This window comes from Ptychodera flava, unplaced genomic scaffold (genome assembly GCF_041260155.1).
Source record: "Ptychodera flava strain L36383 unplaced genomic scaffold, AS_Pfla_20210202 Scaffold_28__1_contigs__length_4768798_pilon, whole genome shotgun sequence".
In the NCBI taxonomy this organism is placed as follows: Eukaryota; Metazoa; Hemichordata; class Enteropneusta; family Ptychoderidae; genus Ptychodera; species Ptychodera flava.
In genome coordinates, this window is record NW_027248350.1 from 2662990 (window position 1) to 2721388 (window position 58399).

Here is a 58399-nt window from a genome sequence, read left to right on the forward strand (position 1 = left end):
CGGGGACAGAAATTCGGGCCTTCAAATTTTATCAATTTTCTTCTGACCTACCACTTGTGGGGGCTCATTTTGAAGCTCTTGGCGAAAGAAAAGTTTTCACCGTCTTAGTTTTTCAAAAATCGAAAATTTTATTTTTTCCCATAGAGTTAACACAGGGATGGCGGCCATTTTGAATTTCAAATATCGAGAAATCTGAAGTTATTTGTCTCTCTAGTACCAAAGTTTGCACGGTGACCCCTGATTTTTATTCTTGCTTTGGCAAGAGAATGGTTCAAAGTTTCACTGAGGAAAGTATGAGCAAAAGTTTAAGTCTTTCACTTTCGAGGTGCATATTACCTTAAGTCCGCAGAGCTGCAGAATTTTGAACCATGGTTTGAAAGTCCTCGTACTATAGCTGTCTTTCAACATTATTTTCGTACACGTCGCAGAAGCTTTAGGTGTCTCAAGGGGAACAACAAAGTCTGAGAAATATTAATCTTGTTTATTCAACAAAAATGGAATTTTGAAACTAGCATTTATGTTTATATTTATCGGCACTGGTATCGCTTGATTACTTGGATGTTGACTTTTCGGAAGTGAAAGTAAAATTAGATAGTTTCCAGACAGGAATTTCCATTCATTATCTTTTGTATGGCAGACTTCTCACAATGTCTCAGATTACTTTTCTAACATCAGTCACCAGTACTATACCAGATATGTAGCCAGGTCCCACTTATTCTATTTAAAAGAGCACTGCGTCTAGGCTAGTTTTCATTTAGTTGTTACGGGGCCAAATTTTTGAACAGTTTTCAGCTACAGTTGAAAACATAGAAAACAGACATCAGTTTTACGCTGGCTCTTGAATCTTGAATTTTAAATTACCAGTGATAGTTTTTCTGCCATATTATGGTATAATTCAGATAGTTTGTTTATTTAATTCCCAATTACAACCCATCTGAAGCTGCACACTCATTAACTCTGCATTAGCTATTTTCTAGCTCCTATTCACATTCATTCCTCTTTTAAAAAGAGAATAACTTCCTCAACAAAGTTGCGCTTTGTAACATCATTTATTCATCTTTTGATTTATTGATAAATCTATCTATTTACTCACTGAGGATTTTCGAATTCCCTAGTATTAACTTTTGTAAGTCAACTACACAGTAGGTGTTTATAACGTTAGGTCTTTATACTTCAAAAGAACAGCAGCCTTTATAACTTGAAACCATAAACCGCGATACAATTGCACTTCTTGTGATTATGGAAATGAATGAATGAATGAATGAATGAATGAATGAATGAATGAATGAATGAATGAATGAATGAATGAATGAATGAATGAATGAATGAATGAATGAATGAATGAATGAATGAATGAAGCGAACTGAACCATTAGGCATTTTGTTCGTGGAAAATACACTATAGACATGATTGATTATCTATTAATATCAAGCGTTAGAATAACTGGTTGTTGATTGTCTATGACCATTGTGCATCACGCCCACCACATCATTTCCATGCTGAGCAAATATGTGCCATTATTTATATTTGCCATGGCGTTGGACACGCATTCCGTATATGAGTATATGCCTTGATACCAAAGACATTAAAACTAATCAGAATTGTAATCATCATTTTGTCTTGCTCTCTCTATCTTTGATGTAATTAATTATTCTATCGTTTTTAGAACGACTTTTTTCATATTATTTCAATACTTTGAGAGTCTGTTTTAGTTTGTTTTTATTCAGTTCCTCATTTGTTTTTAAGCTTTCCTTCCCGAGGAAGTTGTGTGTAATTTGTGTTTAAAATACTGAAGTGAAGTTAATTTTATATTTTTTTTTTTCTCGGAACTTCGTTTATTTTGATGATCCCCAAAGATGAATTAAATGGTTTCATTTCTCTCCAACATTCCATGGGTCATTACTTTTCTGATAAAAATTACAAACTACCTCAAAAGAAGGATAAAACTGCAGCAAGTGAAAATGAATACAGTAAAAGATTGGCTGAATAGCGGCCAATTTTTTACTGTATTACTTTTCTGAACAGTTCAAATATTGACGATGATGTGTAACTTATCTACGATATTTTACAATCAGCTATAGATGACACTGTTCCTAAAGTCCGCATAAAGGAAGAAAGTTCCCCCAGTGGTTTGATGCTGACCTGACCAGCCGTCGCCGATGATCGGCACAAGTGACAAGACATCGCCCACCTCTGAACAAAAGATCGGTACTTCACAAGGAGGACGCCTCAAGAAGAAGGGGCCTCCACCAGCGCTGCCGCAACGAAAAGGCGCGACGAAACAAATTCCATAAAGGCATTTTAAAACAGCTACAAAAGTACTAAGCTTGGGGATTATATGAAATATTTTTAAAAAGAAAACCTTTAAGGACAATATAATCTGGCAAAGTCGACCAAATGAGGCACTCCTTTGGAGCACTGTGGTAGTACAAATGTGTTTCGGAGTGTGCGCCTTTTGGTGAAATTTAAACTTTCTACGCTGTTGTTTATAACTCTAGCTCTTTTTGACTTATCACTCGAAAAAAATGTAAAATTTTGAGCTCTGTATTTGGACAAAATTGTAAACTTTTTTTATTTAGAGACAAAATGTGGAGTATTGATAAGTTAGTTGCTCAACGTGCACCTGCATAGGTGAACTAGAATTAAGTCTAAGAAATGTGTCATTGAAATCATAAATATAAATTATTACGAAAATATTACCAATAAAACCGCTGTGTTATTGCATCAGGGTTGAGCTTTCTTTCTGTTCAGCAATACTTGATAAAATCACTGAACGTGTCTGAATTATACCTGACAGTACAGTCTACGGCGCTTCCAATATGGCATAACTTTCAGTGACTGTATCAAGTATTGCAGAGCAGAAAGGTAGCTCAAACTTCCTGAACCGAAACTGTTTTATTGATAATAATAACATTTCCTAATATGGTATCAACATACATTTGCTGACCTGTATTCTGATTTGGCCTCTGCTCCTGTACCAAATTTACAGCCGGGTGCCCTTATCCGGAGGTGTGAAGATGTATAAGAATAGTAAGTTCAATGTAACGTTGTTTAATTTACAATGTCATGGCCCATCTACAAGGGTTTTTACATAGCCCTCCTTTCATATGGATAGGACACAGACTGCCAATTAGGCCACAGGCGAACTGGAAATATATAGTCTAAATATGATATTATTTTCATAATTATTAAAATAATAAATTGCAATTATGAGACATTGATATCACTAAAACCGCGCTAGTATGTCATCCGGGTTGAGCTACTATGACGCCCTGCCCGGCCGCCGGACGGCCGTCTATGTCATACACAACTCATACACATACAGCGTTTTTATCGAGTGCTGCTCGTCAGTAAGGAACTCAACCCGGATGAAATAATAACGCGATTTTAGTGATATCAATGTTTCATAATTGCGATTTATTATTTTTAATAACTATGAAAATAATATCATATTTAGACTATTTATTTCCAGTTCCCCTGTAATTAGACTACATATTGTACTGTCTTACCCAATTGGCTCTACCATATGTAAGCAGGACTCGGATGATTTCGTTGCTGACAGTACTTTAATTAATTTCAAGAGTGCGGCATGTTTTCAGTGCATAACAATAATAATACTTTGTTTGGCACAGCGTCATTGTACAGACGCTTACAAGAATTATTTAGTTTTCTGAACTTTGATTGTATGAAATAGTAGCAGTCGGAAACAGATGACAACAGTCTCATTGTTTTCCGTGAGGAGTCGTCTCAGGTTGTCGCACATGTGTATAAACTGCGCATGCGCACTATTTCCAATATGATCAGATTCAGAGAGGACGACGTACTCATACCTCTGCTTGCTGTTCGTTGCTGTTTGTGTTCGCTGATATTCGCCTCATTACATCTGATCAACTGACATAGTTAATATCCCATTTTGCACTTTTTATGAGCCAATTTTGTTGTTTCAAACGAGATATGCGTGTTAGTAGATGTGATATAGCAGTTTCTGTTGTTTTATTTTTACTTTTCACACCAGCTAATGTATTTTGGGTTTTGCCGTTTTAGTTCTCGGTCATTTAACGTCGAAATTTGATTAAAAAGAAAATTAATGTAAAATAAAGTTTTCCAGGTATATTTTCCTGATTTATTGGTAGGAGTACCCGTACTGTAATATATTTTATTGCAATATATTTTATTGTTTTCCTCTAATAATCACTAATTTTGACTGTGATAACTCGGCAAAAATTAATTGAGCAAAACCCAAAATACATGAGGGGTGGTTTTAACACAGGCGGCGTGAAACCCAGTCTTGTGTAATCTGACGTTGTTCACATTTGTGACTTTGCCAGACACCTTGCAGTTAAAATTTATGAACTATTCACGCGTAATTGCCTATGCACCAGTCTCCCGGAATTCCAGAATCTGCTTAATGGACTGTTGTGAAAAAAACTTGTAATTAGTGTCAGGATTTATTTGCCATTCTAAACTGTATCTATGCGGTTTAACGTTGAAAATCCCATTCTGCACTTTGCATGAGCCAACTAGGTTGTTTGAAACAAGATTCGCGTGTTAGATGTGCTATTACAGTTTCCGTTGGTTTCTTTTACTTTTAACACTAGCTAATGCATTTTGGGTTTCGTGCGGCTGCAAAAAAGATGTTGAATCTCTGTCCAATTGGCTGTTAGGGTTAGGGTTAGGGTGATTTTCACGAGTGAATTTCGTTTACTGAGCCAATGTGACATTCTGAGACGGGGCTTGGTATTATGGGCCAGGGAAGCTAGACTACGCATAACGGAACTCATTTCGTTTATTTTATAAGGAAGGGTCTACTTCTATTTAGACATCGTGTGTAAATAATTCGCGCGAACACGGTGTCAGCCAGTGAAATCGTGTGCAGGGAAATTGTGTAGCATTCGATCGCTTTCCAGAAGTTATTTTCAAATTTTGTTCTTTAAAATATATAACAGTTTAAACGGCTTACGAACTATTTCTGCAATATACTCTGTTGAAATCATAGACTATAGTTTCGCCATAAGATTTTCAACATTTCTAACCTTTCTTGTTTATGAATGGGAAGGGGGAGGGTTTACGTCAAAATCATGGAATTTCGTTTACATTTTGCTTATCGTGATTACCCTCGGTGCCTAACGCCTATCATAGGCGAATGAGGAGTGTGCTGGATTTTCAAACAATATGAAATAATAAAATAATAGCTCATATAATAATGACAACTATTGCCGTTACTGTTATCATTTGCTATGCCTTTGAGTGGCCGTAATATATCTCCATGGCCAGCGTGTTTCCAGACACCTACTTGACATGTCTGTTATGCTATCCAACACATACATGAATTATAGTATTAACACCGTTAATGTAAAAATATGTTGCATATTTTACAGACAAAACGTCGAAATGTCGAAATCAAGTGTTATAAAGATGGGTCATTTTGTCAAGCCCCATGCAGTGTAGAGACGATCAGATGTAGTTCTGTGATTATTCTCATCACTTTACACTATATACATACACATGCACACTTATCATGCATATGACATACCTACATATATTTATATAATGTACAATTGCATAAATGAGACACACTTTTATAAACATCGAGCTATTTCTGTATTTGATATTTTAAGTTAGCAATGTATTCAATAAAACCATAAAATATGACCCGTTAAAACAGGAAGAATTCAAATAGTATTTACTTTTCACTTTGCCTTATCCTATCACGCCATTATCGTATGTTGCACGATCTCATGAATCATAAAAGCTTTTCCCGTTTATTTGATTGACACTTGTGCGCAAACAATTCCAACAACGGGAAAACCAAAAAATGGTTGGATTAACTGATTCGATCAGCAGGACAAACTACTGTGACGGCGAAGTAAGTGGAACGTGTAGTTGTTGTAGGTTGTGAAAGCAATGACTTGTTCTCAGGATTAACAACGTTCGTAACGTGTACATGGATGATGGCAAATCTGATCGATCTTATTACGGAAGTAGACACGCAGATACTTGATTGGTCGCTTCTGGTCTATTTGGTTGGATATGGGTTTATAAATGCTGAAAATATTGATTGAATGTGGAGTGTGCAAATTGCAGTGTCATTTTGTACAACGTCACTTGTAGATCAGAGGTGTAGTATGAGACCCTGTCTAAGCCCTAGACTTGGTTCAAGTCTGTGATTTTTAAATGTGTAAGTAGGGTTAAGGAGATGATTTGAGTTCTGTTTTGATATGAAACATATGAGAGGCCTGAACGCAACACATGGGAATTTCATAGTGGGTTAACGCGATACAGAATCCGGCAGAACCAAACTCACTACTGCGCAGACTCAAAGGTAACGCGTTCGGTCGCTAGGAAAATCTGACAGGGGCTGCCAAATTTCAATGTTTGCATAAGATAAAAGAGACACAAGAGAAACTGCTGCTAATAATTTTTAAAAATTCACTGACTTGATCCAAGTCTATAAAGTTCCCGCTCGTTATACAAAGTCAGAATCACACATGAATTTTCAGGCCATTCCTTTGTTTCGTCGTTAGGCTTCTGCGTAGTTTTCCCTTTTCTTTAATGAACTCGTCCACATTACTATGTATTCGGCCTACTCCTAAAGACCAAAAAATGGCCAAAACGGTAAAGGTGTAAATGCTGGCCCACACATTATGTCACTCTTTGAAGGTCTTTGAAATCCCGATGACAACGCCGGTAACGGAAAGTGTTCAAAATTTGCATGTCCATTCCCGCGTCTCCTTTTCCTAGCCTACATCTACGATCTACAAAGGTAGTGACGAGTCCAAAATTTCAGGTAAATCCACAGAAATGCAGAATTTCGAACAATCATTTGAAAGTCCTCATACTATAAATGTCTTTCAACATTATTTTCTTACACTGTCTCAGAAGCTTTAGGTGTCTCAAGGGGAACAATCAAGTCTGAAAAATATTAATCTTGTTTATTCAACAAAAATTCAATTTTGAAACTTAATTAGCAGTTATGTTTATATTAATTGGCACTCATCGCTTTATTGCTTTGATGGGGAAATTGCGGAAGTGAAAGTAAAATTAGATAGTTCCCAAACAGGAATTTCCGTTCGTGATCTTTTCTATGGCAGACTTATCACAATTTCTCAGATTGCTTTTCTAACATCAGTCACCAGTACTATACCAGATATGTAACCAGTTCCCGGTTAGTCTGTCAAAAAGAGCACTGCGTCTAGGTCAGTTTTCATTTTGTTATTACGGAGCCAAATTTTGGAACATTATTCCAGTTACTATTGAAAGACATAGAAAATAGAAATCAGTTTACGCAAGTTCTTAAATCTTAAATCTTAAATCTTGAATTTTAAATCACCAATGATTGTTTTTTTCTGTCATATTATCCTCCGCCCTCGTATAATTTAGATATTCTGTTTATTTAATTCTCAATTACCAGGCACCAGGAGCTAGGCATTTATTAACTATGCATTGGCTATTTTCTAGCTCCTATACACATTCATTCCTCTTTTGAAAAGAGAATAAATATCTCATGAGCATTGTGTAATCTGACGTTGTTCACATTTGTAACTTTGCCAGACACCTTGCAGTTGAAATTTATAAACTATTCACTCGTAATTGCCTATGCCAGTCTCCCGGGACTTTCAGAATCTGCTTAATGGACTGTTGTGAAAAAAACCCGTGTAATTAGTGTAAGCGTTTATTTGCCATTCTAAACGGTATTTATGTGGTTTAACGTTGAAAAAAAATAAGTGGGACTGTAAAAGGGGTTTAATCTGTTTCCGATTTGCTGTTCTGGCCGATGCATGACATTTGAAAAAGGATTGTGTTAACTTACTTTTTAACATTTTACGATGGGTAGTTTGTTTCTCATTAAATGTCAATCATACCTCATTAGATTGACAGCGTTCATATTACTCCAATGCTATACATCCAAATTGTCACGTTCTTTGTACTTAATGCGGCATAAATACTTTGGAGTTAGCTTGATTTTCATGAGCCAATTTCGTTTACTGAGCCAATGTGACATTCTGAGGCGGGGCTTGGTATTATGGGCCAGGGAAATTATACTACGCATAATGGAACTCATTTCGTTTACTTATAATTAAGGGTCTACCCCCTCCTCTTTGAGGAAGGGAGCCTAGAGAGCGTCCTCTAGGGACGAATCTTTCAGTCCAGGGACTTGCTGGCCAGGGAAAATTATACTACGAATGACGGAACTCATTTCGTTTATTTTATAAGGGAGGGTCTTCCTCTATTTAGACATCTTGTGTAAATAATTCGCGCGAACACGGTGTCAGCCAGTCGTGTGCATGTAAATTGTGTTGCATTCGATCGCTTTCCAGAAGTTATTTTCAAATTTTTGTTCTTTAAAATATGTACCGGTTTAAACATCTTACGAATTATTTCATCAATATATCCGTGTTCGGTTGAAGTTAAAATCATAGTTTCGCCATAAGATTTTCAACATTTCAACATTTCTAACATTTCCGTTTTTGATGAATGGGAAGGGTGAGGGTTTACGTCAAAATCATGGAATTTCGTTAACATTTTGCATGTCTTGATTACCCTGAGTCCCTAACTTCTATCATAGGCGGGTAAGGAGCTCGTTGTGCTATATTTTCAAACAATATGAATAATTCATGTAGTGTTGACAGTTATTGCCGTTACTGTTATCATTTGCTATGCCTTTGAGTGGCCGTAATATATCTCCATGGCCAGCGTGTTTCCAGGCACCTACTTGACATGTCTGTAATGCTATCCAACACATACATGAATTATAGTATTTACACAGTTAATGTAAAAGTATGTTGCATATTTTACTGAAAGCAAGTGCTTTAAAATGGGTCATTTTGTCAAGCCTCTTTCAGTGTAGAGACGATGTGATGTAGTTTTGTGGTTTTCTCATCACTTTATACTGTTTATATATATATATATATATATATATATATATATATATATATATATATATATATATATATATATATATATATATATATATTATCTGTTACTTCAGTTTCATGCATCCTCCAATCTTCAGACAGAAGTAAAAGATTTGATGAATAATATTTGTTTGGTTGCGACATTTTGAAACAAACTCAGAGTTTTTGTTTAACAGTATAATTTATTAGTTAGCATTGATAATGTGCAGCTTTTCTGATAAACAAACATATAAATGAGAGTGTAGAGATAAAAAAGTTTGTATATCAGAAAAGCTACGCATTATCAATGCTGACAAATCTAGGCTGTTAAATAAACGCTCTGAGTTGGTTTTAAAATGTCGCCACCAAAACGAATATTATTAATCAAATTTTAACACCACCTTCAAATACAATGATATGTCTCAATCATATAAATGAGAGTGTAGAGCTGAGAATCCGTTCACTTCTGTCTTAAGATTTCAGGATGCATAGAACTTAAGTAACAGATTTTTTACTTTGGATTTGTTATATAATTTGTGTTCTTATTTATATCGCTCTCCTTTCCGCATCGAGCACTGTAATTTCTCACGAGGATATTTGTATACTACGATATATTTTATTATATATATATATATATATATATATATATATATATATATATATATATATATATATATATATATATATATATATATATATATAATAAAATATATCGTAGTATACAAATATCCTCGTCCCCACATACCAGATTTGAGTTTTTAAAGGGACCCCCCCCCTGGACTTCAGCGCGCCAATTTCCAGCTCTCGGCGTAGGTCCAGACAGTTTTGACCGTAGTCACAACCTCGAGGTTAGTCTCTCTCCTTTCATTTATGTACACTTACAGATTTTCAGATACTTGTAACTCCACATTGCTCGTTTTTCTATAAAATTCAACCATTGTAATTTTTAGTCTCTCCTGTCATTCATGTACATTTCCAGATTTTTACAGACTTATAACTCTACATTGCTCGTTTTCCTACACAATTCAACCATTGTAATTTTCATGTTCGTACTTTTTATTGTAGAAAACACCTGAAGAAGCTCTAAATTTAGAGCGAAACGTTGTGTTTGAGGTATAATAAATACGTTTGGAACCTAACAACCAGGTGTGGTAGTGTGTTTCAACCCAAGTTTCTTCTATCTTCACCCCACTCCACGCTCCACTGGGGATCACCTGAATTCCTACAGTTTCTTATATATATATATATATATATATATATATATATATATATATATATATATATATATATATATATATAATATATATATATATATATATATATATATATGCATATGATGTACATATGTACATGCACACTTATACATAATTATGACTGACATACATACATACATACATACATACATACATACATTTAATGTACATGTGCATAAATGAGACACACTTTTATAAACATCGAGCTATTTCTGTATTTGATATTTTAAGTTAGCAATTTATTCAATAAAACCATAAAATATGACACCGTTAAAACAGGAAGAATTCAAATAGTATTTACTTTTCACTTTGCCTTATCCTATCACGCCATTATCGTATGTTGCACGATCTCATGAATCATAAAAGCTTTTCCCGTTTATTTGATTGACACTTCTGCACAAACAATTCTAACAACGGGAAAACCAAAAACTAGTAGGATTAGCTGATTCGATTAACAGGACAAACAATTGTGACGACGAAGTTAGTGGAACGTGTAATTGTTGTAGGCTGCGAAAGCAATGACTTGTTCTCAGGATTAACAACGTCCTTAACATGTACAGGGATGATTGCAAATCTGGTCGATCTTATTACGGAAGTAGACACGCATATACTTGATTGGTCGCTTCTGGTCTATTTGGTTGGATATGGGTTTATAAATGCTGAAAATATTGATTGAATGTGGAATGTGCAAATTGCAGTGTCATTTTGTACAACGTCGCTTGTAGGTCAGAGGTGTCGTATGAGACCACTCTCTAAGCCCTAGATTTGGTTCAAGTCTGTGATTTATAAATGTGCAAGTAGGGTGAACACCATGATTTGTGTTCTGTTTTGATATGAGACAAATGAGTGGGATGAACGCAATACAAGAGAATTTCACCTGGGGTTAATGCGATGCAGAATCCGGCAGAAACTAACTCACTACTGCGCAGACTCCAAGGTAACGCGTTCGGTAGCTAGGAAAATCTGACCCGGGCTGCCGAATTTCAAGGTTTGCATAAGATAAAAGAGATATAAGAGAAACTGCTGCAATTTTTTTTTAATTCCCTGACTTGAACCAAGTGTTTAAAGTTCCCTAGTTTTATACAAAGTCAGAATCATACACGAATTTTCAGGCCATTCCATTGTTTAGTCTTTAGGCTTCTGCTTCGTCCACATTACCATGTACTCGGCCTACGAAAAAAGTTCAATAAATAGCCAGAACGGTAAAGTTGTAAATGCTAGACCATACATGACGTCACACTTTGAAGGTCTTTGAAATCCTGATGACACCACGTTTACGGAAAGTGTACAAAATTTGCATGCCGAGTTTTTGTCTCCTTTTCCATGCTCACATCAGATCTACAAAGGTAGCGACGAGTTCAAAATATTAGTTAAGTCCGCAGAGCTGCAGAATTTTGAACCATGGTTTGAAAGTCCTCGCTACTATAGCTGTCTTTCAACATTATTTTCGTATACGTCGCAGAAGCTTTAGGTGTCTCAAGGGGAACAACAAAGTCTGAGAAATATTAATCTTGTTTATTCAACAAAAATGGAATTTTGAAACTAGCATTTATGTTTATATTTATCGGCACTGGTATCGCTTGATTGCTTGGATGTTGACTTTTCGGAAGTGAAAGTAAAATTAGATAGTTTCCAGACAGGAATTTCCATTCATTATCTTTTGTATGGCAGACTTCTCACAATTTATCAGATTACTTTTCTAACATCGGTAACCAGTACTATACAAGATATATAGCCAGTTCCCACTTATTCTATTTAAAAGAACTCTGCGTCTAGGCTGGTTTTCATTTAGTTGTTACGGGGCCAAATTTTCGAACAGTTTTCCAGCTACAGTTGAAAACATAGAAAACAGACATCAGTTTTACGCTGGCTCTTGAATCTTGAATTTTAAATTACCAGTGATAGTTTTTCTGCCATATTATGGTATAATTCAGATAGTTTGTTTATTTAATTCCCAGTTACAACCCATCTGAAGCTGCACACTCATTAACTCTGCATTAGCTATTTTCTAGCTCCTATTCACATTCATTCCTCTTTTGAAAAGAGAATAACTTCCTCAACAAAGTTGCGCTTTGTAACATCATTTATTCATCTTTTGATTTATTGATAAATCTATCTATTTACTCACTGAGGATTTTCGAATTCCCTAGTATTAACTTTTGTAAGTCAACTACACAGTAGGTGTTTATAACGTTAGGTCTTTATACTTCAAAAGAACAGTAGCCTTTATAACTTCTTGCACTTCTTGCACTTCTTGTGATTATGGAAATGAATGAATGAATGAATGAATGAATGAATGAATGAATGAATGAATGAATGAATGAATGAATGAATGAATGAATGAATGAATGAATGAAGCGAACTGAACCATTAGGCATTTTGTTCGTGGAAAATACACTATAGACATGATTGATTATCTATTAATATCAAGCGTTAGAATAACTGGTTGTTGATTGTCTATGACCATTGTGGATCACACCCACCACATCATTTCCATGCTGAGCAAAAATGTGCCATTATTTATATTTGCCATGGCGTTGGACACGCATTCCGTATATGAGTATATGCCTTGATACCAAAGACATAAAAAACTAATCAGAATTGTAATCATCATTTTGTCTTGCTCTCTCTATCTTTGATGTAATTAATTATTCTATCGTTTTTAGAACGACTTTTTTCATATTATTTCAACACTTTGACAGTCTGATTTAGTTTGTTTTTATTCAGTTCCTCATTTGTTTTTTTAAGCTTTCCTTCCATTCCGAGGGAAGTTGTGTGTAATTTGTGTTTAAAATACTGAAGTGAAGTTAATTTTAGATTTTTTTTTCTCGGAACTTCGTTTATTTTGATGATCCCCAAAGATGAATTAAATGGTTTCATTTCTCTCCAACATTCCATGGGTCATTACTTTTCTGATAAAAATTACAAACTACCTCAAAAGAAGGATAAAACTGCAGCAAGTGAAAATGAATACAGTAAAAGATTGGCTGAATAGCGGCCAATTTTTTACTGTATTACTTTTCTGAACAGTTCAAACATTGACGATGATGTAGAACTTATCTACGATATTTTACAATCAGCTATAGATGACACTGTTCCTAAAGTCCGCATAAAGGAAGGAAGTTCCCCCAGTGGTTTGATGCTGACCTGATCTCCCTTGTTAGGGAGAAGGGAATCGCGAGACGCCAGTATAAACGTTCTAAGTCCCGTACTGACTATTCTGTTTTCTCGCGTTTGCGTGCCCAACTTAACCTTTTGCCAAGGACGTACGTTATCGGGAATATCTCTCAGATGTCCAGGCCTCAATCCACGATAATAGAAAACGCTTCTTGGGTTATATGAAGTCAAAACGTAAATTGACTCTAAGCATTATAACTCGAGCTCTGAGGCTGCTCAACTGTTTGCCGAATTTTTTGCCTCTGTGTTCACTGAAAACAATGATTCTTATCTACCTAAGATTAATTACCCATGCTTTGGGCAATTATCGCACGTTAATATCAGTCTTTACTGTATTAAGAAAGTCATCGTGTCTTTGGACTTGAACAAAGCGAGTGGCCCGGACTGTATCTCCGCCTGTGTCATTAAACACTGTACTGACATTCTTGTTGGCCCCTCCAAATTTTAATCCAAAAGTCTATTTGTTTTGGTCAGTTTCCTAATCAGTTTAAACAGGCCAATGTTGTCCCCGTGTTCAAATCTGGTCGTCAATCAGTTGTTGAGAATTACCACCCAATCTCCTTGTTGCTTCTTTTTGCTAATATATTCGAAATAGTTATTGTTCCTCATATCTATCAACATATCAAACCAAATATATCCATCGATCAGTTCGGATTTGTAAAATACAGATCCACTACAAACAACTTAGTAGATTACACATATTTCATCTCAGGTTCATCGAATAATAAACAACAGGTAGATTCAATTTACACTGACGTTAGCAAGGCATTTGACAGTGTCTGTCACACTGTCGCTATTGCTGTACAAAGCCGCCAAATTTGGTATATGTGGCAATCTGCATACTGGTTGGCTGGGCTTCTTATCTCCATCTTAGACGACAGGGGGCGGTGTTTGGCAGTTACTCGTCAAACCGGTTCACTGTCAGGTAAGGTGTGCCCCATCGTTCACTCTAAGGGCCACTACGTTTACTTTTTGTTATTGTTATTAACGATATTTTACTGTTAGATATTTCTGCAAAGCTCAGCTTGTATGCCGACGTGCTAAGATCTATCGCACCATCACATCCCTCGCTGACTGTGTCATGTTACGGCAAGATCTTGACAAATATGCTCAATGGTGTAACAAATGGAAGCTGTCACCTAATATCAGTAAAGGTAAATTTATCAGTTTTACGCTTAAGAAAAGAGTAATTTCCTCTTTTGATTACTCCATCAATGGTACTCGTCTTCAACGGGTCTCTGTTATCAAGGATCTGGGCATTTACCTTACTTCCAATCTTAATTATTCTTTTCACATCAATAACATTGTTTCTAGAGCCTTCAAATCTCTTGGTTTTATTAAGCGTTTATGCCAGCCATTCAATGACATATCATCAATTATTTCTCTGTATTTTGTTTGTTTAAGATCTATTCTACAGTACGGCTCTGTCGCGTGGTCACGGGCCTGTCAAACAAAATTGAGCGAGTGCAAATTAAGTTTGTTAAGTACATTTGTCGCAAACTGTTGCAACAAATCCAGCTACCCAATGTATTATAGAATTTTGAACATCCCAAAGTTGTACAATAGAAGACTTATCTCTCACATATGTTTTTTATACAAAATAATCCTTTAATATTATGATATACCCAATAGTTTAAATAAAATCTGTTTTTATACCCCAAGTAGAAATTTAAGCAAGAAACCCATTTTAAACGAGACTTGAGTTCTTTTCATTGAAAAAAAATTCTCGACAGTGCCCAGATGCATGTCTCTTTTAAACGACATCTCTTTCACATGTAATAAAGGTATTTTTACTACGCTGTATAGCTTTAAACTTTTTACCCTGCCTTTTGAATTTTTTAATAAATTTCATGTAACGTGGTTTTTTTTGTTGTTGTCTGGTATGTTATCTTCTGATGCTGTTATTTTTTGTTTCGCAGATCTGTTAGTGGATTTGCCCGTTGATCTGTGTATTAAAAAATAAAGATAAAAATGAAATAAAGAAATAATAAAATAAAAAGTTACAGCCACAAAGTACACCCCCTGGTGCGGAGGCAATTCTTTGGGGAAGAACAGGGTCTATCTTGTTTCAATTGAAGCCAAATTACATGAAATACAAACCTTTCTGTGATACAAAATATCCAATGTGCTGTATTTTACCTGTCAAGTTAGCACTTCGCTTACTTTGATGATCCTAAAAGATAAATTAAACTGCTTTCATTTCCCTCTAAAATTCATTGGTCACTGCAAAGCGTAGCAATATCACAAGTTACAGTCACAAAGTACACGCCATGGTGTGGAGGCAGATTCTCTATCTTGTTTGTTTGAAGCCCAATCACATGAAGTACAAACCGCTGTCAATATCGACTGTGCAGTATTTTTACCTGACAGGTTTCTGAGTACCAGTATGTATAAATGACGGAGGTGACATTTCGATCAACCTGCCATGTCAATTCCGAATGCATTAATTAATGCAGAATTAATAACAAAACTTGTTATCTAAATTGGAAATATGAAAGAGAGTCAATGGTGATCAGTTCGCGTCCCCTGTCTTCATACCAACTATCGGTTTGATATTTTTATCTGCCCTCGCCGAGAGATCCTGCCTTACTCTTCTGTCTTCAGGTAAAGTACGGGAGCGTTCCGGGAAAGGGGCATGCTGGCTAAGCAATCATCCTAGCTAATCATGCTAGCTAATCAAACTCCTAGGTGGATTTACCAACATGTGAGTACATATCTAAAACCTACAAGTACAATGACTCTCCTCAACAATCAACAGGAAAGTTTGTGGCTAATTTATGTGTGTGATTGGATTTGGTGCATGAAATGATATTCACTTTTTGTGATGATGATGATGATGATGATGATGATGATGATGATGATGGTGGTGATGATGATGATGATGATGATGATAATGATGTGGTGGTGGTGGTGGTGGGGATGATGATGATGATGATGATGATGGCGGTGGTTGCATTGGTAGTGGTGACGATAATTTGGCCATCGATAATAAAATAGAGGAATCAGTTACACCCGTGGCCACTTTAGTGTTGATCAAAGGCTACTTGATACAGACAAAAATTCTGCTTGCACAAAGGCAAAACTAGCTCTGTCTACTAGGCCAATGATGGTAATACAGAGGAAGCATTATTGTACATCTTGCAGTGAGAACCGAAACCGTTTGTTGAAGGTAAATATCGACAGAATAAACGATGCACATTTAATTGTTTGCTTAGTTCAAGGAAAACTCTGATCGCAATCACCAATCTTCGTCTGTGTCTTTGAATTCCCACTTATGAAATTCATGAAGTCTTACTGTATATGGTCATAGTGTTGTCATACTCTCGCCATACACAAAGGTCAAAGTCTTATTGTTTAAACAAATGCTGCATTTTCCCAACAACATTATTATCATATAATTAAATGTTCGATCGATTATTCATATCATATTATTTACCCGAAAATATAACTAAAGGTTATTTACAGTTCAATGTGTTCCAATACTGTGCGAGCTTACTTTAAGCAAGGCCTGCGTAGTGAGAGTTGTTGATTTATGGCAGAGTCAACTCGCACATGCCTTGATATTTTCCTGTTTACGGTATGACGTTTTGTTTCGTGTAGCCATTGTGTCTGTACAATGACGAACGGTTCGATCACGTGAAATAACGATAAGTTCAGAGGTTGATCTGTCTGGATGTGGTGTGACACTAAAAATGAGGAACAAGTGGTCTAGAGTTCAATAATGTGTTTATTGCATCAGGTATATGGACCGAATTTGCACATTCTGGCCCCCGGGGTTTACTACCAATATTTTCATACGGGGGTGTGCCGACTTAGTTTAAAATATCTTCCATGAATGTTCAAGAATATGAGCCATTGTTAGAGATATTCTTGGCAAATTTGAGTGACTTTTTTCTGCTACTCTGTTACTGTAAGCATGTGAACATTTCGCTGAAGTATGGCGATATTTCCCTTGTTACTGAGCCATACTTAGAAGTTTGTCATGGAAAATGCCCCAAGTTTAGGGATTTTTTCCTGAAAAAAGTAACCTCCTTCGGGAGACACGTGCCTTACTCTTTATGGGAGTAAGACTCCCACTCCGAGTGCTGGCCTGACGGCCATTGTGTACAACTTGGTACAAGGAATAGAAAATCAAATGTCCAACAGTGAAGATGTCGCACTTGTAAACATTTTAAATAATGCCTAGGGTGTATTAAGGAAGCTGCAAAGTTTACAAGAGTATAGCAATGAGGATACTTCAACGTTACGCTCTTGTAAACTTTGCAGCTTCCTCAATACACCCTAGGCATTATTTAAAAAGTTTACAATAGCGTAACGTTGAAGTATCCTCATCGCTATACACTTGTAGCTTTGAGATACACTACAATTCCTTTATTTAAGACCCAAGCCAAGCCCAGCGCATTACGACACTCGGTTCTGGTATGCAATCAAAATAGTTTACCCAGTGGACTTTTAACTATGTGAAAAAGCAACGGGATGTTACGTTGGTGATACTGAGCTGATATTTCGCTGCGTCATTTTCTAATTGCTATGAAGTTGAAAATTAATGGACTTGATATTGCTTCCAAGGACGCTAGTTTATTCAGAAATATTGAAATTTGGTTGACTCGGAGCTTGCCTTTATTATCAAAAACATTAAGAAAATGTTCAATCATGATAACACAATTTCTTTTTCAAAAGCATGCGAGATTAAAAAATTATTGTTAATTTGAACAAATTAATTTTTTAGGTCATGTGCTACGTTTAAAGACATTAACAAAAAACAATATCTATTCAACAGCAACTTTTAATTATCAGCAAAATTACGATTAACTTGAAGAAAGTAAAGACAAAAGCAGCAGTGAACATAAAAATAACTTGTACAAAGAAATCACCAAAGGAAGATCGACAGATATAGCATACAATGGACTTTGCTACCAGCGTTATTTTGCAAATACATCGACACTGACCTTTATCCGAAGTCATTTACATTGTGTAATGTAGCCTTTTATTTTATAGTGCAAACAAACACCAAAACAAAGGGACTAAGGAACACAAGAACTTCTGCATTTAATAGAAATTGAAGCTAGTTATCGCCTTTGGAGCAGTCAGTGATTATCACTCGGTACGTAAAACGTCGGGTATGCTTCACTTTCGCTGCAATTGAACGCTATTCGATGAGCGATAAACCACTTTCTTTTGTTGAAAATTTGAAATAAAGCACAGTCGCTCTTACCTGCAATTCAACTTCAGTGTAAGATCCCGGCTTGTATACTATCTAGTTTTCCTGTCGATTAAATAACTCACTTTTGTCAGACATGAATTTTGGTACGGCAGTCTTCCCGTCGTTTCCTTGTTTAATACAACTTGAGGCCGGCAGACGAAAAACTACCTAATTTCCATTTTGGACGGAATGTATCTGTTCAGCAAACGATTATTGCTTCTATTAATTTTACTTTACATAAAAAATTCACTAAAATCACTAAAGCTCTTTACGCATACACAAACCTCCAATGTTGTGTTTAGCACAGCAACTACACACATCGCTTACCCTCGACGCTCTTCTTCAAGGGGAAAGACAGTATGCAACGTGAGTGCGCCCTCTATCACACCAATGGTGTAGTCTGTTCCAGAGTCTGTTCCTTGTCAAATTCACTACCACTTGCCGCGCGCTCACGAAAATATGGGCCCTATTTACAGTGAGTGCGCTGCTGCCTGCTGCGGAAATGTGCCGTTGAGCCACACCAGCCAATAGTAACTTTCTTTAACTGCCAGTCATTCCTGCGGGCCCGCAAGCCATACTTAAAAGCTTCAGCCGAATGAATCCATGCAAAAAAATGTTAAGATTGTGATTTACACTGAGGATGTTAAATTCACTGTTGTTTTACTTTCATCGATAATTGTAGAACAGAACCCTGGAATGCGGAGATCTCGTTATCACTGTGCTCAGAAACCAGGGCGGCATGATTACGCCCGCTACCGCTCGACCGATCGCCACCGTGCGTTTTTTCTTCAGTGAGGGCGCCCCAGCAGCGTGAAGAGCAGTAGACAGCACTGCGGCCGGCGGCCGACACTATTTGCTGAGATCTGGAACAAGCCTCTACAACCTGTGTTAGGTATACTAGTCTCAGCTGAAATATACATGTGCTTGTACCAAACACGTTAGTTATCGTTTTCTAAGACTTTTTGGGCATCGTGAGAAAAATATTTGCCAATTTTGAGCCAGTTTTGAGGAAAGAAAAAATCTGCTTTTTCACGGACCGTTATCATGATCAACTGACAGCTTATTTGAAGGAACATGAAAATCCACATAGACATGTTTCACGCGAAGAGTATCGCTATTGGAATTCAAGAAATAGCTTTGCAGACTGTCAAATATTCCTGTACAAACTGAACACCTATATTTGTGTAATTTGCAAACTTTGAAACTGAAACGAACATCGATGGCAGCGACCGTGGGGCCGCGCCTCATCTCTCGGGGAAAAATATTATCAGGCCCAAGCTTACATGACCGTTCTCTCCGACACAGGAAGGCAACCATAGTTGATATCGATGCAAAAACTCTCTAATGAATTTCTCTGCCGCTGATTTTTTTTCTTTAAGACGATATGACGACTTATTTTTGAAATTAATGTGCACTCAGTACAGCTGGCAAAGTCACGCTGTGAGGTGAACTAGAGACACTAATCCCTGGTACATGCTGACACTTAGAGCAAGTCACATGTTTATTTATCACAACCACTGCACCGTTAAATTCACTTATTTTTTAGTCAAGAATTCTTTTAAATAGAAGGACAGGAAGAACAATAGATAGAAAGAAATGGTGATCATTATTGCCCCTGAAGTAAAAGAGCCATAACACATACTCTCTCTCTCTCTCTCTCTCTCTCTCTCTCTCTCTCTCTCTCTCTCTGACCATGCCTTCTCCTTAGCTTTTTACTAGCGATGAATACAGCCACTGGACCATCGAATTCAAACAATAACGGCGATATCAACGATTGGCGCTGCAAACCTTGGGTTCTACCAAACTCACATAAAGTGCAACCTCTCCAGGTATTTGTACGGTCTAGAAGTGGAAATTGTTCTCAACGGGTTACTTGCCTCGTGTTAGCACTCTCATCAGCAATCTTATCACCAAAATTATCATAAGGGTCGTCATGCTTAATTAACGTTTAATTAATTCATTTATTCTTCAAACTAATGAGCAAGTCAACATACAGATCTAAAATAAAACGACAAAAAGGGACAAAACACAGATGCGGATCAAAACACAACCATACCCACGACAAAATCTCCAAAAGAGAAAAACTAAAATCAATGAAAATTGATATTCCAGATAAAAAAAGAAATAAAACTGTAGGCCTACAAGGAAGAGAATTTGTCAACATCATCGGAAAGTTGTCGTTGAAAGCGGTCATCATTTCTGATACAAACTAGTTTCTTCTCAAATCGACTGTGCTAGAAACTTGTTTGCATATGCAACAATCCTGAATACATCAGTTTGTGAAATTATATCATCTGATATACAGTACAAAGTCAGTTTTACAAACAAATTATTGACAACAAAACAATATACATGTCTGGTTAAGTATAGCAGATATATCAATGGAAATTAACATTTCTCAGTCGTCAAAGTAAAACCTAGGCCAAGTAATTAATTTTACAACATCGCTGAAAGGAAGAGGCAATAAACTACAAAACTGAATGTCCAATACCTAGAACATAAAATACAGCTCCTCTCAACGGCAAAACCAAAATAAGCTTATTTACATTCTCATCAATGAAGCTATCCCAGAAGTTGTGCCTAACTCGTTGTCTTCAACTGAGTGGTATGCTTGATTTTATCAATTTCCTGAATAAATATTTGTAATTTTATTGGTTTTTGTTTTTGTACACCAGTGACAAAAATAACACGTCGATATGTGATAGGACTTTTCCGAATACAATAGCTGCCGTGTCGCCTAGCAACCCGCTGATCCATGGACGTCGGACGGTGTGGGTGCAGACAGGTTCAGTGACCTGGCGGACTAATTTGACAAAGTTTACAAATTGCAGTACAGCTGTATTCACGGTCAACACAATCTGGGGATTGATTTTGCACAATTTAATCGATGTACAAAAGTATTGCACATTAAGGTCACAGACAAAGCTTACATAGAAAGAGCAACATTTTTCATGTGCACTATTTTTTTCAGGGCGGATGCAGTCCGTCAGGCCGAAGTACAACACCTCACGCCAACACATGGCATCAGTACTGGCGACTCGATCACATTGTGATCTCCCTGGAAATCGTAAAATCTGGATATATTACTTCCTTTAGAAGAACGATTTTGACAGATTTAAGCGTGGTACACTGAAAATAATCTACAGGTAAAGTTTGAACATTGTATCTATTGATTTGCAGCAAATATGACAAGATTTGACAGCGATGCTTTGATCAATGGTTTCAATGAATACAACTGTCAATGCAATCATGTATAAAATTATCAAAACACAACTTGTAAAAAAATATGAAAATTTCAACCGATCGCTTTGATTTTCACTTTCTCAGCTTCATTACATTCTGACGTGAAATTCTAACCCTAACATGCCATGGAAAATTTCAAGCATTTCCAAGAAAAACCATGATAATGTTTACATTTTGCAATGCAATCATCTCAAACCATTGAATACAAACAATACCTTTATCAATTTTTAAAAATATTCTTTTAAACAAATATAAAATTTCAACTGATCATTAAAATTTCCACTTTCCAAAATCAATTACATCAAGACGTAAAATTCTAACCCAAACATGGCAGGGAAAATATCAACAATTCTCAGAAAAATGAGAATATTTGTATTCGTTCATTCATTACAATTGCTCTTCAACAAACCAGAATACAATTTCTTGACTGTTTTACAAATTCTGACTTAAAAAAATTACAAAATGTCAACCAATGACTTCAATTTCACTTGGAGTCTCTTCTTTACGTCCTAACGTAAAATTCTAGCCCAAACTTGGCTGAGAAATATTGAGAGTTTTGGTGAAAAAAGAGGAATTTTCACTTTGGATGGTGTTGTTGTGTTGTAGAGTTGTATTTGCTGCAATACTTGCATAAACTGTCTTCTCATATTTCTTACGTGTAAATTACACACACAGTGCCACTGTCATCTGTATAAACTATTCTACCGTCTGCAAACACTGCAATGTACCAAGGCGTTCCATCTACAGTTACATCTGTCAGGTATTCACCCTGTGCACTAAAGATCTTTACTTTATTCTCATCTGCTACATAAATATTTTCTCCAATTGCATCAACACTGACTCCATTTGGATCTACTAAGTGTTCATGTCCAAATGTGTGCAATGTGTTGAGATTACTGTCCAAAACATAGATACAATCTTCATCACTAGATGAGACAATGAGTTGACCTTTGCTATTCATGGTCAGACTGCAGGGTTTATTAAGGTGTTTATTTGAAACCATTTCACCAGCTTTGCTGTATTTTACCACACGGCCATTCCAGTCTGCAACAAAAATAGAATTGTCTTGACCGAGACATATCAAAGGCGAACTCACTTCACCAATATCTATTATTTGTTTCAATTTACTCTCTGCATCGCACACTAGAATGCAATTGTTGCCATCGTCGGCAATGTAATACAAATTGTTTTTAGACATTTTCACATCTGTTGGTCTGAAAATATTTGGCAAGCCATGAAAAGTGATTGTTGATATGATCTGTGCAGTGTCTGCTGTTACTGTCTTCACACTGCCAGGCTGGGTACCATCTCCATTGTCACTGACAACTACTTGTCCATTGTGGTTTATTGTCAATCCCTGTGGATCCCAGACTTCTCCTGGTCCATTGCCTTGCCTTGACAATCTTCTGACTGTGTCTTTGGGAACAATACCTGCCATTACAAATGTAGGTCAAAGGTCATCACAGCAGACTACCTTCACAAAAGCTATTTTTTGTAATCAAAACATGACCTTGACCAAAATTTGTTACCATGGCAATAACAGAACATGACTCTCAACCCATAAAGTAATAATTTAAACCCCAGTAACCATGGCAACATAATGAAAACAACATTTTCACTTTCTTTTTTGTAAAAATAATGCCAATGTCCTTGCATTTGAAAGAAAATGAGAATAAATTTGAACAGCTGATTAGAAAGAACAGGTTGGTTAGAAATAAAATGTTCACTTGCAGTTGTGTTTTCTTGAACAGAGGGATTGTTTTAATTATGCAATGAACAATTACATTTCTTGATAAGTTCAGTACTCCTTTATTTTTGAATGAATTTCAACCAAATTTCACACAGTTGATGTTCAGTGATATGTTTACACAGAGAAGATGATTTTCTGCCTGGACTTGTAATTTTATGCAAATAAGCTGATGAATTAGGAGAATAATGGAAAAGGCCACAACTGTTTCATGTTTGGCTGAATTCCAACCAAACCTGATGCAGTTTGTGTTAATTTGGATATTTACACTGAATTTGATTTTTGTGACAATTTTTGAATTTTTATGCAAAAAATAATTAATTAGTGTGAATATTAGAAAGGCCACAAGTGCTTCATTTTTTGATGAATTTCAACCAAATCTGGCACAATTGATCTTTATTGGGATTTCCAAATTTCCAAATCTTTATTAAGATTTCCAAATTTTATGGCATTCACATCTGATTTTTAGTTTCTGCATGTAGTGGCCAAATAATTAGGATTAAAATGGAGAGGGTTGCTTCTCGTTCGGTTTTTGATTGATTTCAATCAAAGTTGACACAGTGGGTCTTTGTCGAGACCCTTTATGATGTCCTAATCAATTTTTTTTATTTGTACAAATAAGCTGAGTAATTAGCAGAAATTGAGATATGTTGAGACAGATATCACTTTTCAGTGTTTGGATGGATTTTTAACCATGTATATTTACTGTTGTTTGATCAAATAGTGCACAAAGCATTCATATTATTGATAAAAGGTAGGATGGCCATGAATAGGGATAACACTTTTGTCCTTTTTAATGGATATTGATTATAGCTTCAGCAGTGCGAGTACAGGGTACTTCTATCTTTTTATTTTGCATTGTACAAGTAATCTAATTTGATGGGTGAAAATAACATGCTTTTGAATGAATTTTTTGAGGTGTTGTCAATTTTGCTTCCTCTCATATTTTTAGGTTTTGCACTTTTTGAATTATCACTCTGTTGATTTAATGCCACTCAGCTGATTGATAACAATAATTTGTCAAAAATGATACTCTACCAACATTTTAAGTCTTGCTGGACATTTACACAGTTGTAAGCTAGCGGTAACTTTTGATTATTTTTTTTCACTATCACGTGTTTTGCATATCAATTGCAAGTTCTTGTTCTACTCCCCCAATAATGTTTAAACATCAAAACCGATGTTTTTGTTTACATTTTAATTCTTAACCAGAATTCACTTGTCAACAATACCAATGCAGTTTACACATGTACAGGCTGAGTTGACAAACTGAAAACATAGTATCTCAACATGCTTCCTTAAGCTTAGCTACTGGCCCATTCAAATAGAAACTGTGTGTTTTGATATTATACTGACACAATACTAACCAACTATCCATTATATTGTTAGTTTTTCATATTCCAAGGTTTTCCTGTTCTTAAATCAGGCTAATCATTGCGCCATGGTGATTTATTTTGTGGGCTGGTAGTTATTTAAGTCCTATGAAGTGTGTCCAGTTGTGAGAACATAAACTGTTAACAATATTCAGCAACTGTAGAATTGAAATATCAATTGACCTATCAAAGTCACTCCAAGTACAGGCAACCAACTTCCTGTAAACAGCTGTTCACAAGTGGTTCAGTAGTGGGGGCATTTATTTCATTCTATTAGTTGGATGGGAAGAGGACAGTAGGCGGGGAAAATGTTTTTATTTTTATTTTCAGCAGACTTTAGCAAGAAGGAAAAACTCAATGACATGTGTTTATGTGAACGTAGGAGAACTTTTGACATGTGTAGAGGGCAATGGGATGTTCTTGTGATTGGGAAAGGTGCACAGTCGCACTGGGAAATTTGGTTAGTGGGAGGAGAGAGAGAATATTGTGGTTGATAAGGAAGGAGCTCCAAACCCTAATGTACGGAGAGTAGCAATCAGCTTCTACTCTCCCTCCAAAATTTTAATTTGCCTAAAATTCTTTTAAATTTTTGAACTAAACTTAGAAATGCTGAAAACAATTTTTTTTTCAAAATTTCTTGAAATTGGCTTGCTGCCCACTACAATAAATACATGCTTCACTATTTGCCATCAAAGCTGAAGCAATGCTGGGTCATGTAATTGAAGACATTTTCACAGAGTTTGCAAAATTGTAGTTAAAAAATAAACAGCTGCAGCCATTTTCCTAAAAGACAAACTTAAGAAAATTGATGAACATTATCAGAAATGTTGATTATTTTTCTTTGGCTGTTTACAAGTTGCTCATCATTCTTCCATGGAAATACAATTAAGAATTATATTTGGTCAGTGACAGCCAAACATTTATACCGAAGGAAATATTGAAGTAACAATACTATAATTCTGTGCAGCTTTAGCTACCTCTGAGTGCAGATTGTCATCGGCGTCTTCCAATCTTCCATAAAACAGGTTTGCATATCAACAACATGAAGTATTCAGATTACATGAATTGCTTTGCAGGGTATGGTCCTTTGATTTTGAGATATAATTATCCAAGTAATTTTGGCCAAAGGGATGACTATAATCCCACGGCAATATTACTGACTTATTTGTTTGGAAATTGTTGAGCAGTAACGTTTAGTCTACTTCTTGACACCTTCATGTGCTGTTCTAGGTCAAATTTTTACTTTAGTTACCCACATTTGTCTTCGATAGATTTTCTCTTTGAATTGCATTTTTGTACCCGGAACCAGACTTTATACAGCCACTTCATCATTGACTTATTGAATATTTGCTGTAGTTGAAAACCTAACATTTTACATGTGGCTGTAGTTTTTATGGATTTTTTGGTTAAGGTCTTGAATATTGGACTTGGTAATTTGTCTGTTCTTTGTTACTGTTGATAGTTTGCTAGCGCTTTTGGGGTTGTAATATTCATGATGTGTTTATCAGCACATAGGAAGAGTTCTTGCAATGTTAAATCTCACCAACGTTCCGTTTTTACGCATTGGAAGTTGGGACGTTCAGGCTTTATCTAATAAGTAATTGACAGTGATTTTCAAAGAGTTATCAAAAATTTTGATATTGCATGTATTCAAGAGACTTGGCTTTCTAGTTCTCATGATCTGAATGTATTATCATGTTTCCAGTTATTTCATTCCCGTAATACTCGACACAGGCGTAGTAAGAGAGCTGTCAGGGATTTCAGGAAATATTGTTAACTTTAAATCTAGTCTCAAAAGGGGTGTACCTAAACTTGGTTGAAAAATTTCTGATTTACTTCGGATAAAGCTTGATAAGAAATTTTTCTTTTTGAATAAAAGATATTTTCATTTGTTGTGTTTACATTCATCCACAAGGGTCTGTTTATGCACATTGGAAATGACTATTTTGAGACCTTGCAGTCTGAATTGTTGTATTATTCCCTTTTAGGAGATGTTATTTTATTAGATGGCTTTAATGCCAGAACAGGTAAACTGCAGGATTTTATCAAGTATGATGATATTATTGTATTGTCACAAAGAATTTCATCAATATTTGATTTTACACATCTTTCTGATCACTGTCCAATCAGCGTTGTGTCAACGATGAGAGGGTTGATGACCTTCAAATGTGCTGGCAATGGAGTATGTCATATGTCCAACCTAGGCAATAGAAAAGTCGATCAAACACTGTTTAGCTCAGATGTGTCAGGTAATCTAAAACACATTCTTTGAGTCACTGTACTGGCTTTTTATTGGTGTCCATGCTCAGCAGTAAATGGCATTAACTCTCAGGTTTGAGTATTTAACGGGAGACAGAAATTTACCTTTTTTTGTGAAATTCTGAACAATAATGTAACAATTTTGCCCCCAAACAATCCAAACCAAAGGTGGTCAAAGAGAAAGAAATTTAGCCTACTGTCAATCATTAAGGTCAGATTCATTGAATTAAAGATTAATACAAAGATAATAATAATGCATTTTGTTTCTGTCATTGACTTCAAAATGTCATAGTTGTGAACATCTATGATTGCTTTTGAGCTGAGAAGTTTGAATGTTTGGTGAGTGCAGTCAATTGGTTGTGTCATAAATGATAATTTTGGTAATTAATAGAACTATACTGTAATGTATAGTTACAGAATATGCTCAATTATAGTTCCAGGCCAGTCAGTTCTTCATTTGCCAAGGATGTAAATGTGTTGTTGAGGCAAAACCTGTACATTTTTTCACATTGTGCAATATTAGGTGGTTAAATCGTGTTTACATTTTTTTCAAGGTCATTCAAATGTTCATGTTTCTGTCTAAATCAGGATATGGGATAAGGAATGCCATGCCTCACTCTTTTTTGACCAACCTGATAATGGTGACACAAGGAACAACCCAGGGTAAGGGTTAAAAGCACAGTCCCTTCAATTTATGATGAAACACACCCTAAGTCAGCACTGTGCATTATGTACAATATGAAATACTCTTGATGATCAATGTATTCTAAACTAAAATCAAGCATTCAACAATCACATGTGACAGGACACTCATACAGGCTGCCGCTATGAGTTGACAACTTAAATCATGGGCAGGTTAACACGAATAGGGGAAACAAGACAATGCATTTTACCAACTGAACAAAGAATTCAACTGTTTTTCAGACACAAAGAAAGCAAGATAAATTAGATGACAGAAAAAAATATATTGTAGAATGGGATCTGAAAATCATATAAAACTCAGATGTACACGTAACTGTCGGTATATTTTGAAATGCTGTGCTGTGTTTTGTAGCATTGATTGCATTTGCAAAAATTGTCATGACTGCCTGGTGAAAAAATATTTCTCAAGGTATAAAGTAAATTGCAAATGATTGTTTTGTTCTTGTGGGAGGGCGCTGTTCATAGATTTGCATCAAGTGTATGTATGGTGAGACAGGATCAGTCTGAACACTGCCTATCACTACTGTTTGCAATAAATGTCAGTGTGCTAGGTTAGCCAAACACATTAGTATGTTATCACTCCAAAAGATCCCAAATTGGGATGCAGCAACAGGAGGCAAGGCAACCTTACTGTTTTGTTTTTGTAGGATCCATGAAACTTCAAGTTGTGTGAATCTATTAAACTCAGACTTGACACACAGACACAGACACAGCCACAGACATATATATATATATATATATATATATATATATATATATATATATATATATATATATATATATATATATATTCTGCCTTACATTAACTTAATAATTCACTGATTGATTGTTATGCAAAGTTCACATACCCTGTAATATTTTCATGTGGCTGAAGGAGCAGCGCCCTCTGTAGGCTAGCATGCACTATCTTTTGAATGTAGCCTACTTTTCCTGTGTCTATTGAGTTCAAAATCATTGATTTCAGAGTTGCATGTTTTCAGTTTAAATATTTTCTCATTGACACTGCTTAAACTAAATGACATTGAATTACAAGACAGTTTATTAGTATAATAATGTGAATGATTTTCTGCTTGATTTATAGTGATTCACGGCAGTCTCCCTGCAAATTAGCTAATTATTTAAAGTAGGAGAATATTGAAAACGCTACAACTGCTACATTTTTTGATGGGTTTAAACCAAATCTGACACAGTAGATTTTTATTTAGATTTTCAAATTTCAATAATATTATCCAAATTACATTTTATTTAGTTATGCAAATAAGGTTATTAGTTGTAATATGGAAAAGTCTACAACTGCTTCACTTTATGATTGATATCAACTAAATCTGGCACAGTGGATCTTTATTGAGAAGTTCACCCATTTACGATGTTGTCTGAATCAGCTTGTTTTATTTGTGCAAACTTGCTAATTCATCAGGAGAAATTGGAATTTATGCAAATGACCCAAATAATACGGTAAAATTTAAAAAGATAACATTTTTAGAGTTTGAATAGATTTTAGACCATGTATATTTGTTGTTGTTTGATCAAACAGTGCACAAAGCATAGAAACTATGGATATCAGGTAGAATGGCAATGAAGAGGGATAACACTTTTTTCCTTTTGAATGGATTTTGATTATAAGCATCAGTTGTGTGAGTACGGGGTACTCAGATGTTTTTTATTTTGCATTGTACAAGTTATCTCATTTGATGGGTGAAAATAACATGTTTTTGAATGAATTTTATGAAGTGTGTTCCACTTTGTCTCCACTCATAGTTTTACAATGTTTGAACTATCACTCTGTTGATATTATGCCAGTCAGCTGATTGGTACAAATAATTTATCAACATGGTATTCCACAAAGATTTAAGGTCCTACCAAGCATTTACACAGTTGTACGCCAGAGTTAAACTAGCGGTAACATTTGATTATTTTTTCACTATTATTATGCATTTTGTGTATCAATTGCAAGTTCTTGGTCTTTTAAACACCACAACTATTTAGGTCGTCAACACAGCATGATCCATACATGTAAGATGCATTGTTATTGTTTACATTTTCATTCTTAACCAGAATTCACTTGTCAATTTACAATGACAATGCAGTTTACACAGCTACAGGCTAAGTTGTCAAGTATAAAACAGCATTTCACCATGGTTTGGGAAGAAGAATAGGAAACTCTTCAAAAAGTTGACATTAAAACAAAAATAGTTGAAAAAATCATCACAAGTTACAGCTACTGGCCCTTTAAAATAGAAACTGACTGTTTTGATATTATACTGGTACTGACCACCTATTTTTAATATTGATAGTTGTCATATTGCCAGGTTTTCAGTTCTCAACCACACTAATAATTGCACCATGGTGATTTATGTTGTGGGCTGGTGATTATTTAAGGCCTACTAATACTTTGTGTATACAGTATTGAGAACAGAAACTGTGAACAATCTTCAGCAGAATTGAAATGACATAATTAAAATCATTCCAACACAGGGCAACCAACAAAGCTGTTCCTGTTAAAAGGTGTTCACTATATTCAGTGATGTGAGAGCATCTATTTAATCCTGTCAGTAGGATGAGAAGAGGACACATCTCTTTTCTATCTGTTGGCAGGGAAAATGTTTTTATTTTATTTTCATTTTAAGCACACTTTGGCAGGAAGGACAAACCCATGTGTTGCTGATATGATAGGGGATCTTTTGTTATGAGTAGAGGGTAGTAGGGAGTTCATGTGACGGGGAGAGGGGCACTCAGGGATGTAGAAAAGAACCGGCAGCTGCCAGCAAAAACAACTAGCTGTCATCTTGAATTTGTCGACTGTGAAAATACCAGTTTAACAATAGATCTTTGACAATATACAAAAAATTTAATGTGACCATTCACTTCTTGTAAGTTTCTATACTACATCTCTGGACACTGGGAATTTTGGTTATTGGGATAAGAGAGAGGAGTAATTGTGGATGTTAGGAAAGGCACTCCAAACCCTGATGAAAGGGCAGTAAAAATCAACTTCTACTTTTCCCTCCAAAATTTAGTTTTTCCTAAAATTCTTATCAATGCTTTTCGTAAATTTAAAAATGCTGAAAACAAATTTACTTAACATTTTATTGAAGTACGCTTGCTGCCTCTGTCAACAGATACATGCTTTATGATATGCCCTAAAACATGGGGCTATGATGAATGGGTCATGGAATGGATTATATTTCATAGAATTTGCAAAATATATATGCCTCAGAAATTTTCCTTCAAGACCAAGAGCATTGAAGAAAAGTGTCAGACATTTTGATTACTTTTTTATATTTGCCACCAGAAGTTGCTCATCATCCTTCCAAGGCAAAAAAAACCCAATTGAGCATTGTAGTTGGTCAGCCAGACAATGTATTTATGCAGGGAAATACTGAAGTAAAAATACTTTAGATAGTGTGAAACTTTCATCTTAATTGACAGATTCAACCTGCCACCGTGTGAGATGTTTACTTGGAAAATTCAGAATTCAATATTCAGCCGCAGAGCAATTCAAAAAATTTAGAATTTTGATCAAATGATGGATACTGATAGATCAACATACAAGCTTCTCATTGAAAATAACATTTATTACACTTGTAAAGCTCTTTTGAAAGGGAGAATAATTACATAGAAATATTCAAAGGTACCTTTAAAGAGAGACATGTCATGTGTCCAACCTAGGCAATAGACAATTTGATACTGTCTAGTTCAGGTTAGACTACTCCCTCCCTCAATGGCTTTGCTTTTCTCAGCAGCAGTTAGTTTTTTGGGCCATCACATTCTCCTGATGATCTGAGCAACAGCCTACCACTAACACGACAGTCTGCTGCTTTATTCTGTGAAGTTATGATATTTATATGTCCACTGACTTCTAGAAAGTCTAAGCTAAGATTCTTCATTGTTGTAAATGCACAGCAGTAATTGACACTACCTCTTTAACTTGAGCATTTAAGGGAGTGTTCAGAATTTACTTCTGGGGGCACCCATTTTCCCCAAGAAAAATTAGGGGGGGAGGGGCCAGACAAAAATACCGCAATCTTTAAACGGGGGAAATAAGGAAAAAAATACACACATCAATTAGATATTTGCCAGTTATAAGTCCTGATCTATAAAATGCGTGGCTGTCAAAAATGTTTGGTGAAAAATTTACAAATTTGCTAACTCCTACACGGAAAAAGGATTGATTTTCCAGTGAGTCTGTATGTACATCCGGAAGATCATGTGCATCAATACTATGGTGCCAGATTGTTGAAATATTGACAATAGCATCCTGTGTACACGAGAAATATGCTGTAGCCAAGAAGTGATCTCAGTGTGTATGAATCAAGGAGAATTGTAGGTAGGCTCACACATTGTGTAATGATACTAATACTTTAGATTCCCATTCATTCTGATTTGTATGATCAAAGATTTCTCAGTGATGGCTAGTAGAAAAAAATGCCAAATAACAAATTAACATGTTTTGTTTCATGTCATCTAAAAAGATGCGCATCAGGACAATTTCAACGTTTGTAAAAAATGTGAAATATGCATGCTCTGTCAACTTTGAAAAACATATACTGCTGACAAAATGTGAATTTTGGATGTATCCTGGGTTATCTGCATTTACGATCATTGCATTGTGAATGGAACTAGCAGAAATATAACATATACATTATGTGAATTCATGATATTATTATGGTGTTTTGTTCAGCAAAGGTTCTGAAATATTCTTCAGGATTGTTGCAAAGTTTCAGTGGCAGCCACTTTGTTTTATGGCAACCAAATTTGAAAAGAAAAGAGAAAAGAGAACATTAGTTGGGTTCCCCAATTTTCACAATGAGTCTGCAAATTATATCTATATATATCTATCTGTCTGTCTATCTATCTATATATATATATGTGTGTGTGTGTGTATGTGTGTGATATTGGTCATAGGCCACATGGCAACAGGCCCTTTATACAATTCATAAAAATAAATAGTGATAACAGACAACATTTGGGAAACTTGCAGGCTATTTACAGTACATCTCAAAAACACAAAAGCGACATTCATTGCAAATTTTGTAACAAATTTTCTCCCTTGTTTAAGCTATAAAACAGGAATTTTGACAGACTTAACAGAGTATCATGATTTTGTGAATGCATGAGTAATGTAAATTTTGCTATTGTTGGCAAATCACAGTGAAAGTATACAGGGCAAACAAGCTTTCTATGGCCACTTAATTGTAACTCTGAAATGTTTTGTTAAATCATTCATTAAATGACCACTGTATTGATCCTGCAAAGTTGTCAGACTGTTTATGTCTTGGTATGTAAGCATGCATGTATAGAGGGGACCATGGAAAAAACCCAGGAAATATGAGGGGGCCATAGATTTTCTCCATAATTTACCGGGGGGATGGATAAAAATCACCAGGAAAATGAATATACTTCAGCCCCCCAAAGTAAATTGTAAATTCTCCCTTAAGGGCAGACAGAAATTTACCGAGGAAAAATAATCTGTTCCAAGTGAATTTGAAATTGTATAGCTCATCGTCCTTTGATAGAAATCTTGTCAAAGGCCACAAAAGTGTACTTTTGATCAGTTATTGCCCATTTTCATAATAGAGACACAATCCCATCCAAATGTCAAAGAGAGAAAAAATAGTCTTTTGTAAATTGCCCAAGTCAGATTCATCCAATTCCATACAAGAATGATGATAATGCATTGTGCTGATCTTATTTGTGAACCTCTGTGATTTCTGTCACTGAGCTGAGAAGTTTGAGGTGGTTGTTCAATGCTGTATGTTCTTTGTCTTAAAGGCCTGTGTCGGTGTTACATTGTCTTCCAAGGAAATTTACTTAGTAGATTACAATTTGTATGAAAACCAATAGGCTATGACACTCCATAATCCTCTTACAGACTAGAACAACTTGATCCCAGGGATCAAGTCCCAGCTGGCCTTTAATGGAACTTACAGCTGTAATGTTTGATATTGTCTTACTTTTTAGTACTTTGTGCCCTGTGGGCACAAGGTACTAATGTGATGGCGCGGCCCAATATGGCCAACATAGTGGGCCATATGCCGTGGACGCAGGTATCTCAAAACGCTTCAGTAACTTTTTCTGAAATTTGGTCTGGTGGTCACTTGGGCATGTATCTCAAACGGTCTTTTTTCTTTTTTTGATTGAATCATTTTAAAGTCACTTTTTTAGCTTTTTTCTGAAAACCACTATTTTCACTTTTTCCTCAAAACCACTGATTTGATTATCGTGATGTTTGGCATGGGTGTTCGTATAGTTGAAATACCGTCAGAAATGTTCAAAATTTGGTGATACATGCCTTGCATTATTTTTAAAACAATATTTTTATCCATTTTTATTTTATATTTACTTGATTTTGCCTCACTTTCGCTAAAGCTACCGTCTGCGCATGCGCACAACTGTAGGACAAAATCTGAGTTGAAGAATCGAAACGGACGCCATCTTGTTTCTCCGGTATGGGCACATTTTTTACGGTTATGAACGTTTCACTGTGTATTTCAATATGTTCTATAGTTATGAAGTTGACAGTGATGCACTTTTGCAGCTGTCGTGTATTTTTGGTACGAAAGGCGCCTTTGATCGACTGAAGAATGATGGCCTCCGTAGGCGATAAACACCGGTACTGGCAGGCATATCACTTTATCAGTTCTACTGAGGAAGTAATCCACTGGCCCGTATAGTCAGGGGCTCACTTAGGGGAGAACCACTCGATTTCTGGGGGGGGGGTATGGAGGATTTCGAGGAAAAAAATTGTCACCAGGTGAAATAAAAGAAAAAAATTAGGCCTGTAATGACTTGAGAAAAAAATATTCTCGTAACAGACAGAAATAAAAAAGGAATTGTCACAATGCTGTTGAAATGAGCAAAATTTTGGAAACTTCATTCTCATGTATTCTTTGCCGGCATGCTGCCAAAGGCACGCAAATGTTTTTACCACAAGTAATTCTTATGTGTTTTTTTTCCAGCACTTATGATATAAGCATTCACTACTGTACACCTCGGTGCACTCGATGTTCTCCTTCCCTTTTCTGACCCAAGAATCATGTTTCAGGATTTCTGTTGCAATATTTCAATGGTATAGGCAATATCTAGATGGGACTATTTGACTTCTGTAAATCCTGAAAATTTAAAACATTAACACAAGATAGGAGTCAATAAACTAGTGTTAAAACCAATACATTATTCTCTCAATATAAATATGTTAGAAAGATTACAAGTTGACAATGAAAATTGAGGAACAACAAATATAATGAAATACAATGTGTGAGCCTTGTTTCTCTGACCACAAAAGATAACATCTCCCCTGAGAACTTAAAAGGAATTGACTGTTTTAAAGAAAAGCAGTATAGTACTGATCACAGTTGATTTGCCAAAAAGTGTTCTATAATTTAAAGTTGTATATATAATAGACTTTCCATTTTGTTTGTCATTTGTTGGAATGTAATATGAATAAATAAAAACATCCTGTGATATGTGAAACACTGGCTTAAATTTGAAAAATTGCACTGCTACTACTCCATTTGAAAATAAAAATTGATGCAGGTCTGACTGTAGAAATAAAAAATGCTGTCTCTCTAACAAAAAAAGTTCCCATACCCACTTCCTGCATACCCCCCCCCCGAAATCAAATGGGTCTCCCCTTAATATGCGCATACGCACATAACAAGTTAGCCTTGTTTTTCAAGGACTTTGAAAAATCAAACCAACGCCGTCATGTTTCTCGGTCAGTTGCGAATTTTGACGTTTTAAAGGTTTTAGCGTATATTTGATTGCTGTCATGTATTTTTTGGCACGAAACGCTCCTTCGATAGACTGAAGAATGATGGCCTCCGTACTCGGTACTCCCCAGTACCGGCGAATCCATTGCTTTTAATAGCGAGGCAATCCCACCGTACCGGCGGCCCGTACTAATAGCTGGGTGAGAGCGAGGGAATGCTCTGTCCTTCTACCTCCGGCCTCCATGTCATAACAAACTAGCGTCTTTTTATGTTGATGTACTGTCCTTTCGACACAGCGATAACTTTTAGTTTTCTGTTGCTTATTTTGGGTAATTTCGACAGTTGTGCAATTTGACATCATTTTTGACTTAATAACCGTCGATGTCGGCAACTCTCTCGCTAGCCCTGCGTACGATGCTGTGTGTTAGGAACGCACACAGGGAATGCACTGCGTACACTGCGTACGTACGCAGGGCTAGCGAGAGAGTTGCCGACATCGACGGTTATTTACGAAATGTGAATAAAAGGCTGGCATTTTTGGAAGCGATCGAGTAGCTGAGGTGGGCAGGGATACGACTTGGGCCCAAGAACGCTGAATTTCGGCAGTAATTTGGCTTTTTACGTCAAGTCCCAAAATGGATTTGAAGTCACCGACCCAACGTACGGGTCTTTGCAGGGCTGTGGTGAGCGGGGCGAATAGCTGTAGCGGAACACACAGCATCGTACGCAGGGCTAAATCCGACATGGTAATTTGGCATGATCATCAGATCATACATGATCCGAGATTGCACTTTAGCAAGGTCACGATAACTAATGTTGTTTGTTTCACTGTCGTTTAATACCTATATTTCCACTAAAAGACCATTAGAATTTCCTCCTGGCTACTTTGAAATCGTGCACTGGCATGCATGTAGTTGTCAACATCACTATGCTTTAATGTACAGTAGACTCTCATACTATGAATATATCGACTGTCATATGTGCAAATCACTCCATATCATATCAAAAAATGTAGTATTGCGACGTTTGAGCTGCCAGAAGCCAGAATTTACAGTTTACGAGAAAGTTATCTTACATGTAAAACTCAGTTCTACTGTGAACAAAATGCAAGCTATGTTGTATAACTATCGTGAATAGCATAATATTTTGTACCTATCACCGTGTCAGAAAATCAGAAGGAAACAACCAGTCAGACAAACTGTGGTCAGGATGATACTGTCCAATTTTAATATTTGTCTCTCGGCACACACCAGATACTCATGACTGTAAAACAACATTTCCATATAATTGTATATTCAGTTTTTATATTTAGTTTGCTTTTCACCATATTGTATGTCCTTCCCTGCACTACATAATTCAATTAAATATTGTTTTTGGCCTATACATACTTGAGGGGTAAGCTTATTTAGTCTCATACATTAAAGATGCACTGTTGACCTACAGAGTCCAAACTTTTTATCATTGTATTGTAGATAGGTGTACACTCCAAATACTAAGTACAAGTGTGGTGAGTGTAACAAGCAAATGTTTTTTAGTCAATGGTTCATATCAAGGTTGTTGATACTTAGAATCCACAATTGAACTTATGCTGGAGCGGTAACCAACCAGTTCAAATAACTTTCATTTATGTCAAAACAATTTGACTTTTTGCCTAATTTCACATTTTATGGCAAATTAATAAACAGTAAGGAGGTACAAAGGACGTCGGTGCCCCCGGGCCCCATGTTTAACCTTATCATACCAGGTCTCTCACTTCCCCCCTCTGCCAAGGATGTAAAAAGTGTTATCGTGCAAAAACTTATAGTATTTCAATATACTTGGCATCATATGCCATATCAGGTGTGGTAAAGTACAATCATGTTTCAATGTTTTTAAAAGCCTTCAAATATTCAAGTCTTTCTTCAAATGCAGCATATGCAATATGCTATGCCTAACTTTATTTCAACAAACTTGACCTTGATGGTGATATGTGATCTTTGCTGGGTAGAGGTTAAAAGCATATTCCCTTTTATTTTACATGAAATATATAGTATTACCCTATCCAGCAATTGTGCATTATGTATGATGTATAATGCTCTGAATGATCATTGTATTCTAGTTCTTGCTGAAATTCAGTATTCAACAATCAAATATGACACTGCACTCATGTAATCTTTGAGTAGACATCAACCTAACAGGTGGGCAGGTTGACACAAATAGGGGAGTAAAAGAAAACAATGTGTTTTGCCAACTGAGCTAAAATTCAAATATTTTAGACAGAAAAAAAGCATAATATTTTTCAAAACAAATAACACCAGAAATACAGTATATGTTGCAGAATTGGATCTGAAAATTATGGAAACCTCCATCAGCTGTAACTGTTGGTGTTATTTTGAAGTGTTGTGCTGTGTTTTTGTAGCATTTATTGCATTTGACAAAAATTGTGTGTGACTTGTCAGGTGAAAAAATACTATTGCTCAATGTATAAAGTAAATTGCAAATGCTCATGGGAGGGCGCTGTTCAGAACTTAGATGTATGGTGAGAAAGGATCAGTGCAGATGCTGCCTCAGCACAGCACAAGTGACTTCGCTACTGTTTGCAATAAATGTCAGCGTGACAGTGTAGCCAAACACATCAGTACGTTATCACTCCAAACATTCCCAGATTTGGATGCTGCAACAGGGGGAATGACAAAACTATGTCGTTTTGTTGAATCTACTAAACTCCAAGATGTGTGAATCTAAGAGCCTATGAGTTGACATATATATAGTTATAGTGCAGGCCATCCCTGGCAACACAGTGCATTGATATCATACATCTCTCTCACCACACAATAATAGTTCCTTTCTGTTCAATATTTCAGTTGATTGGGCCGTATGAATGTTCATGCACACAACTCTTTCAATCATCAGACTGGTTCTGTGACTTGGATACTATACCTAATTTGCATAAAATTGACCAATCATAATATTGTTAACGCTTTTTTTGGCTAAAGCACAAAGATACCACATGCCACATTTCAAGGTCAACCTATCCAGAAGAAGATTTAAATAATGCTTAATTAAATATGCTTAAGAAATGTACCTTAGCAACTACCAGGGCTAAGGTTTCTTCCTGATGCTTATGAGTGGGATTGGATAAATATTTCTTTGACAGATTTTGGATGACCTTGATTGACCTTTGATAAGTTTTAATGTTTCTCGGCAACTATAGGGACTATATAGGTTTGATTCATTTTGAATATTGGTGTTGGACTATAAAGTATTCCAAACACTTGTGATGACCTTGGATGACCTTTGTCCTATTTAAATGCCTCAACATTTCTGGGAGCAATAGGTGGCAAGCCAAGCAGCAATGCTTGTAAGGCCACAGAATTTATGCTTCCTTCAGGCTGACACTGAAACTCCCCAGAAAGTACTTCTTATTGTCTTGATTGTCATGGTCTCCCACATTTTCTCAGTTACATTGTTTATTGATACACTTTGATTTTGTCAGGTCTTGTCTTTGTTGTGGTGTCTTGTCAGGTCATATAAGGTCAGGTCAATTTTATTCATAACTCAGCTCTCCATACATTTCTCTGTTCTTCAATTTGGCAATGTTTTGTCGATATTTGTCTCTCGCTTTTAGGGAGAGACAGAGTATATTCCAAATATTTCAAATTACAGAATAATTACTTAACAGACATTACCATAAAAATTTCTAAACTTTACTTCACTCCACTCTAAAAATTGGAGAAAAATCCTCAATAAGCCACTTGTATGAGGAAAATATTCTCTGAAAAAGTGCCAGTGAACAGTCACTGTATGATTATTGCATTTCTTTGCGTTTGTAAATTTTTCATAGACATGTTTGTTCTACTAACCCCGACTTCTGAACTCTAACCTCTGAACTCCTAACTGTAAGCCCCTAAACCTTAGCTCCTAAAGCTAACACTAAGCTCTTCACCCTAACCCTATAAGTTAACCCTAGCTCTACATTTCCAGTAACTAACCTATAACCATATAAAAAAACAAAATTCCAAATTAATTAGTTTCATTGCTAAATTATTAAACTACTGTTTTATCTTTGATTGCGAGTAAATTGTTCACATTTGCATTGTTATCCTAAAAATAAATTTATCTCTATGGCACTGATTTTGGATATGTGTGTGGTCATCCAGTCTCCCTGGGTAGAGATTGATCAAGTTGCCCTCACTTGTACAAATGCATTTTGAGAATTGTCTCTCTTCTCTTGGTAATAACTTTTTGCTCTCACAAATCTTGATTTCAATTGCCTCTGTTTACATTTGTGTGTACTTTTATACAACTTAACATATTCTTTTTCTTTTTGCATTGCCTTCAAGGTAGCAGGGGCCCACACAGCCTTGGTAACACGACCGCCAAATCCCTCCAGCTTTTTGTGAATGGAGTCTGCCATTTTTATAGGATGTTCTGCTGAAGCCACTCGTGCTGTTGCATTGCGAGAGAAATTCACATTTTTAGGTCTGGAATTACTGATACCCCTATTCACAGCTTCACATTTTGAGTATTTTCCCCAAATTTAAGTTTTTCAATGCTTTCTTTGCTTAATCTAATTGCTATGATGTCCCATAAAAGTGTCTCATCATTTGAATCCATTATCAGTATTTTATGTCCATAGGGAGACAAATGTACTGAACAGTTTGTCCAGTTTTCCATTTACCACCTTGACAAACCATGGCATGGGTACTAATTGAAAGTGTCCTTTGGAGCATGAAACACTGTGACACAATAATTTTTGGTATTGAGTCCCCTGTTAAATCACAGGGGAAAGATGAAAGCCCCCTGGGGTGGGGAGGAGGGTTTTTGTGCAACGGTTTACCTTATTCAATTTTATTAATTTTGACTATGATATTTCAAATAAAGAGTTCAAGTCCACTCCGTCTGACTGCTTTATATATTACCGACAAGTCCTTATCTCCTCTCCAACTTGTGTATACATTACTGTAATTGCTCCGAAAACATTGCCAACTTGCTAATTCGCAAATTTCTCAGAGATGGCTGGAGTGGTTTCTTTCAAACTTTGTACAAGGATTACTCCCTATATAATACAAGTGCATGTCCATGTTTGTGTGGTACAATCCAATTTGGCCACCAAACAGCCATTTTTGTTTCCTCTACTTGATATCTACAACCAGTACTCAGACTGGTGTCTTTCAAACCTAGCAAAAGGACAGCACACTGTAAATTACATTTTGATGTTAATTATTTTAGTGATATGATCCAATATGGTTGTCAGACGGCCACGTTTCTTTTTGTTGATGGTGTTTTAGTGAATAAAAATGAGCTGCATTATGTCACGTCTTTTAGGCAAAATGTGGTAGGTAAATGCATATTCATTTGTTCTTTGATATTGTTGTATTGAATAAAAATTGAAAGCAAGAATGAATGTTAGCTCTGGAAGGTTGCAATGAAACTTCTCAGAATCCATTTCTTAAATTTCCTAACTTTCATGACAATAGTTTAAAAAACTCTTTGTAAAAATGTATTGCATACTGGTGTGTGAAATGCAGTTTTGTTAGTTTTATGATTGTGTTGTTGAATAAAATTGAACTACATGAATATAAGCCGCCTTTCACGCAGAGTAATTTCTTGTAATACGATGATGAACCTCAGTACGGGTCTGAATTCACTTCTAATAAAGCCGTTACATTGACAGATTAATTAACAGCCGGATATCACCCTTTGTGCCACATAATTTTAAGTTAAATCACATTTAAGATTTGTGCTTGCATGTAAAACTTTGCCAGGTCAAAAATTTAGGAAAAATTGCCATACAGACATATTTCATGTGAGGAACTTCTACATGTATCTGTCAACCCATAACAATCTTTATCACTAATCTCAAACTTCATTTAACCTCTTTGCAAACATTGAATACACATCAAAATATTTTACAAATTTAGCTAATTCCATTCATACATCAGACATCAACTTCACATACACATCAATGCTATGTTTTCTACACTATTTTCCATATATCTGTTGACAAATATCACTTCACTAACAATTCTTCAAGATTTTTCAAATTCATTTTCCTAGTGGGAACTAAATGACATTGGAAATTCATTTGTTTTTCCAAATATGATACTCTTGGAATGACTTCATAAGGTGTTATAAATATTTGTACAGATGTTAATGAAAATGGCAGAGCATGGTGACACATAAGATTTGTGACAATTGGCACTGTAATGTCCATTTCATATTTAACAAATTTTCTAATTCAAAATTTGTGGATAGAAGACCAATGGTGACAAAACTTGACATGTGTACATTCAAGTTACTATTGCACAGCGTTAGTGGAAATCATGTACCATTGCACTAGCTGGTAATGTATTCAGAATGTTAAGTAACTATATATATTTATATATAATCCCATGGTATTTTTCTCTGTTTGACGTCATCGTATACGAGTGTTTTTCGCGGAGCCGTACAACTTCGAGCCGAAGGCGAGAAGTTGTGCGGCTCCGCGAAAAACACGAGTGTACGATGACGTCAAACAGAGAAAAATACCATGGGATTATATATTTATCACATGAACAGTCTTCTTATTTTTCTTTTGACGTAGAGGAATCAAAATTATTGTAACAAATTGCATGAATTCGTCGCGATTTGTCTTTTATTTACGCGGATCACTTTCATTTAACGGGTAAAGCGGCCCGTCACCCAGCAGATACTTTCATTCATAAGTCCATTAAGTTCAAATTTTGATACATGGAACGGTATTTCTACCAATCAGACATGCGGATTCGGTCACGTGAACGTGTCAATCATTGTCTCGCGCTGTCGATGCCATGGCCGCGCCAGGCAAGTCGTCTATCGGCGGACATGGCTTTCACCGCGCTAGCGACGGATAGCCATAGTATTTACAATATTTACGAATAGATTTATGAAGCAAAATGCAACGACACGATCGATACAGTATTTCTCATTCTTAGAGATGCTGTGGCTTTTTGAAAAAATCACACAAGTTTTCGACTTGGCGAGCGCGAATGATTCAATTCGATGACACAAATAGCCGTCACCGGTCTCCGCTGGTGTCAAATCGGATCCCGATCTCGATCGTCAATGTTTTCGTCTGACGGACTTTGATGTTTGCAGTGACACATATCTCGCCCGTAGATACACCCTAATTTTATTACTTGACGGAAACTCCGTTCTGATGTGTGTGTTGTCTGAGTCAACTCTCGAAATACATCGGATTCCACGGCGCTGCACTGAAGAGTTATAATACAGCTAGTAGGCTGAGCTAGACAGCTTATGTCTTCGCTACAGCCTTACGCTGAGGGTTTGATTCCGAGCTACATTACGGAATTTTTTGTGTGATGAAGGACATTTATCGTTGTTAGTCGAATGACTTTATGCTTTTGCCTCCTATGTCGCTTTCCCGAAGATTATACTGTACTCATTTATTCAGTTGAACCTACGTTGAGGTGTAGATTTCAGGTTTATCGCCAACCGGGATCGGCAGGTACAGGTACGACTTCCACATTGAGCCTTGCCTTTACGACTCGACTGGAGGCTAGCCACGACGCGACGTTACTGAGCCATTAAACATAGGGCCAAAGTCCCTGAAGCTACTATAGACATGGATACAAAATTAAGTATCAGTATTTTCATCCTATTAACCAAGCACATTTTAACTTTCAAATTAACATTGTAAGTAAGTTCTGTTGAATAAGTTGAGACTGTACATACTCAGAGAAAGCACACTGAAGAGACAAATGTTTGAAACTTAAGAAGTTCAAGGTCATCAAAAGCATTATAAGGAATCATGTAACTTTCATTGCACTGTTTACACAGATTGCATAATTGCTATAAATAGCACATGAGGAATCTTACAGCCTAGCTTTAACCATAAAAACCCTATCACTTTGACCACTCTTTTAATTGACCACTCTATTTTTTTCCTCAAAAAGTAATTTTATTTTATCCTTACCAAGTCAACCATAAATGGAAATTAGAACTTTCTCTATCTCTATCTCTATTGACTATTTTGAGCAATTTCTTTTAGATATTAAACATACAGGACACAATATATGACAGTTCAGAATATGTCAAAGTTGGGATTCAGGAAAGTTGCCTTTACATGTTTTAATCCTCCAAGATGGTAAGCATTTCACTATGAAATGTCAAAAAAAGTTGAACTTTCTGATATTCTACAATAAAATTATTTTGGCTTTGATGATTTCCTAATTAATTCAATTATTTAAAATCATATTAATTATTTTTTTTCTGGGTGAATTGATAGGGTTTATACAGTACAAGAATTACATACAATGTAAGTCAAATTTTGACCAAAAATGACAAAAAAATTCCTTAAAAATACAGATTTGCATATTTCATCACAACTTGAACAAATCTAAGTTGGGTTACCCCTAGGGACCTGTATACCAAATAACAAAGCTGTCTGACCAGTGGTTATGAAGAAGAAGATTTTTTACCAAAAACGCCTTTTTTGGCATTAATTTGCCTATTTTCAATAATATCAAAAAATTAAAACTAGTTTCTCAAAATCATATTTTTCATCTACACAACAAATATCAAATCAGTAAGTACTGTGGTTCTCAAGATATTTGAGTGGACGGACGCCTCACAAACGGACATACATACATACATACATACATACATACATACATACATACAGACTGACGACGGACGCCGCGGATACCCATCCCAATAGCTTCTATAGACTATAGTCTATAGTAGCTAAAAACGTCAACGGTATCCCCATCAATTCTCAGTAATAGCTATAGTTTTTGCGGCTCGAAAGTTCGTTGGACATGCCGTCTATGTTTCCATGTGCGGATTTGTCGGGTCACCTTTTTTGTAAAATTGTCATGAGAGCACGGCATCGATCGCGACAAATCGGTCTGTGTTCGTCGCGTCTCGACGTGCAGGTAGAAAGGTACCATGCAGGAAAAAAGTCCGGTTGATGACGTACAACAGGGGTAATATGATGACGTACAACAGTGGTAATATGGATTTCTATCTCGTGCTGGTGTACGTCACACAGGTGGAGATACGGGCCAGTTCATGTGTATATATATATATATATATATATATATATATATATATATATATATATATATGTGTGTGTGTGTGTGTGTGTGTGTGTGTGTGTGTGTGTGTAATCATACTTGTACATCTCTGGATTGATCTGATCAAAACTTGATTAAGTTTGCTTGGACTTTTTAAGATACTATGATATCACATAAACATGGGCAATTTTATTCATCAACTGACCAGTATCTGCCCATTGAAGAAACCTTCTTAATTGACAACATAACAAGTCATCGTTGATAACACAGTCCCCGCTTGTCCATTTTGTTATAATCTTTGGTGTCTAGGTAGCTTTGGTCTAAGTAGCTGTGGAATGACATTGATGGAACGGGTGCATCAGGCCTGTGACTTGCATAATAAAGTAATCTGAGGAATGTTCAATAAAATTGACCCATCTCTGCCGGTAATGACCATTGAAGGAACTTTTGATTACATCACACATAACGATGCCCTCACTGCCTCTAATGTCATGATGGCACATACTATATACAAACATAGTTTGGTGGAATTTTAGAAATGGTATGGGATCGGATATGTTGTTGTAATCAGTCATTTCGGATCATATAATGAAACAAATTAATGTGCACGAAAATGCAGCCATATCACGTTTAAACAAAATCAGTCCATCGAAGGACAGTGACCTATGTTAATGTTTCTAAGACATAAAAAATCACACCAAAATTGAAATCAAATGGCTGTCTATTGACCATATGGATCATAGCACAAAATTAGTAGACATGCATATGTATGCCATTAAGTACTTTATCTTAGTACCAAGTCTCAACAACATTGGATAAGGAATATTTGCATATGATTAAGCCTCAAAGACATGAAGAAATCCACAAATGGCCATCTGGCAGCGATATTGGGAAAAATGACAATCTGGCAGCCATATTGGAATGTGTCACGAAGTACACAGACATGTATATGTATGCTATAGTGCATGATCTTTGTGCCAAGTTTGGACAAAATCGGTGTAATGACCTTTGAATTAAGCTTCAAAGACATGCAAAATTCCAACAAAATGGCAGTTCTACAGCCACATTGGCTCCTATTGCAAGGTTAATTGATACATGCATAATGCCATAGTGCTTTGCCTTTGTGCCATGTTTGAACAAAATCGGTTCAAGGATATTTGAGTCATGGTTCAAAGACATGAAAAAATCGCAACAAAATGGCCGCCTCACGCCCGTATTGGTTCGTACCGCAATATAATGCGACATGCATATGTAGGCCATAGTGTTATGCCTTTGTGCCAAGTTTGAACAGAATCGGTTCAAGGATGTTTGAGCTAATGGTTCAAAGACACGAAAAATCGCAAACAAAATGGCCGCCTCACGCCCATTTTGGATCGTATCGCAAAATAATTTGACTTGCGTATGTAGGCCATCGTGTTATGCCTTTGTGCCAAGTTTGAACAGAATCTGTTCAAGGATTTCTGAGTTATGGTTCAAAGACATGAAAAATTGCAAACAAAATGGCCGCCTCACGCCCATATTGGATTGTATCGCAATATAATTCGACATGCATATGTAGGCCATAGTGTTATGCCTTTGTGAACAGAATCGGTTCAAGGATGTTTGAGTTATGGTTCAAAGACATGAAAAATCGCAAAAATATTGCCACCTTGCGGCCATATTGAATCGTATCGCAAAATAAATCGATGTGCATCTGTAGGTCATGGTGCTATGCCTTTGTGCCAAGTTTGAACAAAATTGGTTCAGCAGTGTCTGAGAAACGGCTCCGGACGGACGGACAGACGGACAGACGGATCCAATCTATATGTCCCCGCCGGATTTCGTCCGCGGTGACTAAAAACTGGAAGGACTTCACCATAGTTGATGTAATTTGATATCTTTGTTGATGATGTAAAAATGTAAGAGATTTAGTATTTTCACACAAGCTTATATGTTTTTGCATATTTCCAATCGAAAAACGAAGAACAATGACAACTAAAATTGACATGACTTATGGGAGAGAAGATAGACAGATAAATAACTAATTCTAAATTGAAGGTGCACAAACCTTGATTTATTCGGTCAACACTGAGTATAAGCTCATCGATTTCTGCAGCCTTTGCAATTCTTTCATTGATAACTGAGAGGTCTTCCTTCAGCTTCGTTTGCAGCTCTCCTAGCCTCTTCATTTCATCTTTGTACCCATCAGCAAGTGAAGTCAGCTCCTTGTTAACCTCACCAATCTGATCAGTTATTGCCTGCCTTGCAATGTCATCACTTTCTTCCGAGAGTGAAAGTTCCGTGGTAAGTTCACCAACCTTTGTTGATAGAATCTCCTTCTTGGCCCCACTGCGCTCTTCAAAGACCGATATTTCCTTTTTGACTTCCTCAAACTGATCATTAAGTTTCTGTCTCTGTGCATCCATCTTCTCTCTTTTTAATTCTAAATCTCGCTTTAGCTCATCCCTTTGTGCGCCAAGCTTCAGATTTGCTTCCAATAGCTTCATTTTACCAAAATATCCTGATCTGATCGTCAGATTGAGCCATTCATCGAAAGTTGCCTGGGGGACTTCACTCTCCTTGGCAAGAGCTGAGTGTTCGCGTTCTTTCTCGGCCTGCCTTTGCAAAATGTAATGCTCTTTTATGATTGCTCTTAATTTGCTTCGCCTTGCACCATCTTCTAGTATCTCTCTTTGACGTTGTAATAACGTTACGTCAGGTGCGTTTGTATCTGCCTCTGGATAAGATAATAATTCAATATGCAGTGAATATATATATATATATATATATATATATATATATATATATATATATATATATATATATGTATATATATATATATATATAGATAGATAGATAGACACATACATATATACATATAAACACATCAAGTATAAAGTATTAGTATCTGTTCTGTTAAGTTTCATGCATCCTGAAATCTTCAGACAGAACTAAATGATTCTTAGCTCTACACTCCTTTGTATGGTTTGGACGTACCAATGTGTTCATGCTGTCTATGCTGTTAAACCCAAACGCTCTCATTTGGTTCAAAATGTCGGCACCAAAACGTTCGAACCAACTGCTAAAATGAGAGTAAAGACAGAAAGCCTGAGGAAAATTCATTTCTGTCTGACGATTGTGAGATACATGAAACGTCTGTAAAAGAATCTTAATTTGTACTTGAAGTAATCTCTCTCTCTCTCTCTCTCTCTCTCTCTCTCTCTCTCTCTCTATATATATATATATATATATATATATATAATGGCAGATGTATACCTTGGTATAGTATATCGCTATTTGTTGTGTGCCTTGCTACACGCAATCGGCAAAACTGTCCCCTACCTTTGTCTTTAATATCCTGTTTGCACTGCAGATATTCCTGGTAATCTATGAATGTTTCCAAAGACAACATCCTGGCACCAATATCATCAAGAAGAGGTATAGACAGAAATGTGTTATCTGCCATTCTATCTAACCGTCCACTGCTATAGGCATTCCACAAGGCATCGGCAGCATTAGAAGAACCACATCTTATGCTGAACCTAAGACTTCCTTTTCCAATTTCTTCTCCCGTAAGATTGGGGTGAATACTGTTTACTTTACCCATGTAGCGAACAGCATTTTCATAAGTGTCTGTATGTCTGTACAGGCCTCTCTCTATTTCAACCATTGGTTTGTCATTCTCTGGTGCACCATGTTTGACTTCCAAATTTACATTTATATTGCCTGTCAAAATATAATACATTAATTTTAACGCTAAACAACGATGCAAAAACATTTTTATCTGCGGTATCAGAATTTGCCCTTGGATGAGCAAGCTAAAAGCATCTCGTTATATAAGGAAGTCAAGCTTAAATGTTTGATATGAATAGCAATTGAATTACTATTACACTCGTTACTGTTGTGTGTTGGTGTTTGTTCGATTTTATTAATGAACTTCAGACAGAAAAAATTGTGTGATGATAACCTAGACCAAAACCGAATAAAACTTTTTTTTGGATAATTGCATAGCGACAAAAGGCTCACATACGGAGTCATTTTTATTTACATGAAAATGGTGATTATAACTTTATCTGTGCCAATATAAACCATTAGCAATGTAAACAAGCTTACGCACACTTTCCAATTAATTCCATTATCCAGAAATAGTTCTAATCGTGTTCAAATTAATTTCAATGTAATGCTTTCAATCAATTAGAATATAGTGATGCTTACATGGTCTTTGTCGATACTCATGGTTGCTTTTCAGGCTTTGATGGGGTTCATCATCGGAAGTACCAGGGTTAATACTTGACTGATGATCCTTCTTTTCCACTTCTTTTGTTTCACCTAAAAGTGATAAATAACGTTACAGTTGAATGTGCCTTGGGAACAGACATTTTAACTCAAATTTTTACCACTAATATCTCTTTTCTACTTGTGGAGTTCGTTCAGTACTCTTAGAGAGAGAGAAATAAATCCCATTTTCACGTTTTCGAAAATCGAAATTGTCATCTTTCGCTATAGAGATTTCATAGGGATGGCGACTCTCGTGAATGTCAAATATCTATTTTTTAACTATTTACGTTAACAACTGATTTTTATTCTTGATTCGGTAATGGAATGGTTGAAAGTTTCATTAAGAAAAATTAGAGCGACAATTAGGATGTTTTCCTTTCGAGGCGCAAACTACATAAAGTAAAGTTAAAACACGAGTTTCCTTTTTAAATAAACACGTATACAAATTGTTGACGTTTCCCCTTCACTCAGAAAATACAGAATATGAAATAAGACCCTCAATAATTTTATTTTCATGACACTGCTTTAAAACACTTTATAAGAAAACGTAGACTCGGCAACTTCGCATACAGTTCAACTAGAATTATCTGCCAACATAGCATTAAGTGTTGTAGTACCGTGTATAAGACATGATTAGGGAATTGAATAAGATTTTAAGCGTATATTTTATAATACTTTTGGTTTATTTTGGTTATAAACTAATCATCATCTTGAAGGATGAAGGCAAGTATCCTGCGCATACCTGGAATGAATTCATTATACAGAAATTACGTCTGAATATTGAGATATATGGGCTACAACAACCTAAGGGGTTTAAATGTAAAACCCAAACTTGACATTGCTCACCTGATCCAACGGAAGTTATTTCTGACTGATCGGCCTGTTGGACACCTTCATGCTCACATATCTGCTCAACCAACATCACTTTCATGGTATCTGCTATGTCAGTGACCTTTATTTTCAGCTCACCTCTCATTTCTGAAGCCCTTTTGAGGAATGCAAGATAACTTAGCACCACATCTTTTATTTTATCACCGAGAATGGTGTGACTGCCCTTCATATCGACTGCTAATTCGGCAGGATCTAACTTGGGTAAATATTCCATGATGGTTTTATGACTCGGAGAATACTGAGGTACTAAAAGGGGAGTTCCGGTCGCGATTGTCGATAGTGACAGGCTTATCGAGTTGACAGAAGAGGGGGCTACGAGTAATAAATGTGACTGCTGTAGCAGAGTGACAACTTTAGAAGCTTTGAAAGACTCGTAGATAATCCGAAGATGGGGATGCGGGTCAAGACTCTCTTTTATGTGTTCCTCACAGCCTTTGGGAATGGACACAATTACCAACTTTGGAGGTTCTTGTGAAACTTTATGAAAACAGTCGGCAACGTAATTCATAGCTTTAGCTACTACTGATTCGCGTGATAACTTTTTGATGTCATTTTCGTCAAGGAACATCAATATCTGAAAGTTGCCACTGTCCGGAATATTTTGTGAGCGCTTAACTTTGAAAAGGTCATCAGCTGGCGTTAGCTTTAGTGCATGGTGATTTACAACTGTATCAAAACATTGATAGTATGACTCAAAATGTTGAAATATTTCAGAACCAACGGAAAATACGGCCTTTGCGTCTTTACTACCCTGCTTTGTTAATTCTTCCCAAACTTCACGTTGCTTTTCATCATAACCTAGAATACTCAAGGGAGTGTCTAGCTTGTAAGGATTGACAAGATAGAATGGTGCGTCGGGAAAAGCATCATCTCTTATTGCTAAAGCTGGATACGATGTTACCATGCTAAATCCGCAGACCATTTTAACCCTATCGATATTTCCTATGCCAGGAAAGTATAGCTCATGTTTATGCAGCCAGCTAATATCTTCTGGAAAGAGACGATATAATGCTGGGGGATTCGGATAAATGAGCTTGACATCATATTCGCGAAATTCATTTTGATCTCCATTCTTAACTTTGAAGGCAGTGCAATAAATTGCATATCCTGCGGCATGTAAGAAATAAACAAGTTGCCGAATAGCAGCAGCCACACCACCGATGATTGGCCAGCCTAGGTACGAGCAGACGACCAGTGCAGCTGGGCGGTCTTTGTCACTGAAAAATGGAAATAATTGCAAACATTAGAACATGCTCGTTAGGAAACTAATGGATGGCAGTTTGATCGACGATGTTCATTTGCAAAGTATTTAATAGAGGTCGTAAGGTGTTGATGACTCAACTCGTCCCCGTACGCCGAATTGGGAATTTTAAAGGTTCTCTTCTTTGAAAAATTAATGTTCATGTCAAAAAAAGTCCAAACCATTTCATGATAGGATAAAACCTAGGATTTTTAGCAAGACTGAAATCTGAAGGGGAGGCTTAAATTTAGCTAATTTAATATTATTACCCCAAACTGTTGAAGACATATACAGTTCACCAAACAAATGGCCGTAAATGTAAAGCAACTGAAACTGATGAAACATGAAACGTACACGAAAACGGACTAGTGTCAAAGATACGTAGCTGTAAGTCAAACTTTGCTATGTTGTTCCAACATTATAGATTTGCAGATATATACTTAATAGATTTGCATAAAATACTTACCTGTTATTTTGAGACCCATGGTTTTTGGAGGACATTGTAGACACGGTTCGACACGGAAATAAATGGTCGTAAACAAAATACGTAGCTTTAATCACCAACTGTGATCTAGGATAAAACAGATAAAATGAGATCTACATAAGTAAAACAAACCAAATCCTTGCATGCTTTGTATGCTGTGTGTACGAACTTGAACTGTTTGTATATGCCTTGTTTAAATGGATGGATGATTCGATGGATGAATGGACGGATGGACGGACGGATGTGTGCGTGCGTGCATGCATGCAAATATGATGTACAGTAGTGTATATATGACATGCATTTGGTACATTTCCCATGGACCAATTCAAAAGTAAAAACACCACTTAAGATAACATCGGTTAAATAAAAGTTGAATGTCTTTAAAGAGGAGCACAATGTTTTACTAACCTTTCAGTTCTGACATTCTGTTAACGTATCCTGATTACTGTTATTCATTTTAGAGGTCCAGCTCTAACTGTGTTCTATCATTAGTGTCTGTATCTGGTAGCCCCTAACAGCAAAACTCGCATCGTGATTTTCTGGGAAATTAAGTACTGAGCGTGCGCTTGCCCTCTGAATAATTGCCAAAAAAGCACATATTTTCGGAAACACCTGGTTCCACGATGAATTTTTCCTCAGATCGTTTGGTACAAAATACGCTTCTAAAACGTCGCTGCAATCACACTACACCGCGATACGATACCAGCTGCTGATAGCAACTTATACAATGCAACTTACGGAAGGTGTACCTAGATAAGTAATCATGGCTAACACTGACCATGTTGCGTTGGCCGGCGTTTTTGTAACCTGTGGACACCTGATGACCCCGCTACTGCCACAACTCAGTATTTTGATTAATCTATCCGTCGCGAGAGCGCGGCATGTTATTCATCACAACATTCGAAACTCTAGAAACGGACAAGAGCTATCGAGCTAATGATAAGAAATTATCTACGTTAACAACGAATAAATTGCCCTTACAGTACCCTCTCTGGGTCAAAGTACCCCTATCTGACAATGACACAACTGTTCAATGTAAAATGGATCTGTAATTTTAAATTCTGTAGAAAGTGATATCTTGCACGGCGTTTTCAACGAACACAACCGACTTAGCGACGGTTTTTGACATTTGTATTTCATAAAACATTAATTTTACGCGATTTTACTTTTAAAAAGCCACGGTTCTTAATCTCTATATGTTCCTGGCGACTAATACTATTTATAAGGTGCTGATCATTTGAAATTCATTATCAAAACATCAAGACAATCGATCTGTTTTGCGATTTAAAGGCCTGTGTTGGCACCCAGATTGTCTCATCAGAAAAATTTACCCACTAGATTACAATTTCAATGGAAAACAAAAGGCTATCACACCTCATTAATCCTCTTACAGACTAGAACAAAGGCGGTCCCAGGGATCGCGAACAGCGCCTTTAAAAGATAAGCTACTTGTGGCTTTTAGCGAACAGACTGGAACGTAACTTAGTGTGTGAAGACGAGCTGTTGACATCCCGAAAAATGTGACGTCAAAAATACAAATGAGTTTTAAAGACGCTGAAACACTCTATCTATTGGCAATCAATTGAAACTCGAGGCATTATTTGACAACATACCTTCACAGGACCTCGGGTATGGGTTACGACAATAACATCACTTAAAATCCGTCCGCCTTGCAATTATGTCCAAAATAATACAACTAAAACGTAGTGTTAAATCTTAAAAACACCAAGGAGTTTCAAATAATCCAATTTCGCGCTTGCCGTAGTATATTCTTTTAAGTTCTATCAAAGTGGTGGCCTTAGGTAATAAAGTTATGTGGATAACCGCACTAATAGCACAGATTTCAAAGCGAAAGATTACACACATGGAAACATTGCAACCACTGTCCCAACTATGCACATTGCATGCAGAGCATGCTGACAGGAAGAGGCTCTTTTCACAAAGTTGACGGTACCTGGCGATGCTGAATACTAATACGTCAATAACAGTCCATTAAGGAAATTGATCGTTGTTAGTCGAATGACTTTATGCTTCTGCCTCCTATGTCGCTTTCCCGAATATTATGCTGTACTCATTTATTCAATTTAACTTACGTCTTGGGGAGGTTTCGGTTTTATCGTCACTGACCGGGATCGCCACACACGACTTGAGCCTCGACGTTACTGAGTCATTAAAATAAAACGATCGTCGGTATTTTCATTCGATTCTCGAGAAAACCTTTAGTTTTAGTGACCCGAAATTTTGTTGGACAAATATACCTTCTATGTTTCCATGTCTAGATTTATCAGGTCACCTTTTTGTAAAAATAACGTGCGAGCTAGCACGGCATCGATCACAACAAATCTCTTGTGTCGCGACACATGCATGTAGGCCTATAAACGGTACCTTGCATGAAAAAAGTTCCGGTTGAAGACGTACAACAGGGATAATTCGGATATCTTATCTATCCTGTTCTACGTCACACAGGTGGCGATTCGGGCCAGTTGATGTGATAATGGATGTAAACCCACGTCGGATAAAATGCTTTTCTAAAAAGGCCGAGGATGTTGAAAATTCATGTATACAGTTCATTGATATTACTAATGAGTGTAAAGATGAATATTTCACTTACTTGAGCTACAGCATTTAGTAGGCGATCTTATAGGGACTTGGCATGTACATTTTTCAAGTCAGCCTATATCTATTGCATACACGCTGATAGTAAAATGATTTTATATAGTATTCTTTTCAACAGATCAATGTTTTCGTGAAAATTGTCAGGTTTTTTACAATATTTGCAGTGTTATTTTGAAAATAATGATACAGCGTGTAACACTTTGAAGTGTCTTTTCAGCAAATACGATTGTAATAATTCCTCATTTTGTTTATCACTCTGAAAATGGTATTCCTGGATCACAGTGCCGTTCATTTATGACAAGTTGCCAGCAGTAAAGACAGAAAGGTCATCACCAGGGCATGTCGTTAAATTAGCTTATCGTCTCCTTTAACATTATGTCTGCGCATTTCTACATGCAACCTATACGAAGTTGTGAAATTCTTTTACACCGCCATGGATAATAAATCACCAAAAATATAAATACACTCACAAGCCCTGTTTCTGTGATTATAGTCTCAGTATCACGACAAATTTTATCTACACCACGCTCTACGATGTTGTTCATATTTGCACCAATGCGGAACATTAATCTACCACTGCCATCTGCCACTTAACTGCAATTATTATCCAAAGGCTTCTACATACTAGCTGACGTCGCGTCAAATGGTACTTTAAAAATGTTTAACCGAGAGATGTCCGACATTGCATGATGTTTAATTTTAAAATGTTGATGTTGACTTTCATGATCCAAGCCTATTGAACACTTTTTTAAAGTTCACAGCTTTGGTTTGACCCTCTACTCACCATATGATTGTAAAAGAATAGTTTTAATTCATTCGTTAGTTAGTAAAACAACCAAGCTGGCGTAATTACCGGCTTTGATAACACTTATGAACAATAAAATATAAGAAAGAAGCTTGTAACTCTTGTCCTGGCAAAAATTATAAAAAAATCCTCACCTGATGGTACGTCTTTTGGCAAAGTAACTGCTGGTTGTAAGGTGTTGTGGTGACTATTAGCACTGTGTGTCCTAAATAAAAGAATGCGTTGCTAAATGCAGACGGATTTAACGGAGACGTGTATTCCAAACTATGGTTATAAAGGTTGCGAACGAAAACAAGTCAATACGGTTTTGTATCTCAGCTATGTAAACAAATGGTGATTACTTTGCAGAAAAAACGGCGGACAAGTTTCGGGGTCATAAGTTCACTCAACATGTGAAAAGTTGTCTACAGAAACTGCACGAATTAGTATTCAAACGACATATTTTGTTTTCCAGTCAACACTTACTATTTGCAGCACAATTTTCAAGCTTGTTTTCATGGACTTTCAAGCAAGATTAAGAATTTCAATGTTTCCACCAAATTTACACCATCCATCATTGTGCTTGTATCTAAACCAGTCGTCCAATCTGAAGTGTGGTTCATTAATGATTAAAGAATAGTATTTGTCAGCTATGGTAACAGAGACGTGTGACCTATTTCTCACAGTGCCTATGTCTGTCGGTCATGTTATAATGTGCATGCAATCCAAAATGACATAGTTTAGGGTTTTACTCGAACAACATTATGATATTTTTGCAAAGAGGCACGTCATGGAGACTGATAAGAGTAGGGTGGCCACTCCCTAACAGTTAAGTGTCATTTGGCTAATGACATAATAATATATTTTCACCATTTTATTGCTGTCGGTTTGACCGAAAAATAACAACTTTGGTTTTCGATTTGCATTGTCACAATCAATTTAGCGTATCCTAAAATGGCTGAACTCGTTGAGCTCCCTATTCAAATAGAGCAGTCAAACTGACCAAAATGTCTGCGACCTCGTAAAATACGGACCATCAATTATCTCAGTCGACGAACTAAAAAGGTCAGCACATACGTGCATGCCGAAGCTGACATTTATGGAGGCAAACTGCAGATATCTTGGATCTTTACAACCGAGGAACGAGTTCGAGTTTTCAAAATAAAGCACTCGATTTGTGACTATCCTCAATTATTCTTGCCTAGAACATTCCAATACAACCACATTAGCATATCAATAAAATTCTCATTGATAATTCACTTTACAACAGTTTATCCACCCTGACCGATAAAGTTGGCTTAATTTTTGCGCATGCACGCCCAATCGAGTAAAGTAGGGTTTTTCGTGCCAACCTAGTCCTTTGAAATCTATGCCGACTCAATCATGGAGACTGACATATAAAATAGGGCTAGTCATTTATTCATGAGCGCAGCATCATGATACTTTACTTGAGGATATCAGAGCTGCTTATTTTGTAAAAAACTTCAGCTTTTATTTTCAAGATTTTTATATACTCTGTCTGTACAACACAAGTACCTTCGCCATGGTCAAGTGTCAGTTACAGCGCTAACACTTCTGTCGAGTTTCTACATATGGACAGTTTAGCTTGTTTCAAATGCAGGCAACTATAACAGATATCCTGTAAATATAACGTAGTTATCGCCAAAACAGCGAGTTTGCCCCTTCGAGGAATTGGTGACAAAACCAACCGACTGAATGACGAATTCTGTGGACAGCATTATCCACGAAAACATTCATTTTTCGTGATCTTACTTTTGAAAAGCCACGGCCAGTGTGCTGCTCATTTGAATATTGTCGAAGTTTTTATCGAATGAATCGATCCGCTGTGCGATAAAAGTGATAAAATACCTTTACCGGTACTTTGAAGCGAAGATACTGTGATATAACTCAGGGGTTACAAATGAGCTGTTGATATCCTTAAAATCTATGAAGATTTAATACAAAATTGAATGACATTTAAAGATATTCCTACACTCAATTGAATCAAAATTAGCTGAAACTCAAGACATTATTTCACAGTATACCTTTTCACTGCCTCTGATATAGGTTTCATCACCCATCCTGCAAATATCCACCTTGCTTTGTGGTTCGCATATGACTAAAATGAATAATTTGTTCAACTAACATGCTGATTTTTAGCTCCACTGTCAGCGACGCGAAGCTTATCAAATTGGTTGATTTTCCATCGTCGTCCGTCATCCGTCCTCGTCCGTCGTCCGTCAACCATTGCCTTCTCCTCTGAAACCGCAGTGTCCGATTGCTTTGAATTTTAATGCAGTTCACTTGGGGTGACCTCACTTAAGTTTGTTCAAATCGTGGTGAAACTTGCATATTTCTATTTTTGGGGCATTTTTCCTCTTTTTGGTAAAAAAATCTTCTTCTCCGAAACCGCTTGTCCGATTGCTTTGAAATTTGGTATGCAGTTTATTTAGGGTGACTTCAGTTAGATTTATTCAAATCGTGATGAAATTTGCATATTTGTATTTTTAAGGCAATTTTTGTTGTTTTTGGTAAAATAATCTTTAAAAATATTCTTCTGCAAAACAACCAGTCAGATAGCTTTGATATTTGGTACATAGGTCCCTAGGGTTGATATATTTCAGATTTATTCAAATTGTGCAGAAATATGCAAATTTGCATTTTTAAGGCAATTTTTGCCATTTTTGGTCAAAAAATGTGTTTCTCAAAAAGTACTGGTCTGATTGCTTTTCAATTTGGTATACAGGTTTCTGTAGATGAATAGATTAATATATATTGAATTTCTGATTAAATCTGTAATTCTGTATTTTTTGGGCAATTTGTGCCATTTTTGGTCAAAAATGTGTAAAATGTGTAAATAGTGACTACGCATTTCTACATGCAACCTATACGAAGTTGTGAAATGCTTTTACACCGCCATGGATAATAAATCACAAAACTATAAGTACACTAGCAAGCCCTATTTCTTGGATTTATAGTCTCAGTATCCCGGCAAATTCTATCTACATCACGCTCTGCCATGTCGTTCACATTCACGCTAATGCAGAACATAAATCTACCACTGCCATCTGCCACTTAACTGCAATTATTATCCAAAGGCTTCTACATATTAGCTGACGTCAAATGGTACTTGAAAAATCGTTCAACCGAGAGATGTCCGCCATTGCATATTGATGTTGAATTTTAAAATGTTGATGTTGACTTTCATGATCCAAGCCTATTGAACACTTTTTAAGTTCACGGTGTTTGTTTGCCCCTCTTCTCACCATATGATTGTAAAACAATGGTTTGAATTCATTGCTTTGTTCGTAAAATAAACGACCTGGCATAATTACCGACTAATATATCACTTATGAACAATAAAATATGAGTATGAAGTCTTGTCCTGGCAAAAATTGTAAAAAAATTCTCACCTGATGGTACATCTTTTGGCAAAGTAACTGCTGGTTGCAAGGTGTTGTGGTGACTATCGGCACTGTGGTCCTAAATAAAAGGTTGCGTTGACAAACGTAGACGGATTTAACGG

The 58399-nt window shown here is 36.3% G+C and overlaps 1 protein-coding gene across 1 annotated transcript; it reads right to left on the reverse strand.

Moving 5' to 3' along the window:
- Nucleotides 1–20469: 20469 nt before the first annotated feature.
- LOC139126979 (uncharacterized) lies at nucleotides 20470–51556 on the reverse strand. Its single transcript, XM_070692897.1, has 6 exons — nucleotides 51456–51556; nucleotides 49705–50966; nucleotides 48796–48909; nucleotides 47923–48306; nucleotides 46649–47317; nucleotides 20470–23201 (listed from the first exon to the last, which is right to left on the reverse strand). The coding sequence occupies exons 1-6, from the start codon at nucleotides 51488–51490 to the stop codon at nucleotides 22423–22425; spliced, it is 3243 nt and encodes a 1080-aa protein (XP_070548998.1). The 5' UTR covers nucleotides 51491–51556; the 3' UTR covers nucleotides 20470–22422.
- Nucleotides 51557–58399: the final 6843 nt, after the last annotated feature.

Bases quoted from the DNA above. Each gene is read 5' to 3' on its own strand.
- LOC139126979 (XM_070692897.1), bottom strand. From the start codon at position 51,490: ATGTCCTCCAAAAACCATGGGTCTCAAAATAACAG. The intron at 50,967-51,455 runs GTAAGTATTTTA...TCCATTTTTCAG, and splicing joins CATGGGTCTCAAAATAACAG to TGACAAAGACCGCCCAGCTG. The intron at 47,318-47,922 runs GTAGGGGACAGT...TATCTTATCCAG, and splicing joins ACAGGATATTAAAGACAAAG to AGGCAGATACAAACGCACCT.